Source organism: Aegilops tauschii, chromosome 5 (genome assembly GCF_002575655.3).
Source record: "Aegilops tauschii subsp. strangulata cultivar AL8/78 chromosome 5, Aet v6.0, whole genome shotgun sequence".
NCBI lineage: Eukaryota > Viridiplantae > Streptophyta > Magnoliopsida > Poales > Poaceae > Aegilops > Aegilops tauschii.
In genome coordinates, this window is record NC_053039.3 from 47,317,513 (window position 1) to 47,389,601 (window position 72,089).

At 45.2% G+C, this 72,089-nt stretch overlaps 2 protein-coding genes and 1 pseudogene across 2 annotated transcripts; 2 read left to right on the forward strand and 1 right to left on the reverse strand.

Annotated features, from left to right (window-relative positions):
- Positions 1 to 17,503: 17,503 nt before the first annotated feature.
- Positions 17,504 to 22,055, forward strand: LOC109786423 (probable glycosyltransferase At5g03795). The gene is made up of 4 exons (XM_020344987.4): positions 17,504 to 18,946; positions 20,273 to 20,499; positions 20,611 to 20,959; positions 21,073 to 22,055. Exons 1-4 carry the CDS (start codon positions 18,578 to 18,580, stop codon positions 21,739 to 21,741), a joined length of 1,614 nt encoding a protein of 537 aa, XP_020200576.1. The 5' UTR covers positions 17,504 to 18,577; the 3' UTR covers positions 21,742 to 22,055.
- Positions 22,056 to 30,554: 8,499 nt separating this feature from the next.
- LOC109786421 (wall-associated receptor kinase-like 8) lies at positions 30,555 to 33,098 on the reverse strand. Its single transcript, XM_020344985.1, has 3 exons — positions 33,023 to 33,098; positions 31,574 to 31,631; positions 30,555 to 31,071 (listed from the first exon to the last, which is right to left on the reverse strand). Exons 1-3 carry the CDS (start codon positions 33,096 to 33,098, stop codon positions 30,555 to 30,557), a joined length of 651 nt encoding a protein of 216 aa, XP_020200574.1.
- A 3,236-nt stretch (positions 33,099 to 36,334) lies between these two features.
- Positions 36,335 to 41,257, forward strand: LOC109786424 (putative disease resistance protein RGA1; annotated as a pseudogene).
- Positions 41,258 to 72,089: the final 30,832 nt, after the last annotated feature.

Sequence of the window (72,089 nt, forward strand, 5' to 3'; positions counted from 1 at the left end):
ACTGGCTTGTCAACTTGCTGAAGAGGCTGATCTTTCATTTTACCAGGCAAGCTATGATACCAATAACAAGCGGGTTGCTGCACCAACTCCTGAGGCTCAAAACCTGATCCCTCCAATCCGTAAGCACACTTATGCCCCTGATATTGAACCGTCCACCCTTATAAGCGACGAAGTTGTGTTCCAAGCTTTAACTGGGATCGACTGGACAACTGTTGACTTCTAGCCGCCGGGTAGGGACGAAGAAGATGAACCGGCGCAAGATGATCCGCAGCCATCAGGTCAAGCTGCTCAGCGATCATAACCCGGGGGCCGGTTTAATCTTCCATACTGCAATGTTTATTGAGAAACAATTATTCCTTTGAGCACTGAAACGCCTTGTAATAGGCTAGTTAAAACACTTGGTCTGTTATGCCTTCGTGCATATTTATCTGCAACTGATGCGTGTTAATCCGCCATGCTTGAGATATGATGTTCATAATCCATAGCTATTTATTCAAGCTGTTCCTGCAGATAAGGAGCTTAAAGCGCCCTGGCGGTTTACCATCGGGCAGGTCATGATACCCAACTATATATATGACCAAGGTTTATAACCAAGGTTGTAAAAGATAACCAAATATGGAAATATATGATACCTATGACCTTTAGGCATAGTGTTGGCTGACCAACCTTGTAATGAGGGTAATAACCCTAATCCGGAGTAAAAGTATCTCCTGTTATATAATGCCGGTTTACAATAAAACCATTCCGGGTTGTGATAAACACCGGTTTATTCCATACTGGTGACTATGAGTCAAAACTAGACCGGGTTGATAGTCTCCGGATTATAAATTGGTCATGTACTGACAACTTGTAGTTGACAGCCTAACCGGGTTGATAAACACCGATTTGAAAACATCACAAATCTTAGCAAAAGAAAAAGAAACTTAGCAAAAGGCAAATAAAACCGTTGTAGTCGAGGCTTTTCACGGGCTGCCAGGCCCCAAATTTGATCAAGAGGTGTTGCTGTGGTTCGGGTTCGACCAAGCCCCCAAGTGATGCTGTGGCATTACGCCGACCAAGAGGTGTTGCTATGGTTCGGGTTCGACCAAGCCCCCAAGTGATGTTGTGGCATTACGCCGATCAAGAGGTGTTGCTATGGTTCGGGTTCGACCAAGCCCCCAAGTGATGCTGTGGCATTACGCCGATCAAGAGGCGTAGCTATGGTTCGGGTTCGACCAAGCCCCCAAGTGATGTTGTGGCATTACGCCGATCAAGAGGCGTAGCTATGGTTTGGGTTCGACCAAGCCCCCAAGTGATGCTGTGGCATTACGCCGATCAAGAGGCGTAGCTATGGTTCGGATACGACCAAGCCCCCAAGTGATCTAATATCAAGCTTTGAGAAGCTGAATCAGGGGGTAAACCGGACGCCGCTTTGTAAGCTCCATGTAACCACACATGATGTAAGAAAACAACAGATACCTCGCTTTAGCTGAGGTTTCGGTTTATTATATTGATCATAATATATACAATGTCATAATATATACATAAGCAGAGCCTGTAGCTCAAGTATAGTAGGGCCGAAGATGAGCAATATTCCATGGCCGGTTGGTCTCCTCCTCCGATTTACGTGAGTCTTTGCGCTCTCGAACATCGATTAGGTAGTATGACCCGTTGTGCAGATCCTTGCTGACCACAAAAGGTCCTTCCCAAGGGGGGGGTAGCTTGTGCATATCCGTCTGATCCTGGATGAGTCGAAGCACCAAGTCTCCTTCTTGAAAGGTTCTGGTTCTAACCCGGCGGCTATGATAACGACGTAGATCTTGCTGATAAATCGTCGAACGGGCCGCCGCCATGTCACGCTCCTCATCTAACAGGTCCAGAGCTTCCTACCGTGCCTTCTCGTTGTCCGCTTCAACATATGCCGCTACACGAGGCGAGTCATGACGGATGTCACTAGGAAGAACCGCTTCCGCTCCATAAACCATGAAGAATGGTGTGTAACCTGTCGATCTGTTAGGTGTGGTATTGATACTCCATAACACTGAAGGTAGCTCCTCAACCCAACAACCCGGCGTCCGTTGCAAAGGAACCATAAGCCGGGGTTTGATGCCTCTCAAGATCTCTTGATTGGCCCTCTCCGCTTGACCATTGGACTGGGGGTGAGCCACTGATGATACGTCAAGCCGGATGTGCTCACGTTGACAGAACTCCTTCATGGCACCCTTTGACAGATTGGTACCATTGTCTGTTATAATGCTGTGTGGAAAGCCAAACCGGAAGATCACCTTTTTGATGAATTGAACCGCCGTGGCCGCGTCACACTTACTAACTGGCTCTGCCTCTACCCATTTTGTAAACTTATCAACCGCCACCAAAAGGTGGGTCTTCTTGTCCTTGGACCTCTTGAAAGGCCCAACCATATCCAGCCCCCAAGTTGCAAACGACCACGTGATTGGAATCATCCTCAATTCTTGAGCTGGTACATGAGCGCGCCTGGAGAATTTCTGACAGCCATCACATCTTTTGACCAAGTCCTCGGCATCAGCACGAGCTGTCAACCAATAGAAACCGTGACGAAACGCCTTGGCCACCAAAGATTTTGAACCGGCGCGGTGACCACAATCTCCTTCATGGATCTCATGCAAAATTTCACGACCTTCCTCAGGAGACACACATCGTTGAAACGCCCCTGTCACACTGCAATGATGTAACTCTCCATTGATAATAGTCATGGACTTGGACCGCCGGGTTATCTTCCTGGCCCAAGTTTCATCCTCTGGTAATTTGCCCCGGTTTATATACGCCAGATATGGAACCGTCCAATCCGGGATGACATGAAGAGCTGCCACCAACTGAGCCTCCGGATCAGGAACAGCCAAATCCTCTTCACCAGGGAGTTTGACGGATGGATTATTCAAAACATCCAGGAAGACATTAAGTGGAACCGGTTTACGTTGGGAACCCAGGTGGCTTAAAGCGTCTACCGCTTCATTCTTCCGCCGGTCCACATGATCCACCTGATAACCTTTGAAGTGACCTGCAACAATGTCCACCTCACGACGATATGCTGCCATTAGTGGGTCCTTGGAATCCCAAGTGCCGGACACTTGTTGAGCCACCAGATCCAAGTCACCGAAGCACTTAACTCGGCTGAGATTCATCTCCTTAGCCATCCGAAGACCATGGAATAAAGCCTCATATTCAGCTGCATTGTTAGTGCAAGGGAACATTAAACGAAGAACGTAACAAAACTTATCACCTCGTGGGGAAGTTAATACGACTCCAGCCCCCGAGCCCTCCAATTGCCTGGACCCATCAAAATGAATAGTCCAATAAGTATGATCCGGCTTTTCTTCTGGCGCTTGTAACTCTGTCCAATCATTGATGAAATCCACAAGTGCCTGAGATTTTATCGCCGTCCGGGGTATGTATTTCAACCCATGAGGCCCGAGCACTATAGCCCACTTAGCAATCCGACCAGTTGCTTCCCTGTTCTGGATTATATCCCCCAAAGGAGCAGAGCTGACCACCATGATGGGATGACCTTGGAAATACTGCTTAAGCTTCCGGCTTGCCATGAAACCCCATACACCAATTTTTGCCAATGTGGGTACCTCTGCTTGGACTCAATGAGTACCTCACTGATATAGTAAACCGACCGCTGAACCGGGTATTCCTTTCCTGCCTCCTTGTGCTCCACCAGAATAGCCACACTCACAGCTCACACACATACGCCAAGTGCCATTCTTCTTAAGGACCAGCACCGGATTAGCCAACCACTCAGGATGGAATACTTCAACGATAAATCCAGCCGCCAAGAGCCGAGCTACTTCTTCTGCAATAGCTTTGCGTCTTTCTTCATTGTACCGATGGAGAAAACTGCTTGACCGGTTTATACTTAGGATCAACATTAAGGGGTGTGCTCAGCGAGTTCTCTCGGTACACCTGGCATGTTAGAAGGCTTCCATGCAAAGATGTCCCGATCCTCACGGATGAACTCGATGAGCGCGCTTTCCTATTTCGGATCCAAGTTAGCGCTGATGCTAAACTGCTTGGACGAATCGCCAGGCACGAAGTCGACAAGCTTAGTCTCATCAGCCGATTTAAACTTCAGGGCCGGATCATGCTCTGTAGTTGGTTCCTTCAGCAAAGTCATATCTGCCGGATCAACATTGTCCTTGTAAAACTTCAACTCTTCTGTTGCACAAACCGACTCAGCATAAGCCGCATCACCTTCCTCACAATCTAGAGCAATCTTGCGGCTTCCATGCACGGTTATAGTTCCCTTGTGACCCGACATCTTGAGCTGTAGATAGACATAACAAGGCCGTGCCATAAACTTAGCATAAGCTGGCCGTCCAAATAGGGCATGATACGGGCTTCTGATTTTCACCACTTCAAAGGTCAAGGTTTCTGATCTCGAGTCATGCTCATTTCCAAAAGCCACCTCCAGAGCTATCTTACCAACAAGATATGCCGACTTACCAGGCACCACACCATGGAACACTGTATTGGACGGTTTAAGATTTTTATCTGTTAGCCCCATGCGACGGAAAGTTTCATAATAAAGGATATTGATACTACTCCCTCCATCCATGAGTACCTTAGTGAACTTATAACCTCCCACCTGAGGTGCCACCACCAGAGCCAGATGACCCGGATTGTCAACCCGGGTGGATGATCTTCTATACTCCACACAATCGGATGCTCGGACCAGCGCAAATAACAGGGCACGGCCGATTCAACGGCATTCACCATCCTTTTATGAAGCTTCTGGTCGCGCCTGTCCAAGCTAGTGGTGAAGACATGATACTGTCCGCTATTCAGCTGCTTTGGGTTGCTCTGGTAACCCGACTGCTGCTGCTGCTGATTGCCCTGATGATTATATATAGCCACTTTGATTACCCTGATTACTTTGATTGTTATATCCACCCTGATTGCCATGGAATCCTGAACCGGAATTTCCTCCGCCATAACCCGGCCCATGAGAGCCAGAGCCCGAACCGTCTCCTGATCCATGATCATACCGGAAAGAATCAGAATTTTTGAACTCTTGCATGATGTAACAATCTTTCCAGAGGTGTGTGGACGGTTCCTCCTTCGTCCCATGCTTTGGACAGGGCTAGTTCAACAAATACGTCAAACGGTCCAGATTAGGATTTGACATTCCACTGCGCCGGGGCGGTTTACCCTTACGCCGCCGGCCCTTGTCGTGTGTATTAGTGTTAGCCACAAAGTCTAAATCGTGGTCCGCCTTACGCTTGCCGCCGTTTCCATGACCCGCCGGGTTGGGGTGCTGCCCCTTGGCGTTCCCGCTCTTCTTTCCCTTCCCTGTCTTATCATCATCAGACTCGGGATCCTTGGTACTATCAGAGTCGGCATACTTCACCAGTGCAGCCATGAGGGTTCCCATGTCATTACAATGACGTTTGAGCCGTCCCAACTTCAACTTCAAGGGTTCAAACCGGCAATTGCCTTCCAATGTTAAAACTGCGGTGTCAGCGTTGATGCGGTCCGATGAATGCAAAATCTCCGAAACCCGGCGCACCCAATGGGTTGTTGACTCTCCTTCCTCCTAGACACAGGCAGCTAAGTCCACAATTGACATGGGCTGCTTGCATGTATCCTTGAAATTCTGAATAAACCGGGCTCTCAACTCGGCCCATGACCTGATAGAATTAGCCGGCAAGCTCTTTAGCCAAGTGCGGGCCGTTCCTTCTAGCATCATGGTGAAGTACTTCACAGATGCCGCATCATCCATGTCCAGCATCTCCATGGCCATCTCATAGCTTTTGACCCATGTTTCAGGGGATAAATCGGCGGTGTAATTCAGCACCTTGCGTGGGCCCTTGAAATCCTTGGGCAGGCGCACATTGCGCAACGCTGGGACGAGACATGGCACTCCCAAGGAACTAGAGGTAACTCCTGGTTTCCACCGATGTGGTTGGACGAACCGGAGTAAGCTGACGGGCTTCGTGCTGCGCCGCTAACTCGGCCTCTCTGCGTGCCCGAGCCCGGTCCACCACCTTCTGAACATCACCAGCACCACCCGCCGGGTTATGGCCACGGGGCGGATCACGGTTCCGCGCATTGCTTGATACTGCCGGTTCATCCATACGCCTGCTGTAACTCCGGCTTGGACGGGGAGTGGAATGAATCCGATCGCGACTATATGAATAAGCCTCCTGTTGAACCAAGGCTGTCTGAAGAAGCTCCTTAACCCGACGCGTCTCGACCGCTGCTGGAGAATCGCCTTTGATCGGGATGGCTGCCAGGCGTGAAGCGGCAGCGACAATGTTGTCCATCGGGTTAGAATAATGACCCGGTGGCGTGGGGACATGTGGTGCCACAATGTTGTTCTGACGCGGCGGATCCGCCAAACGTGGCTGAACCGGCGCCCCTGGTGCTTCCGCCCGGTTTACCACCGGTGGATTACTGGTCCCTGCTCCTGGGGTGTTAAAGAGATTTCTAGCGTCCTAAACCGGTGGCAAGCGAGATCGATGCCTCCTCTTCAAGACTTCGTTCGACGCACTCTGATCCAGCATAATCCGGTAAGCTTGTGCATCCAAAGCGGCCCGCTCCGCGGCTATCCTGGTATCCTCAGCTGCTAAGTCGATTTTGTCCTGGGTGATCTGATCTTTTACTTTCGCGATTTCCGCATTGTGAGCACCCTGATCCGCCAGGTTAACCTCCGCCATCAGCGTTGCCAACGCGTCAAACAAATCAGATAGAACCTGAGCTGGTGGTCGCACGGGGCCTCCTGCCCCGGCTGCCGCCGCCGGTACTGATCCGGAAATCATCGCTGCTGCGGTCGAGGAGTGGAGCGCCGGTTGCGTGCCGGCCATGAAGATCGCAACCCGGTTTGGCAGATCAAAGGGGTCCGGAATACTGTCGCCGTCGGAACAGCCCCCAATCCGGTCATCTTGTAACTGATATAACGACTCGGTCTCTCCGGTTGATGACTCGTCGCTGGAATAAACGACGGTCTCACCACCAGATTCTGATCTATCCTCATATTCCCCTCCATGGATAACTCCCATGAAGGTACGCTTCATGACAGGCTTGACCCGGGCAGATTTCGCACACTGAGCCGTTTCGACGAGGTTGGTGCAGATGTCCGGCTCAGGGCCCGGTTCGCCGATCTTGCCAATGAAAACGTGTATTCCACCAAAGGGGACCCGGTACCTGTACTCAATTGAGCCGGCTTCGGGGCCCCAGCCTGCATCGTCGATGTAGAGCTTGCCGCGACGATTCTTGGTCATCCGGCCCACAGCGTAACCCTTGAGCCCTTCGAAGTTGCCCTCCAAGAACTTGAAACCATCGTGCGATTGTACCGCTACCCCTTGCGATTGTACCGTGAGGTCGAGGGGTAGTACCGCTCTGTGCGGGCTGTGAGCATAACGGTTGGATTTTTTCCCCACCTATAAAAGGGGGTCTTCTTCCCCAATGAACTTTATCCTTTGAGCTTGTGTTCTCCCCCCATTGTTAACCTTCTTCGAGCTTGCTAACTCTCAATCCCTCCATGGATTCTTGCTAGTTTTTGAGGGAAAAGAGAGAGGAGATCTAGATCCACATTTCCACCAATCACTTTCTCCTCTATGTGAGGGGAACCCCTTGGATCTAGATCTTGGAGTTCTTGGTGTTCTCCTTCTTGTTTTTCCTCTCATTTTCCTCCCTAGCATTAGTTGCTTCGGTGGGATTTGAGAAAGAAGGACTTGGGCACTCTGTGTGCCCTTACCATTGCATTTGGTGCATCGGTTTGAGTTCTCCACGGTGATACGTGGAAGTTACAAGTTGAGAAGCTTATTACTCTTGGGTGCTTGGTACCCTTGAGCTTGTTCCTCTTGGGTGCTTGGGTGCCCTAGACGGTTGGTGGTGTTCGGAGCTCAATCATTGTGGTGTAAAGCTCCGGGCAAGCGTAGGGGTCTCCAATTAGGTTGTGGAGATTGCCTCGAGCAATTTGACGGGTACCGGTGACCGCCCCCAAGGGTTGCCAAAGTGTACGGGTTCGGTGACCGCCCCCAAGGGTTGCCATTTGTACGGGTTCGGTGACCGCCCTCAAGGGTCCCTTAGTGGAATCACGACATCGTGCATTGTGCGAGGGCGTGAGGAGATTACGGTGGCCCTAGTGGCTTCTTGGGGAGCTTGTGCCTCCACACCGCTCCAAACGGAGATTATCATCCGCAAGGGTGTGAACTTCGGGATACATCGTCGTCTCCACGTGCCTCGGTTATCTCTTACCCGAGCCCTTTTACTTATGCACTTTACTTTGTGATAGCCATAGTGTTTCATGTTATATATCTTGCTATCACATAGTTGTTTATCTTGCCTAGCATAAGTGGTTGGTGCACATAGGTGAGCCTAGTTGTTTTAGGTTTTGTGCTTGTCAAATTAACCGTTAGGTTTATTCCGCATTTGTTCAAGCCTAAACCGTAATTATTTTAAAGCGCCTATTCACCCCCCCCCCCTCTAGGCAACATCCACGATCTTTCAACGTGCTTGAACAGAGGGGCTTATTTGTCAAAAACATACCACGGGCAGGAAAATTCCCCATTTCTCTTCTCTCTCGTTCCACTCTTCTTTATCTCTTGCTTCGGCGACTGGCGACTCTCTCCTGGATCCCCTGTCGGAAAATCACTCTCCGCCAAGATCAACGCAGGTTTGCCCTTTGAAATCTGTTTTCTCTGTCATTCTGTAGCTTCTAGATCGTACCTCTGGCGAAACTAGAATCCTAGCCTGAGCTTTTCTTCCACAAATCCCTCAGACATGGTGGATCTACTAATTCTTAGGGAGTTCTTCGATTCTAGACTAGGTTGCTACTGTTGTTTTTGGTCAGATAATTAAACTAATTAACCTAGTGTCAAAATCTTAGCCTAGTGCACTGAATCCTGCCATAGGAACTGGTTTGGGATGGTCTGCTACCTTCCCACAACACAGCCGTGCAACATGACTCCAGGTGTAGAAAATGTTTTTTGGTGACTGCACCTCTGGCAATTCTTGAGTCAACCTTTTGCCTTTTCTATTTTGCTTGTCAGTGCACCTATAGGAATTCCTCAATAAATATTTTTGTTGGTGACAGCTGCTGTAGGAATTGCATTTTGATTTTAGCTATTATACGATTATTATTTTTGGAAACAACAACATAAGTTTTCCTGTATGTGATACACTAGAGCATGTGCATCACAGCTGACAAATGTGGCTAAACTAGAGCAGCAATTTTTACATGTGAAATTCTGAATTTTAGCTAATATCACTCCTAACAATCAAAGGTGATTCAGCCACAGCATAGCATTTTTACTTTCAGTACAACTTTTTCACATATAGGGGATGGATGTGTCTTGGTAGCCATAATCAAAATGCTAGTCTCTTTTTGTTATCTATCCCACTACTGTTGTGGTGATGCCCTGTGGCCTTGCAACTCCATTGCCCTGTCTGTTTTTGCTGAACACTTTTTACTTAATTGTTTAACATTAAAACATAGTTAAAATTTCAAAATCGAATTGCAATGGACAAGTCTTGTTGATATAGCCATTGGTCAATATATACACTATGTATTTTCTGTGTGGCCATGACAATGCTACTGTTCTCTTCTTCTTATCAGCGTTGACTTTGTATAATTTCATCCTGATATGCTTTATTTTAAAACTGTACATAGTAAAATGGTTTTTAGAGTGGTTGTTTCTTGATAGAGTGGTAGTCATGGCATTATACTTGCTATAATTTTTGTGTTGTTACGTGTAGATGAGTTATGTAGATCAAAGCTTCATCAACAAGAGGAACAACCAACAGCACCTTGACACTCAATTAAGTGAGCAAAATGCACCAAAGAGATTAAAAGTAAGCACAAAAATCATATCCCCCAAAACTAAATTTACTTCAACTGTTCTTTCTCCCCTAAATTCAACACTTGAACTATAACATGTTCTTGTTTTTCCCAATTCTAATTCATTCATTCTGTCCACCAGGTCACCGAAATTAACCATATCGGTCTACTAATCAAGTTTATATCTGAACTAAATGAGGAGCAGAAGCTGATAATTCGTAAACTTGGGTTCGGTTCTTTACTTCATATATCATGCGACTGCATATTGGATGATATATTTGAATGGTTAGGAATGTAGTTCAACACAACTACCTGCAAAATTGAACTCAGGAATGGTTTCAAGTTCCATTTCACAGAATCTGTTGTACACAAAATCCTAGGCATTCCATGTGGGGGTTTTCCAATACAAACAAAGCCTTCCAAACAAACTGTTGATTTCATGAACACATTTCTTGAAACAACGAAACCAACCCCAGAACATTTGCCGTCAATGCTGTCTGAAAACATATCAGAAGAAGCTTTCTCTAGGATTTTCATGCGCCTTGTACTTTCCATTCTTATTGCACCCAGTTCAAAATGAGTTCTAAGCAAAAAATACTACAATGCCTTGGTCAATATTGAGTCAGTTCCAAAATACAATTGGTGCCTCTTCACCCTGTCATTCTTGGTTCATGAGATAGCAAAAATGCAGTCAAGTCTTGGAAAGAAGAGGTCAAATCTACCAGGAGGTTGCAAAGTACTGTTAGTGGTAAGGAATTATTAAAATTTCAACATCCTTTTCACTTTAGACCACGTCAAAGACAAATAGACATCAGTGTAGCAGACAAAAAGATTAATCAAATCCTTTTTTATGGTTACTTTCAAACTACCAGATTAAGCTTCAGTGTAGCAGTCAGAAATTTTGGCAAACAGTTTTAACAAACTCTATTCCAACACTAGAATCTTATGTTGACGATGTTCTCAGTTTATTACCCTCAAGTTCTCCTTCCAAAGATCAACCTGAATATCCACCTTCTACAGTTCTAGCTCTTTCAAGAGTGCACTTGGGTAATGATGTAACTAATGCTGAATCAACTGGTTCCATGATACCCATTAATCAAATGCACGAACATCCACACTTGGACTCATTCATGTATTCAATTGATTTCTTGGATTTTCCTGGCCCTCATTTATATCCTCCAAGCTTTGATTCAGAAAATACTCGAGTACTAATTGATTCAATGATTCTAAATTTCTCTGAACGCCTGCTTATTGATGAGCAAATAAAGTTTGCCCCTCCAATATCTCTTGGATCACCAAGTTCCAAAGATTTAGCGGTTCTAGAAGTTTTCAGCAGAGATCAAGTTAATGAAAACTTTACCTATACAGTCATTTCTCCTAAAGAAGGTAATATGACTTTTTATACAATAAAACTTTTGTTCTATCCAGTTGTATTCACCACTTTTACTATATTTGCAGTTCATAACTATTTTTTTGCATATTAAAATTACTTACAACATCTCCAGTTCTTTCTTATTATTAATCAATAACATTTCATTTTTCTGTTTATTCATTGTATAAATACCAGTTATCATGGATTCGCTTAGAAACAAACCAACATGGGAAGACTTGAATTCAACAATAAATCGTAATTGGAGACAAGAGAAATTTAGCTCTATTCACTGGAAATTTATCTCAGCTAATTCATATGCCACATGTACTTTCAATTTATTTTTCTTCTTTCATAAATTTTAGTTTCTCTTCCTTTTTATATTTTAATGTTCATACTGACATAAGTTTTTTTTGTCTTAATGCCAGGAAACTCTTTCTACTGTGCACCACATCAAGTCGAACTAGAACCATTAGAAGACAAGTCAATTCTCATTGATTCACATCCCTGCCATCAAACACTTGCGAAAAATAGTGAAAACAATCTCCCATCTAGTCAAGTGTCTCAACCAGCAGCTGCACCTAATTCTTTCCCAGCAAATTACATTGAAGATGACATACCAAGTTTCAATGCAATAACCGATGCACTACAAGATACAGTCCCACCCTGTATGACTTCTTATCAAACAAGCGCCTACTCTCATCTGGGTTCTTCGTCCATACTTGTTAAACCTGAGACTCATACATATCCTAGGTTCTTCAATGCTAGTACTTCATTCCTGAATAGCAATAGTTCACTTAGGCCTTTCAAGATTAACTCTCCGCAGCCAGAAAGTACTTTCGGAACTCCACTTAACGATCCAGCGTTGCTCAAACTCATGGAAGAATTTGAAGCTAAATCCAAAAGGAATGAAATAGAGGCAAGAAAGAAGCAGTTTCAAAACTTCTCTTCTGCAAAAATTGTTCAGCAGCCCAACTATTTGCAGTTCCAACAAGTTATCTTCTCAACACAAGTGCAAATAGAATTCTACAAGACAATGACTGCAGCTCTTCCAGTTCTGGACTCAAGGTATTTTTTTTCCAAAGTGCATTTCTTTTAGCTGTACAAAACAATCAAAGTGTTCATCATACTCTAGCATACATACCATTTCTTCGTCCTCACATTATTTTTTACTAAACTTCTAGTTGAAAGTTTCTAACATTAATTCCAAAACAACAACCAAAGAATATTCCAAGTGAATGAAGTTTGGGTTGACCAGAAAACCTTAACTATTTCCTTAAGATCTAGTCGCTGGATGAATCCACACTCTCTGGATTGTCACTCAAAGATGCTCAATACTGACCAACTAATCCGTGGTAGGCAAGGCCTAATACCAAATACTGATGTTATTAGGAACATTGTCCAAAGAGAAGATATGGTACTATACATTTACTTCTTTTTCTTTCTCTATCTTTGAATGTTCTTGTGTGTTAACATCTGTTAGTTTCACCAAACAAAAATTTCTCTTGACTGTATTTGTCAGGCAATACTCATGAGGCCTATGCTTGATCATTCAGACCCAATATGCAGAGACATTTTAAGTGAAGCAAGAGTTGGCTTCAAATTGGAAATAGCAAATTTTGTAAGTACGGTTTCTTTAAGCACATTTTCTCTTACTAAATTCTTCAAATGGAAATTTCTGACCAGAACAAACCTACTTCGAATTTTCATAGGTCCACTTGCCTTGCTTCAATGATAAGCAATGGATTCTAATAACAACAAACCTAGAGAGTGGAAGGTTTTTTGATATTATGAATCCTGATGGGTCTGGACAAGACAGATTCACAACTATAATAAGCATTGTCTATTACAATTTCAAGTCACTGTTTGCGCTCACCTACCCTAACCGCAATGCATTTAGCATCAAAGACTTTGACTACAAATTCCTTGCAGTTCCTAGAACTCATTTTAGGTTAAGCAGTTTGACTTCTTATGTCACTAACAGTTTTTGCTCCAATTCATCCAAATCACGGCCAAATAATTTTTGAAGTTATGGATTCTTTTTTTTAACTGGATTTGATTATAACATGCTAGCTAACCTGATTTCCTCACTGCAGGTACGACACATGTGTTTTCCTTCTTCAAATACTTAAAACATATCGTGGCATGGGAGTTCTAGGATTCTCTACTGTAGGAGTTTCTTATTTTCAAAACAACATATTCTAATTGCAATTCTTTCATTTCATAGAAGAAAAAATAATCAAATGATAATCACAACTGTGCAAACAGGTTGATCTGCAAGCTATGCGTGAAATATTTTTGTATGAGATTGCAACCTACCAAAGTAGCGAGGTGCAACTACTAGTAGTGAGGTCATTTCTTCAAAACCACGTAAGTTAGAAACTCCTCCCTCAATTTCATACTGTCTTACACTAACATTGTTACTAAGGGAAGTATATACCAAAAAATCAATGAATCTTTTCTAATTTTATTCTACAGGGTTTCCGGTCATTCAAATAAAAGGACTTTTCACAACCAAGAGAATGAACTGCTGAAAGGTATACTCTCTAAGAAATCTGTGATTCAAAAGTAGTACACTAGTTCGCATGATCTAGTCCATAAATTATTAAAGAGAAAATGTACATACAAATTTATCTTTATATTAACAAACTAAATGTATTCTGTTTTAAAAAAAATTCAGGACCACTTGAGGGAGTAAAATGGTTCAGTTCCGATTTCGACGAGCTTCACATTTAAATGTGGAAACAAGGGTCAAGACCAGCCATTCTTAAGTTGTTTCTGGCTTCCACTAGTTTAGTTGTTCTAAGTAATACAACCCCTGTCAATATGAATATAATTATGGAGAAGTGACTGTATATTTTTTAATTCAGTTGTACTACCTTGAATAAAATTTCCTTTCAAACAACTAAACTACTGGAAGCCACTTCCAAATTCCGAGAGATTTCAATCAGCAGGTTTCTGTGATTTTATGGAGATTTTCCATTGTTAAGAAAGTTCATTCCGTACTTGGTTCAAGCATATTTTCCTATTAAAACATACTCTGAGAGAAATTTCCAGTTCAAACTGTATTGGCGAAACAGTAGAAGAAGAAACCAGTCAGAAACAGTAAAAACAGTAGAAACAGAGGTAGCGCGCTGAAACTTGGGCCGAACGAAGAAACAACCCAAGTAGCGAGCGCTACAGGCGCCATTTATCCTAATCGGTGCAGAAGGCGCCGACTAGGAGCTCCCATATAGCGCACCACGCGCTGAGAACGCAGCGGGCGCGCAGCCCCCGCTCCCCTTTCGCGCCCTTCTGGGCTGGCCCATGTGCGGCTGGCATGCCGCCTGTTTTCTTTCCTTCGTCTTTTCCTTTGCGTTCTTTTTTCTTTTTGCAATAATTCAGGATATCAACAGCTTCTAAAATTCAGTAAAAGTTGCTAATTTTGAAAAAAAAACAATCATGATTACGAAAAAAATCAATATTTCAAGAAGATGCACGGGAATTAAAAAATGTTCAAGAATTTGTAAAAAATGTTCACAAATTTTAAAAAATGTTCATGATTTCAAAAAGAGTTCATGCATTCGCGAAATGTTCACAAATTTGCAAAAAATGTTCATGATTACAAAAAAATTTCGCAACTTTATTAAATGTTCACGAATTTTAAAAAATGTTCATGACTTCAAAAAAAGTTCATGCCTTCACGAAATGTTCACGAATTTGCAAAAAATGTTCGTGATTACAAAAAATTGTCTTGAATTTAAGATAATATTTATGGTTCAAAAAAATTTAGTGAATTCGAACAATGTTCACGAATTTGTAAAAAATATTCATGATTCCAAAGGAATGAACAACTTTTTTGAATTTCATGAACATATTTTGAACATCCATGAACAAATTTGGCATTTGATGAGCATTTTTTTAATTTGAAGAATAAAATTTTTGTTAGAGAAATTTTTTGGAAAAAATTATGAACAAAATTTGCATTCGATGAACATTTTTTTTGAAAAAATGGTGAACATATTTTTAGTTCAGTGAAGAAATTTTGATTGTGATGAACATTTTTTGAATCTGATGAGCAAAAAAGTCAATGAAAAAAGAAACCGATGAACATTTCTTTCGTTTGATGAACAACTTTTGAGTTTTTATGAACATTTTTAAAATCTGATGAACAACAAATTGAATTGCATTAATAATTTTTAGATTCTTGAACATGTTTTTGCATGATTGAACATTCTTTGAATTCGATGAACATTTTTGTTAACGAATTCGAAATAAAAAAACTAAAATAGTCAAAAAGTGAAGAAAAGAAAATAGAAAAAAGGGAAATGAAAATGAAAAAGAAAAAAATGAAAAATAAAAAGAAAGAGAAAAATGATTTTTTAAAAGAACAAAAAACGGAAAACCAGTATAGAAAACATAAAAAAAAACGGTCCTGGGGAAGGGAAGCGAACGCCATATAGGAACCGCGTCAACAAACGTTGGCCGACCCCTAAAAAAAACGTTGACCTATGCGGAGAACAGAAATCCCGAATAGAATACGTTTTTTTAGTTGAGAATAGAATACGTTGAGCCATTGAGAAAGAGGTGGTGCTGACTGTGGGCCTCACTTGCTTATTCGATGAGAGTATATATAGAGAAAAAGAAGCCCATAGTGATGTACCAAAACTCAAATGAGCAGCACCAGGCACCGGGTGACCGATTCCTATTCCTCGCGCGAGTCCAGGGATAGCGAGCAAACGCGGGCTCGCACGGGCCGTGCCGTTAGTCAGTTCAGATTTTTTCTGTCTATTTTCTTTCATTTATTTCTTATTTCTTTTTACCTTTCCTTTTCAGTTCAGATATCCCACTTTCATGCAAAATGGGATAAGTAAAGGACCTGCGGGAGTACGCCGATAAGCCATGTGGCTTCGTTAAATCCTGTGGGGCCGGCTGTCTTATAGTTCCAATGCTATGCTTTTATTTGTTCCTTTCCTTTGCGAGTGAAGAAGGCAAAAGTCTCACAAGTGGTAAATCTTTTTCTTCACCTCGATGGCAAGCATCACCAGAGCCTAGGCGCCTAGCATCCAGTTCACTAAAGAACGGAACCCGAACTTGATCACTAAAGATTTGAAAACCGAGCCTAATAGATTCAAATAGCTACGTGTCGGCCGGTGGATCTTTTTGAAAGATCCATCGCCTCGCGAGCCGTCTGATTTGACAAAATAAATCGGCTGAACGTCTTTCTCTTCTTTGCAACAACGATCTTGTTGTGGAAACATTTGTAACAGAGATTGTGTTGCGGATTTTTTTGCAGCATAGATTGTGTTGCGGAAATATATTTTTGCAACATAGGTTGTATTGCAGAATTTTTTTCCTGTCTTCACTTTTTTTGCAACAAAGGTATTATTACAGAAAAACTTTGCAACTGAGGTATTGTTTTGGTGAACATTATTTTTAATTTTATGAATAAAATTTTAATACAACAATATTTATTGAATTGTATGAGCATTTTTGAAATGTATGAAGAACATTTATTAATATGATGGAAAAACTTTGAATTCAATGACCAGATTTTGAATTTGATGATTTTTTTTCAAATTCAGTTCACAAACTTTAAAAAATGATCACGGAAATGAAAATACAAAATAAAAGGGAAAACAATAATTAAAATTAAAAATTAATATAAAAACGAAAATAAGAATATAAACAAAAAACGAAAAATGAAAGAAAAAAAACAGGTCTGGGAATGTTCCCAAAACCTGAAGAGGGAGCATGCGCTACCTGGACCGGCCCGAATTCAAATAGGGACCATTGAGAGGAGTGGGCGGGTGCATTTGATCAACAAACGTTGACCTATGCGGAGAATAGGAATCCCGAATAGAATACATTGAGTCATTGAGAAAGAGGTGGTGCTGAGTGTGGGCCTCACATGCTTCTACCATGGTAGTATATGTGCCTTAAAAGTCAGTCAGGCACAGAGAGAAAAAAGAAGCTCATAGTAATGTATTCAAAACTCAAATGGGCAACACTAGGCACCGGTCGACCGATTCCTATTCCTCGAGTGGGTCGAGGGATAGCAAGCAAACGCGCGCACCGCACGCATGAATGGGCTGGGCCGTTAGTCTCTTCCGAGTTTTTTTGTCTATTTTATTTCATTTAATTCTTATTTCTTTTTTTCCTTTTCCTTTTTCTTCTCGGTTTTTAGTTTCTTGTACACATTTTATTTTTACAAATTCACCCAAAAATTGGAAATTCGTAAACTCATTTTCAATTCATGTGAATTTTTTTTATCCATGAACGTTTTTGAAAATCTTATACTTTTTTTAAAAAATTGGACCATTTTAGAATTTGAGAAGATGTTTTGAAATTCATGAACATTTTTTGGAGGTAATGAATGATTTTAAAACTCATAAAAATATTTTGAATTTCTGGAACATTTTTTGAATTCGCAAACATTTTTACTAATTTGTGAACATTTATTTCGGTCACTTATTTTGTTACAGGTTTGTCGGTCTTTCAAAGCACACCAAACATACTAAAAGATATTCTCATAGAGAGGTTGGAAACATCACTTATTCTTTCGGCGGTAGTATGAAGTATATTTTTTTTACCAAAGATACATAAGCTATATTTGATCGTGTATTAATGTGTAAAATACTAGTCAATTTATTAATGTTGGTAAGATTTAGCGATATTTTTTTGGTTCTTATGATAATCACATCTCACTGAAGATTTGAGGCAGAATTTTATTGCTGGTTTTTTTGGTGCATATTGATAATATGCCATATTTTGACATCATATTTATTATTTTCCACATTTGATGTGGAAGCCCATTTGACGTGGGCGATCCATGGCGACCCCTATGTATGTGTAGACCGTTTCCGCAGCTCACATGCCTTGTGTGTTGTGTCCCTATGTTCGTCGACCATCTTCGGTGTTGTATCGAGCATTTTTTTTTGGTTTATTTTCTTGTTGCTATAGGAAGTTCTAGTTATAAAAAATTTAGCAGAAGTTCTAAACTGTCAAGGGTCTCAGTTTAAGTCCGAGCAAGTGCCTCCGCTCTGAAAAAAGAGAGCTCATTCGGCGTTCAAGGACTTACATGCAAAATGGGATAAGTAAAGGAACCTGGGTCAAAATCCTGTGGGAGTACGCCATGTGGCCTCGTTAAATCCTGTGGGGCCGGCCGTCTTATAGTTCCGATGCTATGCTTGTTTTATTTGTTCCTTTCCATTGCGAGCGAAGAAGGCAAAAGTCTCGCATGTGGTAAATCCTTTTCTTCTCCTCGATGGCAAGCATCACCAGAGCCTAGGCGCCTAGCATCCAGTTCCATCTCTCGAATACGCCGCTAGCTTGGTGCAGCCGCAATCCAGAGGAGAGGTAGCTTGCTTGTCATGGTCGCCGGCTGCATCCTTGCCTTCACTCGTAGTCGGAGGTAGCCGCCGGCCATGAGAGTTTCTCCTCCCTCCTCCTCGCCGTGCCTGCATGGCCACGGAGGCAAGGTGGCGTGCGCGGTGGCCGCCTGCCTTGCGCTCGTGACCTTCCTGGTGGTCGCCTTGGATCCCAGGACCGGAGCTTCGTCCTGGTTCCTTTCCTCCTCCTCTTCTCCTCCAGGCGTTGTCTCCTCCTTGCGGCCAACCGCGAGGGGTGGCAGCAATGGAGGCGGCGCCCCTCTCTTGGCGACTTCCAGCTATGCTGCCGGCGGCAAGGCGGTGCTCTTCCGGGAAGAAGCTGCTGGCGGCGGCCCGGCGGTGGCTTCCTTCACCAAGGCTGATTCCGGCTACGCCTCCGTCGCTCCGGCGCCGGCGCTGGCTCCGGTACGAATTCTTTTCTCGAGCTTCTCCTCGATCGTCTCTACTAAACTTTAATGAAAAATTAATTCTCACCTTCCTCTTTTCTGCTGCTGCCGTGTGTGTGAACCGGAACTGGTTTCTCGGTTTCCGTGTCGATTGGGTGCGTGGAAGCCATGCATGCGCGCGACGCAACGTTTTCTCACACAGCGGCGTTTTCTGTCGTGATTTGCCACTGACATACAGCAGTACACTGTTGAAATCAGTTAATTCCGGGCGGCCGATCTCGCGCCCTCGGGTGCGGTGCTGCTTCTCTCGCCACGTGCCTCCCCGCGTGTCACCCTTCCCTTTGCTTATCCATCGCCGTTGACCAGGGCGTTTAACCTATCGCTTTCTCTCACATTTCCCTATCTTCCTGACAAACCACGGCGCATCCACGGCCACCGCCGTCGCACGGCTGGAGCTTGAGCCGGTCGGCCGGCGCCTAGCGTTGCCTTGTTCAGATTTTGTTCACACGAGGGTTGCCAACTTGATGTTGGAAATTGGTTCTAAAAAAAACTTGATACTCCTATTGGAAATGTGCACATATAGTAATTTTTATTTAATTACCGTCTTTATATCGTTTTGTTTCTTACTCCCGTTTGGAGCACAATAATTGTTTTCTATTCCTATGAGAAATGAACTGCAGCGTATAAAATTCCCATGGATAGTTTAGTTCATGATTTAGATGCATACACTGAAGAAGAAAGATGCATTCCGCTTTATTTCCTTTTTTTGGGAGAGAGAAAGATGCTCTTGTCATGGATCTACCAGGTTCCTTTGTGAGTGAAGAAAGACATTTTCGTCCCTGCCATGCATGGGCTTGACTTGAAGGCACATAGTTATGGAAACACTTCCAGATTTGCGAGAGGACCACACAAGTAGGCTAGGGGTTTCGACGGTTTGATCCAAATCGGCTAGAACTTGCCCTCACGCTATTTTTGCACAAGCTTGGAAAAAAACGACTCAAATTGCATGACCGAATTGATTCCTTCGCAACGTTGGCTGGTTGTGCAGGGATGATCTGTGTTACTTATGCACTGAGCATTGCTCCTGAAAGTGGAAACTTCTAATTGAGATCCATGTTTGTTTGTGCATGATTTAGAGCTGTCAATGGGTTTTCAATCTTTATTAGAAAGTAAAGTTTCAGTATAGTATGTTTCCGACCAGCTATGTTACACTTGTGTTTGTATAGAGCATGATTAATTTAAAAACAACGCTATAACTACTGGGCTTGAAAGTATACTGGTGTTGCAAAATGATTTGGACTGGGCTTATCGAGTTACTTACATCTATATATATATTGTGTTGCAGGAAAGTGGATTTGACGATGCCGATAGCCCGGACGGCACGGTTGAAGTAAGGGTGCCGTTAATGCAAGGGAGGGTGGATGTAAAACTGGAAAGGGTAGAACTTGGTCTCGCGAAAGCTCGTTTAGTGATAAGGGAAGCTATCCGAAACAAGGACAAGCGTCCTCCACTAACCGACAGGGATTATGTGCCGGTTGGACCGGTATACAGGAATGCCTACGCATTTCACAGGTACGCGAATCTAAACACTTGACCATTAGTCATTAGGGTATGAAATGGCTAAGGAGTAGTTTTGGAAAGACACATCTGACATGGGCGCTGTTTGCTCATTTTGGCACGTAGGAGCTACTTGGAGATGGAAAAGCTGTTCAAGGTGTACGTGTACGAAGAAGGCGAGCCACCGGTGTTCCACGACGGTCCGTGCCGCAGCATATACTCATCGGAGGGCAGATTCATATTTGCCATGGAGATGGAGAACCGGATGCGCACGAGGGACCCCGAGCTTGCCCATGTCTTCTTCCTTCCCTTCAGCGTCGTCAAGATGGTGAAGATGATCTACGAGCCCAACTCGCATGACATGGAGCCGCTGCGCCGGACACTCTCGGACTACATCGACGTTCTGTCCACCAAGTACCCGTACTGGAACAGGAGCCTCGGCGCGGACCATTTCATGCTCTCCTGCCACGACTGGGTAAGCATGCAACCTCACTCACTGTAGCATTTCAGGAGTTTGTCGAAGACATGCAACTTCACTCACTGTAGCTCAGGTGTGCTAACCGTACCATGGATGTGTGGGTGTATCAGGGGCCGTATGTGTCGTCGGCGGACGGCCATCTTTTCTCCAACTCCATCCGCGTGCTGTGCAACGCCAACACCTCCGAGGGCTTCAACCCTTCCAAGGACGTGTCACTGCCGGAGATCAACCTCCGGACCGACATCGTCGACAATCAGGTCGGCGGGCCATCAGCGTCGCGCCGCCCCATCCTGGCCTTCTTCGCCGGCGGCGACCATGGCCCGGTCCGTCCGTTGCTCCTGCGGCACTGGAAGGGCAAGGATGCCGACGTGCAGGTGAGCGAGTACCTGCCCCGGGGCGTGTCGTACATCAACGTGATGCGGCGGAGCAAGTTCTGCCTGTGCCCCAGTGGCTACGAGGTGGCCAGCCCCAGGGTGGTGGAGGCCATCTACCTCGAGTGCGTGCCGGTGGTCATCGGCGACGACTACGTGCTGCCCTTCAGCGACGTGCTCAACTGGCCCGCCTTCTCGGTGCGGGTCGCCGTGGCGGACATACCCAACCTCAAGACCATCCTCGCCGCCGTGTCGCCGCGGCAGTACATACGGATGCAGCGGAGGGTGAGGACCGTGCGCCGGCACTTCATGGTGAACGGCCCGCCGCGCCGGTTCGACGTCTTCCACATGATCCTCCACTCCATATGGCTCAGGAGGCTCAACGTCAGGCTCCATGGACAAGACTGAAATATTCTTGGGTTTCCCTTCTTTTAGGGAGCGTCTAACAACCAGTCAACTGGTTTTGGTTTGGGTCTAGGCCAAATTTCTTGTCCAGTTATGATTTGACACATGTCTACCGGCCTAGTTTTGCATGGTAAATATTTGTTTTTGGTTTGGGTGTTGGGGAGTGTCTAACAACCAGTCAGCTGGTTTTGCATGGTAAAAAATGAATAAAATGCATTGGTGGTCACTCGACTAGTCGTGTACGCTCACTTTGGTCATTGTACTTAAGAATACGATTAATACGGTCACTATATACGTGTTGTGGTGATTATACGGTATGACCATATTGTATACCTTCGTATTTTGTTTAGTTGACTAGTTTAATGATGCCTTGGCAGCTTAGTTTCCCTCTTGGTCCCACCTGCCAGTTGTAGAAGGAAAATAGAATAAAATAAAAGCAACGCCACGTTATGAGACAGCACGCTAGCGGAGGCCGTGAGCTATACAGTAGAGCATAAGAAGGTTTTTGTTGCATTCAGTGATGTCTTTTTATACCATTAACACGCGGCCGAGGAGCGCCTGTAGTTGCCGAAGTCGGCACTAGGCTTGCAGACGCCCATAAGTTTGTGCCGATGTTGTCGGGGTTGCAGCGCCGTGATGTTGCTTGGCAGCTCGCCGTCGACGGGCCACCGGAAGGCACCCCGCATCACCGAGAACGTGCAGGTGTTACACGAGGGCGCATGGAGGCGCGCGTGGCCTGCAGCGACGTTAAGTACGTCGCGATGTGCTACGACACAGCTTTCCCACGACGGCGCCCTGCATTCTGCCTTGCAGCACGGCTTCCCCCGCGTCCCTCCTGGCTGGTTCATGCACGAAGCCTGGCTCCCGCCGTTGAGCCTGGTTGGTTCATGCATGAAGTAACCATATACTGATAAGTAAGCTTTGCTTAGGTTCACATGGCCGGTCTGGAGCCCATTAATTGTTAGCACTATATTATCGCTACATCCAAGATCCAACGGCCGGTCTAGAGTCCATTGCAGAATTTGAACAACTAAAAATACTGATGATCACCACCCCGCAAAAAAATACTGATGATTACCGGCAAAAAAAAAAATACAGAAGATCAGATGGACAACCGAACACTTCATGGAAGGACACACGGAGTTGCATTATATTATGGGATATTTTCGAAATGGATGCTGCATTATATTACTCCACCAGCAACTACAACGAAAGATGATACATTCTTTTGCCAGGGACGAAGATGAGATTATCTCCAACTGAAGTGCGAAGACACACACAAACACAAATATGCACATACAATCAACAGCCGCCCAACCATAGTTGTCACGTGAATGCAACCACGATATAATAGGCAGCCTTTCTCAAGGTAGAACACTAACCGGGATCAGCTCGACTGGCTAGCGTGCTGGCCTCACAGCATTAGGTTATTTTCCCTCTATTTCTTTCTAGACAGCCTTTCTCACTTGCGCATTACTTTATTTTCCCTCTATTTCTTTCTTCTACCCATTGACAGGTGGGTCCTGTGTAGGTAGAGAGAGAACCTGAGCTGACAGGGCGCCATTCAGACGGTTTGACTGGTCAACTGAACAACATACGAAGCTATACGGTGTGATAGTGACCGTATAATCATCACAACATGTATACAGTGACCGTATTGACCGTATTCTTAAGTACAATGACCAAAGTGAGCGTACATGACAAGTGTAGTGACCACCAATGCATTTTACTCGTAAAAAATTGTTAGAACTTGGAGTGAGGTGGGGTATTGGGAATGGAAAAATCAGTTCAAATTTGTCAGGATAAAATGGGTTGCTGATGAAATTCTTGGTCTTGTGTCACCCATCCTGTCTTTGCCAGTTAAGCAAACTGTGGATGCTGTTCAATGCTACTACTTGTCAATGGAAAAATGATACAGTTAAGGCTTTCTTCCCGCTTAGCAGACAAGATTTTGTTGCGAGGACTTTACTATCCGGCCTTATTCTAAAAGTGACACTTACTCGGTCTGTCACTTACTCGGTTAATCTGCATACTCCCTCTTTCCATCTATATAGGACTTAATGCGTTTTTTGAGGCTAACTTTTTCCAAATGTTAGAGCAATAATATATGACATGCAACTTACACAAAGCATATTGTCAAATTCGTATGTGAAAGAAGCTTTCAATGATATAAGGCTCGTCACAATGGGCAGGAACATAAGCTAGTAACCTACACACTTCCCTAGACTATGTTACTACCTCCATAGTGGGTAGGAACATGTATGTAGTGTCATGCAACGATGTATTTATTAGGTCATAGACTCATTGTTTCTTGGAGTGTGTGATGTTCCGGTAACTTAGCTAGTTACCACAAGCAGCTCTCTCTTCATTAAATATGTGCCACATAAGCAAAGTTGCATTGGAGTGTGTGATGTTACTCGTAAGTTCCTGCCCATTGTGACCCGCCTAATTTTCACATTATGCATGTCATGTACTATTAATTTTGTCAATAGTCAAAGGCGTTTTTTAAAAACGCATTAGGCCCTATATAGATGGAAGGAGGGAGTACAACTTGTCTCGGTCTGCAAGGTGGGCTCAGGCACTTCATCTGATTCTATGTGGGGAGGGGATTTAGGGCACGCGGATTATGTGCCTTTTTTAGATGAAAGGCATTATCCCGACTTTATAAATAAAGCCACCAGGCAGCATCCACCAACAACCGAAAAAGTAGCAACAACCACCAAACAGACATACGAACGAAGTACTGATACAAGGCACCCAAGCCCAATAAGGCGCGCAGGCCATAGAACACATGACACACCAAGGAAACCACCCGGCTAATCTCCTGGTACTCTGCGCGCCAAGGAAGAAGCAATAGCCCGAATCTTGGAAGACATCATGTCGAAGGCCTCGTGGTCAGCATCCCTAGTTAATGATCTCCACTGGTGTAAAAATATGTCAGTTTTAAATAAGCAGTCAACAGGTTTAGCCGGGAAGGAATGTTCGATAGTAAATTTGTTCCTCGTAGTCCACAACGACCAACAGATCGCCGCAAACCCTACCCAGAAAAACCGTTTAGAGGTCCCCGACAAGCCCGTGGAAAGAGCCCTAAGATCAGCAAAGGAGTAGGGGTTCCACGAAACATGGAGCCAGGCTCGGATGCAGCACCACACGAATTTAGCCAGGGGGCAATGAAAGAAAATATCTTCCGTACTCCTCAAGTTCGCCACATAAAGCACATCTATCAGAGCCAGGCCTGTTTCTTTTGTGGATCTGGTCGGCCGCAGGCAACTTACCGCGAAAGGCTTGCCATAAAAAGATCTTTATCTTAGGAGGAACACGAGCACGCCATATGTTCTTAAAGTTAGAGGTGGGGGATCCTGAGATCAGTTCTGAGTAAAGCGACTTGACAGTGAATCTGCCAGAAGTAGAGTGGGGCCAAACAACCGAGTCCTCGCCCTCCGAGAGCACGAGGAAGAAGGCAACGAGGCGATGCCAGTCTCCCAACTCTGCAGGGGAGAGAGTTCTGCGGAAGTTCAGGTCCCAGTTATTCTCAGAGAGCTCAGAGATGGAGATCTCTGGTCCGAACAATAAGAAAAGAGCACCAGAAAAGCCACAGCTAACGAGGAATCCCCACACCACCAGTCCAACTAGAAACAGGTAGATTTGCCATTGTGGACAACAAATTTCACCAAGGATTGAAAAACCGGACAGAGTTTGACCAGGTCTCGCCAGAATTGGGAGCCAGCCAACGCAGGAGCGAACATGGGGCTAGAGGTCGGGAAGTATTTAGCTTTAAGAATAGATAGCCAAAGCGGGGTCTCCGAGACGGTCATAATCTTCCACCACCACTTGATAATGAGACATTTGTTCATAACACCCGTGTTAATGATACCCAACCCACCAAGGTTCTTAGGTCTGCAAATGAGCTTCCACTTCACCATCCTGTATTTACGTTTGTTGTCGGCCGAATTCCAATAGAAGGCACCCCTGTGCTTGTCAAAACCCGCATGCGTCCCTCCAGAGAGGACGTAGAAGCCCATTAGAAACATAGGGAGGGAGGAGAGGCAAGCATTAATTAGGGCAACCTTGCCCGTTTGAGTATTGTACCTGCCTCTCCAAGGCATAACCCGGTTGCCCACTTTGGAGACCACCGGAGCAAAATCTTTCGCCACTAACTTGGAAGAGGAGGTAGGGAGGCCAAGATATTTGAAAGGAAAGGAGCCAAGAGAGCAATTGAGCATATGTGCAACCCTGAGGGCTTCGTTCTCCGAAACCCTAGTGACGATGACTTCGTTCTTTGCAAAGTTGATCTTAAGGCCAGACAGAGCTTCGAAGCAGAGAAGAATGAACTTTAAGTGGGCCAAACAATCATCATTAAGCTCAACCATGATAATTGTGTCATCCGCATATTGTAGGTGAGAAATACCACTAGGAAGGAGGTGGGGACTAATAGGAGTGATGTGCCCAGCTCGCCGCCCGCGACAGGATGTGAGATAAGGAATCAGCGACGAAGTTGAAGAGGAGAGGGGAGGCCGGGTCACCCTGCCTTAGGCCCCTACCGTTGGCGAAGAAGTTGCTGGTGACCCCATTGACCGAAACCGCAGCGTGGCCTCCCGTGACCAACTGCATAAGCCTGTGAACCACAGCCCCATCGAAACCTTTGGCCAAAAGCACTTGACGTAAGAAGTTCCAACTGACAGAATCATAAGCCTTCTCAAAGTCCAGTTTAAGGATTACTGCTTTAGTCCCGCTGGCACGAATATCATGAACTATCTCGTGGAGACATAAAATGCCGTCCAGAATGAAACGACCCTTCACGAAAGCCGATTGGAAGGGACTGAGGGTCCGATGAGCGACAGGGGAGAGCCGCGTGGCAAAGCCTTTTGCTGGGATGTTAGCAAAATTGTTGATGAGGGCTATAGGTCTAAACTGAGTGATTTTGTCAGCCCCTTTAACTTTAGGAATGAGGGTGAGAACCGCATAGTTAAGACGAGAGATGTCAACTGTCCCCAAACAAAAGCCCTGAACGATAGCGAGTATGAGACCTCGCAGCTGTGGCCAGAATTTTCTGAAGAAGGGAATAGAAAAGCCGTCGGGGCCCGAAGCAGAGTTACGGTTAGCTGACCGGATGGTCTCAAAAATCTCCTCATCCGACAGAGGTAGCAATAGGCCTTCATTCTCCCCAGGAGAAACCTTCTCCTGGTCCGTCCAAAAAGAGTGAGCAAGTCTAAACCCAACCTCGGGTTTAGCAGAGAGGAGGGAGGAGAAGAAATCTACCACATGAGACATAATCAGGGATTGATCCGAGACCCTGGTGCCATTAATAAGCAAGCTGTCAATCATACAACGCCTCCGTCTACTGTTCGCAATGGCAAAAACATAGGCCGTGGGAGAATCCCCTTTCAAGATCCAATTGACCGTGCCTCTCTGCCGCCAGTAGACCTCGGCCTGACGGTGCAACTGCATTAGGGCCTCTTCAAGCACATACCGAACCTGCCAATCATGATCAGAGAGGCCAGGGCCATCAACATGCATATCGAGGGAGCCAATTTGGTCCGTGAGGCGAAGCTTGTCTCTACGCACGTCCGCGGCATGATTCCGGGCCCAGCCGCAAAGGAATTTGCGAATGTAATAAGAACACTGGTGCCAGTCATCCATAGGGCCGAAGGAACGACGTTCAGAGGCAAGGAAGGAGGAAATCTTAGAAGCGATCAATTCGTAGAAACCTTCCACTAACAGCCATGATGCATCAAACTGGAAACGAGTGGGGAGCCCAGCTTGAATCCCGTCGTCAAGGATTAGGGGGGCGTGGTCGGATCCCACAATGGACAGTGCGCGGAGCGACTCTCTAGGGAACAGGGAATCCCATCTAGGACAGATGAAGACACAGTCCAAAACCGAACGAATAGGAGAGGATTGATGATTCGTCCAAGTGAAGCGGGCACCCACTCTAGGGATTTCATGGAGAGCACAGTCCCAAATAAAGTCATTGAAAACATCAACGAGAGGCCAAGAGAAGTTGGGAGTGTTTTTATCCAGAGGAGAACGAAGGACGTTGAAATCGCCACCAATTAACAGAGGAATATTGCATGAGTCAATTTTACTCAAGATTTCATCCAAGAACAGCGGGGAAAGAGAATGATCAGCAGGCCCATAAACCACCATAACCTCCCAAAGAGCATTAAGAGAACGATGCAACACGACAGTGCTACCCTAGAAAATGCCATGATCAAAGGCTACAAAATAAAAAACATCGCGTTTGGTGCCTATGAGGATGCCACCAGAATGGCCAGAGGACGGGAGGACGTTCCAGTCGAATCTATCGATGCCCGCAACTGCGGCAAGCTCATTGGGGGAGAAGGAGGGTTTAAGAGTATTGACAAGCCCAATGATATCAATGTTGTCCCCAAGAACAAGGTCTCTCAGCTGGTCTCTGCGCCCCCTAGCGCCAAAGCCCCTGATATTCCAAAACAATGATCTCATCTGATGGAAAGATTTTTAATGCGGAGACTCGACCTGCATGGGGCGATGCAGGATTTGGCGTGCTTAATTATTAGCCTCGCGATTCTTGGAGGCAGGAGGAGTCTGGCCCCTACCAGACGGCTCCTCGGACCCACCAGCGACAACTGGTGGGGCCCCGACCCGCTTGGCCGCCTCTTTCGCCTTGGCGATGGCCGCCTGAGCCACCTCATTAGCCCAAACGATAGCCAAAAGAGCAGAGGGAGAACCAAAGCTAGAATCAATAGAGATGCCCACGTCCAAGAGGACATGCAGAAGATGCTCATTCGAATGCGAAGGAAGAACCAAACGAACAGGGGAAACAGAGGCAGGCTGGGTTAGGGACCGGATGGGAGGCGTATCTGGACGAGGCAGATCCTTGGCCATAGCACGCCGCGCCGCACGGTCAGCCACCCGCTCCCCAGAGCTAGAGATCCTGCCGCTCTTGCGGGCCATAGAAGCAGGGGAGCGGACGGGCGAAGGTTGGACACCACAAGGAGACGCCGCAGCCGAAGAGGGGCCCGAGGCCACCCCTAGATCAGCATCCAGCCTGCGGAACATACCCACCGCCGACTGCTTCGAGCCCTCCGAGGCCCGACTGCAAGCAGAGAACTTCTTGATAGACGACTTCTTCCTCTTCTTGGAGGTAGGACCAGCGGGGGGGGGGGGGGGGGGGGAGATCTTCAATCCCAGAGAGTGAGGGCGACGACGGGCGGGCAGGAAGGTTGGAGCAAGCCCCGGAGACAGGTGTGCCACCCAAGCCAGGGGGCACGGCGTCCCCCTTACCCACACTCCCGGCCGCGTCCTTTCGACCACCATCCACCGGGGCGTTCTCGTTGAACAGATCACGTTCATCAGAAGCCAGATCGTCCCATTCAGACTGAGTGAACCGTGGATCAGTGCCTTGGTTGGAGTTGTCAGGGAGACCATCATCGTCCTTGGGAGGAGCCGGGCGAGGGGGCAGAGGTGGAGGCGAAGACATGAACTATTCCGTATAAGGAAGCTTAATAAAATTTGAGCAAGTAGCAAAAATATATCGAATCATGCTTGCAGTAAGGAACTTGGATATAGTTACGTGACTAGATAGCTAATTATATTTGAGTAACTAACTAACCTTGACAGCCTGTGGGAAGATAAGGATTCCCTTCATATCCTTGGGAGCAGTTGCATAGGTACTCGAGGCCATTGCTTGGATTCACACAATAACTGTTTGAACTGACACATGGATAGTCTTTGGGTGGTTTCTCCCCCTCCTCTAAGCAGGAACCCTTTCTGATGGCCCAGTCATGGAGGACGGGGACGCCCCTCTTTGCCCTCTCATTGACAAACCCGAGGTGTTTGGATTGCTTTTGCAAAAGAGAGCAAACGATGATATATCAAGATATGTTTTTCTGCTAAGAGAGATTCATGCCCTTATGCATGATAATCATGTAATTTGTACGTATATTTTTTCTGTGAGGAATTTTTGTACTTATGATTTATAGTCTAGTGATGCAATGACATTTTTTATAGGCGAACTCAACCTAAAACTGCAGTTTGGTTAGATTCAGGCCCGGTTATTCTTTTATATTTGGACCATGCTGGTCTGGTTTTAATACAAATTACTTTTAAATAAAAAACAGGAGCATATAAAGTCGATCCGTCTCTTCTGTCAAGTGTTTTATCAAAAATTTCGCAGAGAAAAGAAACTGAATATCACACCTCCGTAAAACGTAGACTTGTCACCTGTTGTAAGAAAAGCGGTAATTTTAAAGTTACGCTTTCGGAACATCTTTAGCAGCAAGTCAAAATTATGTTTGAGGGGCCGCTCTCGCCCACATCACCGTCCTGCCGTGGAGCTTCCGACCGGCGGCGGCGGCCGCTGCGTCAGGCGTCGTTTAGGGACGGCGGTAACCAAGGCCGCAGCGGCGTGAGGCACACGGCTCGAACCCCGAAGAATGAGCTGCTGCGGCTCCTGCTCCTTGGAGACGCCGGTGCCGGTGAGTTTTGGGCGACTCCCCGGTGTCCGACGCGGCGGGCGAGCGGTGCGCCGGCTCCGTCGCGCGAACCGCGGCCGTGCCACGCCGTCTCTCGCGAATAGCTTCGAATCAGGCGGATGGCCCCGTGCGTGATGTGCTGGGGCCGTCGGGTTGGACCGGCGAAGCCGAAGAAGAGATCGATGCGGACGGATGATGAACCTGCGCATGGGGCTTCTGTTACACCGTGGTAAATTCATCTATGTTTATGTACTGTCAATTTGGTCGAGGTTGCCGGGTTTCTGCGGGTAGTCTGCTGAATCTTCAGTGGAGTATTGCAAAGCAACTTGGATCACAGATCTCAACAAGTTAACAATATCTTTATAGCTCGATTTTGCCTTGGACATTTGAGCCTATGGTGATCTCGCAGCATCCCATTCCAATGCATGGGGCACCATCAGATGTGCTGTTAAGGCCATGGCAGTAGGAGTAGCAGCCGGTCACGTACGGGTCGGTGTCGCCGTGCATAGACCCGCCTATGAGGCGTACAGTGTTGCAGCCGATGGCCACGAATCGGTTCCGGGTGGTTGATAGGATGAACGGCGTGCCCTCCAGGCTGAACTCACTTGTTGTGTTGCCTGACATGGTGCTGTTCGGTGTGAAGCAGCTGTAGCTGACGGGACCATACATGCACATCTCACCACGCTCCAGGGAGATGTCGATGACCTCTTTGGTTTTTGGAACGCCACCACTAATCATAGGTCGTGGTGGCTGGAAGGTGTTGTTGCAGGTGATGATGAAATAGCTACTCAGGCTGGCGGCAGCACAACCAGTGCCGATGCCGAAGGGGCAGGGGATGGACACATCGGCACATCGCCACACTTGTTCTGTTCTTATACTGCAAGTTCCAGGTGATCACTATGTAGCTAGGCTTAAACCACATGTGTGCCACTGTGTTGTGTTGACCAACTGATGAATTATCTTAAGCTCCACACCCGCTGTCGTGTGTATCGTGGCAACTAGCAAGACTTATTATTTGCACTTGATTTTCCCCCCCTTCTTCTTTCTCGAGAGGATTTATGCTCTTAGGTGTGGAACAGCCTTATCATTTCTGAAATTTCATTGTTGTTTGGTTCACAACCATAGTATGAATAAAGTATTTTCTGATGTTGGATATGCAGGAAAATCAGGAGCGGTCCAGCCCCATCCTGAGCGAACGAGCATTTGCTCAGCAATCCCTGCAGCCGGCAGAAATAAGAGGTGGCACAGAGGTGCGTATTCAGGATCACAAAACCTATTTGGCTGTCACAGAAATAGCGAAGTGATACATTCCCAAGTCAAAAGATGCGGGGAAAATCCATTTTGATTTTTTTCCATTGTATGTATGTATTTACACATACTGTTCTGCAAATATATTTTGGACTGCTTTCTTGAACTTTGAAGATTTTCTGATGTTGACTGTGGAGCCATTTTGCTTAAGAAAACGTTGGAGGCATTCAGGGCTAGATAATTTTTTTTTTTGAGTAATATTCAGGGCTAGATTAGTTAGTGTCCTGAGAAGTGGTGCCTGGCATGGGCCTGAATTGTGGTTGTTTTTATACTGGTATAAGGCCAGCCCGGGAAAGAGTTGTTTTGTTGGTGACCAGGCCTGGTATTGTAAAGAATAGTCACCAACAAGCAACAACACTATTTGGCGCGTAGGTCGCTACTTAGCGACAGCACGTACCACCTCCCCCCCTGCCGCTATGTATATTTGGGCCGGCCCATTAGCTCTTTCCCGTTTTTGCAAGGTTCTAGAAACTCACTAGAACCTTCTCAAACAGGTTTTTCTTTTTTTGTGTGTTTTATCTTTCCGTTTTTTCAATTTTTTCTCATTTTCGTTCTTTTCTTTCTTTTTTCATTTTCATTTTCATTTTTTTTCTTTTTTTCATGTTTTCCTTTTATTTTATTGAAACCGTGAACATTTACAATCATGAACATTTCAAATTCGCAAACATTTTTTGAAATCTTGAACATTTTACAAATTTGTGGACATTTTAAAAATCGTAAAAGAAATTTTAATTTGCGAACATTTTTTGAAATTGTGAGCATTTGTTTTGAAAGCTATGAACATTTTCTTTTGAATCAGCGAACATTTTTTGAATCGATGAACATTTTTTGGAAATTAGGGAACGATTTTTGAAATTCACGAACATTTTTTTTATTTTGACAATCATTTTTAAATGCATGAACATTTTTTGAATCGATGAACTTTTTTTGTGATTCACGAACTTTTTTGACTTTGGGGAACATTTGTAAAATAATTATGAAACTTTTTGAATACACGAACATTTTTTCAAAATCATGAACATTTTTTGATTCGCCGAACATTTGTTTTAAAATCGTGAATGTTTTATAAATATGCGAATATTTTTTTAGATCACGAACATTTTTGTAATCCCCGAACATTTTATGATTTCTTGAACATTTTTTTAAAAATTCACAGAAAAAATAAATTTCAGAACTTTTTGAAATCCTGAATGATTCAAAATTGAAAAAAAAAACAGAAAAGAAAAACAAAATGAAAAAAACAGGGCGCCCCTCACAAGGGCCGGCCTAAAAGGGCCCGCTGGGTGAGCCGGGGTGCGCATTGCGCCTCCTCCCAGCGTGCAGCGCGCCAAATAGGACCTCCTGTGCTCAGCGGAGATTTCCCTGAAAAGCGAAACTGAGCTGCAGGAAAAAAATCCCCAATCAAGAATTCGTGAACCCATTTTCCACGGAGACCGCTCTCAACACCCAAGCACATTAAGCTCAGACTGTCGCAAGTTGGTGTGATGTGTGCTCTTAGCAGCGGAGGCGCCGGAGCTCACCTTTTTCTGGAAAGATCTCCACACAAACCATGTCAATGTCAGAAAGGCTAGTAGAGAAGGCGTCCAAGACGGTCATGATGCTCCAGTTGTGCTGGGTAGGATCTTCCTGACTATGGAAGATTTGTCCCATGAGGTTGCTCACTGCAAACGCGGGGTGATGATGGCTAGGAGAGGCACCATGGTGGAGGTCCCGATGTTGTTCGTGGCAATTGTGGCAGCTTGATTAGTTATTGGATGGTGCCAAGGTTAGAATTCTCCCCGTTGACGAGGGCACTAAAGTTGGTAGTAAGGTCGTCCAGTCCTGGCATGGCATCGGGTCCTTGCAAAGCATTGAATTCCAATGTGATGTTGAGTCCTGTGACCCCTTGGCGAGGCTCCGTGCTGGTCACGGTGAGATCCATTTCTTGAGGATCACCTCGAGCACGGAGGTGAGATGTCAGCAGGATGGTTCATGGTCACTAGTAGAAAAAGGGCCTTTAGTCCCGGTTCATAAGGGCCTTTAGTCCCGGTTCTGGAACCGGGACTAAAGGGTCGTTACTAAAGCCTCCCCCTTTAGTCCCGGTTCTTATACGAACTGGGACTAAAGGCCCTCCACGTGGCCGCTGCCTGGAGGTCCATTTTTAGTCCCGGTTGGTAACAGCAACCGGTACTAAAGGAAATTTTATAATTTTTTTTGAATTTTTTTTGATTTTCAAAATTTTGAATTATTTTAACCTCTAATCTCTAATCACCCCTCATCATTCCAAATCATCTAACTTCCCGGACGGTCACCCATCCTCTCACTACTCCAGCCTAAGCACGCTTAACTTCCGGGTTCTATTCTCCCTCGTTTTCAAGTCTGCACTTCTTGTTTTCCTGACAATAGTAAGATGTCAATCCTATTAACCCTCAGGAATTTAGCTTGAGCACGAAGTCACACATTTCACTGTTTGAGTTTGAAACTATTGTTCTAAAAAACAATAATTATTTAGTAACACTAATATTTCTTGAATAAGTAGTTGACCATAGTTTGACCAGATTTGACCAAAATTTAAAAAAACTAAAATAATTATTTAGTAACACTAATATTTCTTGAATAATTAGTTTGACCACTGTTTGACCACAGTTTGACCAGATTTGACCAAAATTCAAAAAACTAAAATAATTATTTAGTAACACTAATATTCTTGAATAATTATTTAGTAACACTAATACTTCTTGAATAAGTAGTTTGACCAGATTTAACAAAAATTCAAAAAAAAAAACCAGAAATTTGAGCATAACTTTTTTTCCTTTTAGAATATGAGGATTCTAAAAATTTGCAAACAGGCCCTAGGCGGTCAAAATCGGATGCGGATTTTCATGCTGAACATTTTGATATATTATACGTTTTTTTCTGACATCGTATGCAAAAGTTATAGCCGTTTTACATTTTCCCTACACTTTTTGCAAAACATGTCCAAATTTAAGTTTTAAAATTTTCCTAACTAGTACATGTAGTAACATAACTACATCTGGAAGGATTCTAATTTTTGAACTTTTTATCATTTTCTTTTGCTTTTTACAAAACTGAAAAGGCGATCCACGGGGGGAGGGGGGGGGGTAGAGTTTGAAAATGGGACCTTTAGTACCGGTTCGTGCCATGAACCGGTACTAATGCCTCAAACCCCATTAGTACCGGCTGGTGGCTCGAACCGGGACTAAAAGTCTAACCTTTAGTACCGGTTGGTGCTACGAACCGGTACTAATGGGCATCGCACCCTTTAGTCCCGGTTCGTGGCACCAACCGGGACTAAAGGTCCCATTTGAACCGGGACTAATGCCTGTACGGTGCCCTAGCCGCTCGAATCGGGACTAATGCTCACATTAGTCCCGGTTTGTAATGCAACCGGGATTAATGCTCTTTCAGGCCGAACCAAAGCCCTATTTTTTACTAGTGGGTGCTTCACTCTTAGCTCCATTTTCCCATTGAGGACGACCTTAACCTGTGCTTGAGAGATAACTCTCCATACACTGATAAGGGGCGTAAGGATTCTGGAGAAGAGAGGAGCCGTGAACTAGACCGGATCTTTCCTGAAATATAGCCTAGTATGATGGTGTCACGCGCCAATGTTGATGTTGTCTTCACCATTTGCTTTCGTGGCACCTCTTTCTTCTTCTATCCTCGGGTTTTGTGCCTCTGCCCTTAGCTAGGGATATCTTGCTTCATTTGACTCATTGACCGGCTAGTTTGTTGGATATTACTCGACTTGCCTTGATTTTGACAATTCGCCATGTGGATGCCCATAGGATCTTGGGGGACCTCTAGATGGAATAATACCTCCGCCCACCCCCCCCCCCCCCCCCCCCCTCCCCCACCCCAGCAACACTACTTATGGTTAAATTACGAATCACTTACCCTAGCATGTATCAAAAGTATTTAAAATGATAAAATCTTTTAGGGCTAGCTCTTTGTTCCGTTTCTTTTTATCTTTACCTTCTCATGTAGTTCATCTACATTCTTGGGCAGGGTATATATAGCTGGATACTCTAGTCTTGGAGGATATGGTGTGGGTGTGGCCCCCTCATATTTGGGGTATGTTGTTCGAGTACTGAGGGTATGCACGAGCACACAAATGGTCCAGGCCAAATGTGGACCTTACTACTACTTCAGGCAGGACAGAGTAATGAAATACGAGAAGCAAGTTTAGAGAAGGCTAGCTAATCGTGTCACAATGGCGCAAGAAACATGCGAACGGTATACTTGGAACAAAGAGCGTGAGTTGGTGACGATGTTACCTAGAAAGCGAGAAGAGTTGCATAGATAGACAATGAGGTGCGAGGAAATCTCTGAAGTTTCGATGTTGTAGTTCCATGTTATATTGGCAGTTGTATTAGTGATATGGTCTTTGTTAACGAGTGTCAACTGGGTTGTGAATATGACGATGATGTGAATCTTCCGTGTGCAACTGCTTGTACGTATATCGCTCTTTGTGCATGGGATGTGGCTACAAATTCAGCATTTGCCATGCCCCCGTCAGAGATGACGCATGGAGTAGTTGTGTTAGGCAACCTAGATCAGCCGAGCCAGGGTTAACAGTTCAGCAGCACCATATAGTGCAGCGCTGAGCTTCAGAACTTCAACTCCAGTTTTGCTAGCGCCAGGTCATTTTCTTCCTTAAATTTGGAAGAAAGGGTCATTTTCTGCCTTAAATTTGGAAGAAAGGCCCATTTTCGCGGTATTGCTGGTGCATTACAGTCCATCCAGTCTGGCTCAATGGTGGCCATGGAAACTTCTTCCTTGATATTTGTTAGCAACGACTTGACCCATGGCTGTGACCGGTTGTATGGCCATTGAACAGTTGCTTCAGCGATTTCTCCCTCTCCACACAACTGCAGCTCCAGTGCTAGCAGAAATTATCCTTTGCTAATTGCTGGCCCTCCTCTTACACACACACACACCCAGAAAGAACATGTCTGCCTCTGCCGCACTCGTTTTTGCAGGGAAATCTGTGGCGACTTCGGCCATATCCTTCTTGGTCAACAAGGCTTTCAGCTACATCGATGAGTACTGCAAGTCCGACAACATGGATGAGTTGAAGAATCGGCTCCTGCGGGCCATGCCACATATCCAGGCGGTGTTCGATGTCGTCAACCCGGAACTTGTCAGGGAGCAGAGCAGCGGCCTCGACGCGTGGCTCTGGCAGCTCAGGGACGCGGTCGAGGCGGCGGAGGACGCCATCGATGAGCTTGAATACTACGAGCTCGAGGAGAAGGCCAAGGACCAAAAGGTTAGTGAATGGGGTTCCCCTCTTGGTAAGATGAAGCACAAGTTTGTCAGATCTTTTGGCCCTGCTATCAACAAGACTATCAAGAAAATTAGTCACCGTGACACTCTGAAGAGGTTGATGAAATCTGTGGATGATTTAGACAAGGCTGCCGTAGGTGTTAGTGATTTCCTCAAGCTCACAGACCATCTCAGTGGAGGTTCTTCTACCAGCAGCCAGCAGCTCATGGACAATGATCGCCAGACTAGTTCAACATTAAGTGCAACCAATTTTGTTGGACGAGAAAAGGAGAAAGAACAGATTATTGGATGGCTAGCCAACACCTCAGATGAATTGGGTGAAACTATGGTCATAAAGACCAATAGTATTCCAATTATTTCAGTTATTGGTCATGGTGGCATGGGGAAGACTGCCTTGGCTCAGAGCATATGTGGGCAAGATGAGGTAGTAAAGCATTTTAAGGTCATCTGGACCACCATATCTACTAGCTTTGATGCGACATCGGTGACAAGTAAAATACTCGAAGACGCTACGGGCGTGAAACCGAGCAGCGATCATTTGGAACCACTACAACGGAACCTCAAAGAGAAACTCGCATCCATTAATTTTTTGTTAGTTCTAGATGACGTTTGGGAAGATAAGAAGAGAGATGAATGGGAGAAGTTATTTGCTCCTCTGAAGGAACTGAACACTACTGGGAGCAAAATTCTGTTGACAACCCGAATGCAATCTGTAGCAGACATGGCTGCAAAGGTGATGGGAGTCGAAAGGGATAAGTTCTTGACATTACAAGGACTGGAAGATGATAAAAATCTTGAGCTCTTCGGTCATCATGCCTTTTCCGGTTTGAATCCAAGAGATGATGCATATTTGATGTTAATTGGAGAACAAATTGCAAAGAAACTGAGGGGATGTCCCCTGGTAACGAAGGTTGTCGCCGAGCATTTGCAAAGCAATATAACACCTGAATACTGGAGGAGATTCTTGCATCAAGGATTGGAACATTTTAAAGGAACCGAAAAAGATATTATGAAGGTTCTCAGATTGAGCTATTACCACTTACCAACAGAGCTACAGATTTGCTTTCGGTACTGTCGCCTATTTCCGCAGGACTATATATTTGAAAAGAAAGAGTTGGTGAAAATGTGGATTGGTTCAGGATTGATTGCAAGTGGCATTCAATCTTTGGAGGATACTGCAGAACAATTCTTGGCTCAGCTAACCTGATGCATGAATTAGCAAGCAATGTGTCCACCGGTGAATGTGCAAGAATAGTTGACCCTGTTCAACTTCAAGATGAGAAGTATACAGTCCGACACCTATGCATTGTCAATATTCACAGTTTCTCTGCTGATGAGGTCAAGAAAATCTCCCATTTTAAGAATCTGCGCACTATTATCATTGATTGTATGCCGCCACTTGAAAATGATACTCTTTGCGCACTTCAAATGATAGTTGAGACCTCAAAATCACTGCGACTATTCCATGCACAATTATGGAGCGCATCCTGTTTCGCTGTCAATTTTGGTAACTTAAAACATCTTCGCTATATCTGCGTGAGTTCGATACCACAAGACAAGATATGTGGGGTCGCAAGACTTTATCACTTGATGGTCCTTCACCATGGTTCTTCTGGGACCAAAATAGATGAAGCAAGATATTTAGGGAACCTTGAAGGTTTGCGGTATGTATCCTATGGTGTGCCTGGATTTGGTAATTTCCCCATAAGCAGGCTCACTTCTCTTCAGGAATTACGTAATTACAGGGTAGAAGAAAGAACATGCAACCAAATAAGTGCAATTGGGAGCTTAAGAGATCTTCGTAGATTGGGTCTGCAGGGTCTTGAGAATGTTAAGAATTGGGAAGAAGCTAAGAATGCCAAGTTGAAGGAAAAACAATATCTCAACTCATTATTTATGGAGTGGTCGACACCTGATCAAATCATGACAGATAACTTAGTTCTTGACCACCTTGAGCCACATGTTAATATCAGAGAATTGCAAATTGTGGGTTATCCAGGTCTCAAAATTCCATCTTGGATCGAGAACTGCTCTGTCAGAAACTTGATATCACTCAAGTTGATAAGCTGCATAAATTGGGACTACATTCCCTCTCTCGGCCAGTTGGTATTGCTGAAGCTTTTAATGTTGGACAATCTTCCTAAGCTACGGCAGATTGGTCGATCATCTGATATGTCCAAGAGTAGTTCCATGGAGTTGTTGTTACCTCAAAGCCTTAATACTTTGGAAGTAAGCAAATGCCAGGAACTGAGGGAATTACCACTTCTGCCTCCAAGCCTAATATCGTTGAAAATACAAGATGTTTGGCTGACCAAGTTTCCTATTATTGGCAAGGTATCGAGTGAGAGCATCGAGTCAAAATCATCTAAGTTGATTGACGTAACGGTCACCAGCTGTGCTCATTTAACTTCGTTGGAAGGGAGCCTTTTGGAGCAAAAACTGTACATGGGAACTCTCCGTGTCCTAACAATTGTTGATTGTAAACATCTGGAGTCCGCATCCATACCATTTGAAGAAATGAAACAACTTAAGGAACTTGCGGTAATGCAATGTCCAAAGTTGAGGACGATGAGAGATGCCAAAGATAAGCTTGTGCCATCGTCACTAAGAGAACTAGCTATTGGCGGGTGCGGTGACCTGGAAATTCCACTGCTTGGGTCACTGCAGCTGCTCACCAACTTATCTAGGCTCGAGCTGCAGAACTGCTCGAGCCTGTTATCTCTCCCGTCCGCAGATGTGTTCAAGAGTCTCAGGTCGCTGCAGAACATATACGTAATGCGATGCGAGAATATCTCGTCCCTGGGAGGGCTCGGATCACTGTCATCCCTTCAGCACTTAGCTATCTCCAATTGCAATAAACTCACGGAGGCTGGGTCTTCCTTGCTATCTGGTTCTGGTGATGCAGAAGAGCATCTGGTGGAGCCCGGCAACTCACTGCGGATAAGTTCTCTTAGCTTTGATCTGCCGTCCTTGCTGCTTCATGAGCCGCTCAAGAGTCTGTGCCACACTGAATATTTATTCATTAATGGCTGTTCAGAGACGAAGAGCTTACCTGAACGATGGCTGCTACAGAACCGCTCATCCCTCCGACACCTGAGTATACTGAAAGCAGAATCCTTGGAATCGCTCCCACCGAGCATGCAAGACCTTTGCTCTCTCAAGTCATTAGACCTTGATGGTGCTCTGCTACTCCGATCACTTCCATATCTTCCCTCCTCCTTGAAGAATCTGAGCATTAGGGAATGCCATCCAGACCTGGAGAAGAAGATCACAAAACATGGAAGCCCTGAATTGAACAAGATTGCCCACATCCCTGATGTGACAATAGGTAACTCCGCCCTTCCACTCTCGTCCTCACTTGCTTAATTTACTGCTTGGACCTCTGTACTGCTGAAACCTACTGATCCTGATCTGACTGTGAACCGATGACAGGAGGTTGGCATTTCCTTATGGGCAAGAAATTCAGCAGAGAGGCTTACCATAAACTGAGGTAACTAATAATCTTCTGAGAAAGACAATCAATGTTATCCTCTTTTTGCTCTGAGTAAGAGTTGGTGCGCAAAGTGCTATGGCAGACACTCATATATAATGGCACAACACCCCCGCATGGCTGCATGCACGAAATATGATCAACGAACTGACCATACAAAACATATCCATATATAACAGCCAACACATAGCAAAACCTGGTGTCAGCTTTGTAGTTTAGTGGCTCACAGACTCACTAGATAAGACCCCTATCAAAGAATTGAGAGTTATAAAAGGAGAATAAGGTCGTCTCTTTTGCTTCTCCTTTGAGCAGCATTTTATTACCATGGCAACCGTACTGTTGAAGTGCAACTATGCTTATTCATATCTTAGGATACGTTTCCATTTTAGTATTTGACACTCCAAATGCATGCTATCATTTATTTCCCCTTGCCGCAAACAAATATCTTTGTTCTTGAAAACTGAAACTTCTGTTTTTGGTCATCAGTGATAGTGACCGCAACAGATTTATGTCCGAGTCGTCGTTGCACTAGTGGAAGAAACGGTTCTGACTCAAGAATGCTTCCTATCCTAAGCCTGTTGCTGTTCAACAGAATGCTCACAAGAAGCTTCAGCTCCATCTAATAAAAGGTCTTCCAGACTCTTAATTTACTTCAAGTCAACTCCTTGTTCGTCAGATCTTACATATTGTGGTCCTGACAAGATGCCATGTTCTGCCGGATCATACTTTCTGAATTCAAGAATCTGAGCGAAAGAAGAATTCATGTTCAGCTTAGTTCAGCTATATATATGTACAAATTGCAGCCTAGCTACCTTTCAACCCGTGAGTTGATTAGAAGAATCTCCATTTTGTTGTAATTGTGTCGAATATATATGTTTAGGTTGTTAGATGTGTATAGTCTCTCTTGCACTTTACCATACACATGTATATGTACTGGCGCTTGGCCCTCCTGTGAATGTAGTTGCCCATTCCTAACATGGTATCAGATGCTTAGGTTCCTCTCCCGCTCCCGCACGCTCGCAGCTCCGTGCCTCGCTCCCCCATCGCCGGCCTCGCTCCCCCATCGCCGGCCTAGCTCCCCCGTCGCCGGCCTTCCTCTACCTCGTCGCCGGCGCCGGCCACCTCCTCCCTCGCCCCCGGCTCTCTCCCTCCCCGCCGCCACGCCGTCTCGCCCCGGCCTGCGCTGCCCCGAGCGCCTCCCCGCGCCCGGCCGCGACCTCCCCGCGCCCTGCCGCCCCTGGCCGCCTCCTGCTGCAGCCGGTGCTGCCCAGGGCCGGCCCCTCCCACGCTCGCCCTTCCCCCCGCTTCCTCCATCGGGGCTGGATCGAGCCAGCGCGAGCCCGATCCCGATCTGGATCGGGGTCTCCTGTAGCAGTTGACAAAAAAAGAGCTCCTCATGTCTTCTTCGGGCTATGTCGCCGTTCCTCGGTGCTCGGTGATCTTGGATGGCACCAACTATGCCGAGTTTGCGGGGTTTATGCGTATCCACATGCGCGGTGTCCTTCTGTGGGGTGTTCTCTCTGGCGAGGTCCCCTGTCCGCCTTGCCCTGTTGCTCCTGTGGCTCCTACCCCGCCAGCACCGCCGGTTCTTGCTGCTGATGCTTCTCAGGCTGATCGCGATGCCGCCAAGGCTCTTGATGATACTGCAGTTGATGCCTATGATCAGCAGATGTCAGCCTATTCGGATGCCCTTTCTGCCTATCGTGATGATCTGTCTGCTTACACTCGGTGGTGCAATGATGATGCTCGTGCTGCTGCTGTTCTTACTGCGAGTGTCCTTCCTCAGTTCGCCTCGGAGTTCATGGGACTTGGCACAGTTGCAGCGATGTGGTCTTATCTCTGTCAGCGCTATCAGCCCTCTGGTGATGCTCTCTACCTATCTGTGGTGCGTCAGGAGCATGCACTCCAGCAAGGTGATTCCTCTGTTGATGAGTTCTATTCACAGTGCTCTGCCATCTGGCGTCAGCTTGACTCTCTTCGGACCGTCATTTGTAGAACTTGCCGTTGCTGTCAGACTACACGGTCCGATTTGGAGTTTCAGCGGGTTCACGAGTTCTTATCTCGTCTTCGCTCTGAGTTCGAGCCTCGCCGTGCTCACCTGCTCGCTCGTGGTCGTGTTCCTATCTCGGAGGTACTTGCTGAGCTTCGTGCTGAAGAGACCCGCCTACGCTCTGCTGGGTTACTTGTGGTTCCATCAGTGTTGGCCGCCCGAGCTCCTATGCCACCTGCTCGCCTCACCGCTCCACCGCTCCTGCCTACTCCTTCAGGGGGGTGGGTCGTCCTTCTTATTCTGAGAGGGGCCGGTCGCGCCGTGACACCTTCTGTGGCTCAAGCGTCTCTTAGCTTCCTCAGGCTCTTTGTCGACCGGTTCCGCTGCTGCTGTGACTGCAGCCACTGCTCCACCACCGCAGGCATCTACACAGTCAGGTACATCTTCGTGGGTTCTGGATTCTGGAGCCTCTTTTCATATGTCTTCTGATTCTTCCGTGCTGTCTTCTCTCCGACGTCTTGATTCGCCTGTTAATGTTCTTACCGCTGATGGCACACCTCTTCCTGTTGCTAGCCGTGGTCTTCTTTCCACTCCATCTTTTTCTGTTCCTAGTGTTTCACATGTTCCTCGCCTCACCATGAATCTTTTTTCCGCTGCCCAACTTACTGATTCTGGTTGTCGTGTCATTCTTGATACCGACTCTTGCTCCATTCAGGATCGTCGCACCAAGGCTTTGGTTGGTGCTGGCCCCCGGCGCCGTGAGTCAGAGGGCCTTTGGGAGGTTGACTGTCTTTGTGTTCCTTCCGCTGCCACCACTTCAGCCAGCTCCCATGCTCTTGTTGCCTCTTCGTCTGCGTCCTTCCAGCAGTGGCATCATCGCCTTGGTCACATATGTGGCTCTCGCTTGTCTTCTTTAGTTCGTCAGGGCCTCTTAGGGTCTGTATCTGGAGATGTTTCTTTACATTGTAATGGCTGCAAACTTGGCAAACAGACCCAGTTACCTTATCCTACCAGTGAGTCGGTATCTCAGCGTCCTTTTGACTTAGTTCATTCTGATGTATGGGGTCCTGCTCCCTTTGATTCGAAAGGTGGTCACCGCTACTATATCTTGTTTATTGATGATTTCTCTCGCTACACTTGGCTCTACTTTATGAAATATCGTAGCGAGGTTCTCTCTATATACAAACGTTTTGCTGCCATGGTTCACGCCCAGTTTTCCACGCCCATTCGTACTTTTCGTGCTGACTCCGCTGGTGAGTTTATCTCCCAGCTGTTGCGTGGTTTTCTTGCGGAACAGGGTACTCTTGCCCAGTTCTCATGTCCTGGTGCACATGCTCAGAATGGCGTTGCCGAACGTAAGCATCGTCACTACTTGAGACGGCTCGTGCTCTGATGATTGCCGCTTCTCTCCCACCCCATTTTTGGGCTGAGGCTGTTTCTGCATCCACCTATCTAATCAACATACAACCATCGACTGCTCTGCAGGGTGGTATTCCTATGGAGTGTCTCACTAGTCGCTCTCCTGACTACTCAGCTCTTCGTATGTTTGGATGTGTGTGCTATGCCATTCTTGCCCCGCGAGAACGCACCAAACTGACTGCTCAGTCGGTTGAGTGTGTTTTTCTTGGCTACAGTGATGAGCACAAGGGCTATCGCTGCTGGGATCCTGTTGGTCGTCGTTTGCGCATCTCGCGTGATGTGACCTTTGACGAGTCTCGCTCTTACTACCCACGTCCTTCTACCTCGAGCTTCTCTGTGGACGATCTTTCTTTTCTTCTTCTCCCTGATACACCCTGCTATGTGCCTCCTTATGTTTTTCCTCCTTCGCCTGCACCTCTCCTTCCTTCTCCTTCACCACCGACACCATCTTCCCCATCCTCCTCCTCCAACTCTCCATCATCATCTCTAGTCCGTCGCCCTCTCTCACCATTTCCTCTTCACTATACTCGTCGCCCTCGTTCTGAGGATGTTTCCCCTGATGCGCCTTCCACCTCTGGTGCACCTCCTTTCACTCCTCCCCCGGTTCATAACCTCCGTGCTCGACCTCGCCCCCCGCCTGATCGCTACTCTCCTGATCGGTACGGTCTCTCTGTTATTACTGAGCCCACTTCCTATCGGACTGCCATGACTCAGCCTGAATGGCAGCTTGCGATGGCCGAAGAGTTTGCTGCCCTTGAGCGCTCTGGCACATGGGATCAGGTTTCCCTCCCTTCCGGTGTCCGTCCCATCACCTGCAAGTGGGTCTACAAGATTAAGACTCGCTCTGATGGTTCTCTTGAGCGCTATAAAGCGCGCCTTGTGGCCCGTGGTTTTCAGCAGGAGCAGGGACGCGATTATGATGAGACATTCGCTCCTGTGGCCCACATGACCACTGTTCGCACTCTTCTTGCTGTTGCTTCTGTTCGTCATTGGTCTATCTCTCAACTTGATGTTCAGAACGCTTTTCTTAATGGCGAGTTGCGTGAGGAGGTTTATATGCAGCCACCACCGGGGTACTATGCTCCTGATGGTTTGGTCTGTCGACTTCGCCGCTCCCTCTATGGTCTTAAACAGGCCCCTCGCGCCTGGTTTGAGCGCTTCGCCTCTGTGGTGACTGCCGCTGGCTTCTTGTCCAGTGATCATGATCCCGCGTTGTTTGTTCACATGTCTCCTCGTGGTCGGACTCTGCTCCTTCTCTATGTTGATGACATGATCATCACTGGTGACGACTCTGACTACATAGCCTTTGTTAAGGCTCGCCTTCGCGACCAGTTCCTCATGACTGATCTTGGTCCACTTCGCTATTTTCTTGGGATTGAGATCTCCTTGACCTCTGATGGCTTCTACATCTCCCAAGAAAAATATATTCAGGATCTTCTTGCTCGCGCTGCTCTCGGTGATGAGCGCACAGTTGTGACTCCTATGGAACTCAACGTTCAGCTTCGTGCTTCTGATGGTGACCCTCTCCCTAACCCCACTCGCTATCGTCACCTTGTTGGCAGTCTTGTCTATCTTGCTGTTACGCGTCCTGATATCTCCTATCCTGTTCATATCCCGAGTCAGTTCGTTTCAGCCCCCACCTCTGTCCACTATAGTCATCTCCTCCGTGTTCTACGATATCTTCGTGGCACGCTCTCTCAGCGCCTTTTCTTTCCCCGCTCCAGCTCTCTTGAGCTCCAGGCCTACTCTGATGCTACCTGGGCTAGTGATCCCTCTGATCGACGCTCGCTGTCTGCTTATTGTGTCTTTTTTGGTGGCTCTCTTATTGCCTGGAAGACAAAGAAACAGACTGCAGTTTTTCGCTCGAGTACAGAGGCTGAGTTGCGAGCCATGGCTATGCTGACGGCTGAGGTGATCTGGTTACGGTGGTTACTTGAGGACTTTGGTGTGTCTGCTACTACCTCGACTCCCTTATTGTCAGACAGTACTGGTGCTATCAGTATTGCGCGTGACCCGGTGAAGCATGAGCTCACCAAGCACATCGGTGTGGATGCCCACTTTGTGCGTGCTGCTGTGCAGGATCAGACTCTCGCTCTTCACTATGTGCCCTCTGAGTTACAGTTGGCGTACTTCTTCACGAAGGCACAGACTCAAGCGCAGTATAGTTTTCTTCTTTCCAAACTCAGTATTGTTGATCCACCATGAGTTAGAGGGGGCGTGTTAGATGTGTATAGTCTCTCTTGCACTTTACCATACACATGTATATGTACTGGCCCTTGGCCCTCCTGTGAATGTAGTTGCCCATTCCTAACACAGGTCAGGTTACAAGTTAGGATTTGCAGTTTAATAGGAACAGGGTAGAGTTTGTGCTGAACTCTCGTTGCTTATTTCTGCAAATGTCTTCAGTTTAGTACGTGAGAGATTGTTGGGGGCATCAACCACCCGAATGAATGATCTCGCGAACACATTTTCCGTCAAGTACGTGCAAACTTGCGTGCTGCAACAACTCTTCAAATTAATCTGGGGAGTCGATTGATGGTCAAGTACTATCAGGTAGCCTACTGAGACGGATACACTGTTGGTGGCGTGTAATCGTTGTACTTGATGCATGGATCTCTGGAGCGCATGCAAATTGGTGATGCTTCTTGAGCCACTAAAGAGTCTCTGCCACATCGGATATCTGTTATGACTGTGCCAGAGATGGATAGCTTACCTGAACGATGGCTGCTACAGAACCGTTCATCCCTCGTATTCCTGACTATTCCCAAACGCAAAGTTCTTGAAGTCGCTCCCACCCAGAATGCAAGACCTCTGCTCTCTAGAGAAATTGTACTCCCTCTGTAAATTAATATAAGAGCGTTTAGATCTTAGTGATCTAAACGCTCTTATATTAGTTTACGGAGGGAGTACCTATTTGACGCTGAGCAACTCCAGTCACTTCCATATCTGCCCTCCTTGAAGGCCCTCAGTCTTACAGGATGCCATCCGGGCCTGAAGAAGAAGATTGCGAAACATGGAAGCCCTGAATGGAACAAGATTGCTCACATCCCTTATGCGCAAATAGGTACCTTCACTCTGCCACTCTCATCCTCTTAATTTACTGCTCTGTACTGATGGAACATACTGATACCTGACCTGACTGCGAACCAATGGCAGGAGATTCGCTTTTCATCAGTGGCAAGAAGAAACACAAAAGGCCTTCACCAAACTAAGGTAATTAACAATCTCAAGAGAAAAATATGTTGTCCTCTTTTTGCTATGAATAAGGGTTGGTGCGTAGAAGTAGTGAAGTACTATGGGCATAGTTTGATTTGTAGCAAAAAATTGAAAATGGTCTTTGGGTAAACTAAGGAGGTGATGAGGAACTGAAAATCAGAAAAGCATACGAACTGATAAAATTAATTGTCTGAGAAAAAATAATATGTGCGCATTAGAGATGCAAGGTCAAGGAGATTGTGTTATTTCTGCATCAATGCAAGAAAGAACTGATAGACCAGTTAACCACAGAGCTCCAACCCTAGTCTTTGCATACTACAAACCCTTGCTAAGGATATGGCGGCAAAAGATTTAGCAAGGCACCCTTAGGATGGCTTTATCAAGTCAAGTTGAACTATAGTTGCTCTGAATATGGTGCTTCTTGGTATCATATCTATGCCTGCCTTAATAAATGTGAGGTTGATGTGAAGTCCGTTTTGCTTGAATGCATGAACATCATTACAAAAAAAGAATGCAGGAACAATGTACATTCCAGTCAAAGCCTATTAGTTTTTTCTAGTTTCATTTCTTTTTTTGAAACGTGATAATCTGTTTTCCGTTAGTTTCATAGTGGAAACTATATACGTCCAAAAAGAAGCACTCTATAGAGCACGAAAATATATATGGTCAACAAACAAACCATACAAAACATATCCATATCTAGTACGCAACACATGGCAACACCTGGTGTAAGTTAAGGAATTGCAGTGGCTGACAGACTCACTAGATAAGTACGGGAAGACTGAGAATTAGAAAAAGAGAATAGGCGTCTGCTTTGCTTGTCCTTTGAGCTGCATTTTATTGACACAGCAACCGCACTACTGAAGTGGAACGCGTCCTTATTTCTATCTTTGAATATGTTTCCATTTGTAGAATGTAATACTCCAACTGCATGTTATTGAAATTATTTCCCCTTGCCACAAAGAAACTGAAACTGGAACTTTTGTTTTTGGTTATCAGTGATAGTGACCGCAACAGACTTATGTCCAAGTACTCGCTGCACTAGTGGAAGAAACGGTTCTGTCTCAAGAATGCTTCGTATCCCAAGCCTGTTGTTGTTCATCAGATCTTACATCTCGTGCTGCTGACAAGATGCTAATGTTCTGCGGGATGATACTTTCTGAATTCAAGAATCTGAGGGAAAGAATAATTCATGTTCAAGTTCAGTTACATATATGTAAAATTGTAGCCTAGCTACCTTTCAACCCGTGAGTTGATTAGAAGAATCTCTATTCTGTTGTAATTGTGTCGAACATATATTCAGGTCAGATTACAACTTACTAAGATTTGGAGTTGTAATAGAAACAGGGGGGTAGAGTTTGTGTTGGACTCTCTGCTTATTTCTGCAAATGTCTTCAGTTCAGTACAGATACCGCCTCGTGAGAGATTGTTGGGGGCATCAATCGCCTGAATGAATGATCCCGATACATCTGAATGAATGTTGGGGGCATCAATCGTCATCGACACCATCATCTCGGGTCTCCGCTCTTCGGCCTCGGCGTTAGCACCACCACCACCGCCACCCCCTCCCGAGCCGGATTAGCCCCTGTTTTCTCTTTGTTTGGGGCTTGTTTTGCTGTGCCCCCAGCGATTATTTGAGACTTGCTTGTACTTGAACCTCTTGACTTGCTGTTGGATGCTTGGTGTTGTTGCTTTATAATATAAAGCGGGGGGAAACCTTTTTTCGTAATGATCCCGATAATACATTTGCTGTCAAGTACGTGCAAACTTGCGTTCTGCAACAACTCTTCTAATTAAGATGGGTTGGCTGATTGATGAGCAAATACCAGGTACCCTGCTGAGACGGATACGCTGTTGGCGATGTGCAGTGCATGGCTGATGGCTCTCTGGAGCGCATGCAAATTGATGATGCTTCATAGTGACTGACCAAGTGAGTGTGGATGCAGGGGCGCCACTATATATTCAGTTCTGCATCCCATGAATATATGATGGGGAAGTAAACAAGGCTCCAGGACCGTTCGCTGCTTTGTCTGTGTGCAGCTTCTTTTGTTATCGACGTAATGCAGCCTCTAATATCCAACTCAGGCCGTGACAACATGTGGGAAGTGGATGCTTAGACCAACACCAATGTGCGAGACTAAAAGTTTTGCTTGTCCCTTCTAATTACATGGACCGTTGAGATTTTCAGGAGGAATTGATTAATTGTAGGCAGAGAGGGTTAGCGCAACTCCAACGCGGATCATCAAACCGCCTGTAAATGTTCTGACCGGATGGTTTGGACAAAAAATGTCTGGACCTGTTTGGATGCCTGAAATCCCATAAACAGGACCATGTCGGACTTCGACATGCCTGGTCCACCTAAAAAAAAAACCACCCGGAGCCCCCTCCCCCCACTCCGCCCCTCCCACTCTGCTATGTATCCGCACCCTCGGAGGGCAACGTTGTCGTTGAACCACCCCAGCCGCTGCCCATGCCTTACCAGACATCCAACGCTCCAGCGAGACGCCTGCCTGCCTTGGCTTACGACGTTATTCCACCTTGGATCCCGCAGGCTCCCAGGTACCATCTGCCCCTACCGCCACCGTCCATGGCGGACGCCACACCCAATAAGTGTTCGGGCAAATACCAAAACATGATATTTGATGTTGTTGTTGTTGACTTTAAAGGGAACATGATGGTTGTGTACTTGATGAAGGAGGATGAAATGTTGTGTGATGTGTGGCCGGCCAAAAGTGTGGAGTTTCAAGGCATGAAGCATAATGCAACATTTTGGCAAAGCAAGCGTGCAATCAGCACAAGCACTACATGCCCTACAACAGGGAAGTGATCCATGATCGCGGTGTGAAGTCGCTACTTCGTTGATGGTACTCCATTCAAAATGTTGTCAAAAACTTGCGGTGCGTATGCACAAGTGTGAATAAGGTGGCCAAGGGGTGCTTCACTCGAAGAGCTCATCAGTTTTGTTTCTTGTTGTCCTAGGTTGGTCATTTCATTGATTTGCTCGATGTTCCCACTTGTTGATCACTTCATTGTCTAGCCCAGACGCGCAAGAGCATGGTACCAAAGGACGGGTTACAAGCCCTTCACAATGATGCATTGTTGGATAAAACTCAATAGGCATAGCAACTTGATCAGCCAGTGCCTATGAAGAAGTTCATCAAGCTCGAGGAGAGGAAGCTTGAGATGAAGGCCGCTGCTTTGGGATCGATGGAATTAAAATATCTGTTGGTCATCTTTCGAGGAGTGCTTTTAGGTTTAAATGTATGTTTGAATTGCGATTTATCTAGATCTAGATACATTTGTCAAAGTGATCGAAGGTGGTCATTCATTTTAGTTATTTTATTTTATTTTTAATTTTCTTTTTCGGAAAAAGTTATTTTAATTTTTGAAGGATAGGGGCGGGTATTTGGTGCCTGTGGTTGGATGACCTTTACTCCTATTCCTGTCGTAGACATGTCCAGATGTGTACACAAACATTTGATAATGTCTGTTTTGGTGATCCTTGGTGGAGTTTGCCTTGCACCTCACATGGTGGTGCTCACCCACAAGTTCCATGTATAGCTTAGAGCAATTCTAAGCAGAGTCGCCATATATTGGCGCGCTCCATATCCATATGGAGGTTGTGGAGGTTATGCGCAAGCACATAGTTGTAATTTTTTTCTTGTCCCGCTTTTCCATCCAAGGTATGATGCACTACTAGGAAATCGGCTATAGCTAATATGGACATTAATGGCGCACCATGTATGTGGTGCGCCACTGCCATATAGCAGTGGCGCACCAGATACAGGTACGCCATTATTGACATATTACTAATGGCGCACCTGATGTGTGGTGCGCCATTACTAGTTTTGAAAAAAAAATAAAAAAAATTTGTTAGCAGTGGCGCACCAGGGAATAGTGCGCCATTACTAGTTGACATAGTAGTGGCGCACCTGTACAAAATGCGCCATTACTATGTGTATGACTGGGTCAAACCTTAGTCAAACTTAGTAATGACGCACTTTGCATAGGTGCGCCATTACTATGTCAAACTTAGTAATGGCGCACCTACACAAAGTGCGTCATTACTAACTTTGACCAAGGTTTGACCAAGTCATACACATAGTAATGGCGCACTTTGCACCCCCCGGTGGACCGCCTTTTTAGTTTTTTAAAAAATAAAAGAAAATGATGGAAATGTCAAAAAATAAAAGAAAATAAGTTTCCCATGTGATATGTGGTCTAGTTGTTGGGAAAATTTACAAATATGAATTTCGACTTTATTTGCAAAATCTCTCTGGAATTTAGTAAAATGGGCATAACTTTTGCATACGAACTTGGATTAAAAAGTTTTTTAATATAAAAATCATCTACTCGAAAAGTTACATCCGAATTCAACTGGGGGAACCCCGTTGAAGATTTTCAGAATCCCCAAAAACCTAACAGAATAAAAGATACAAGGCTTTTAAGATCTAAAGGGGGAAAAATAGAAAAAAAATTCAAACTTAGTAGTGGCGCACCATTTGCTAGGTGCGCCACTAGTAACAGAAAAAAAAATTTAGTTTCGATTTTTTTGGAAAAAATGTTCAAAATATGATACGTAATATGACCGGGAAGTTTGAAATATTTTTACAAAATTTCATCACACTCATGAACATGAACAAAGTCATAGACATCAACAAGGTTTAATAGGATTGATATGATATATATATCAACAAGTGCCTGTTAAGTGAGCTGGTACTGGGGTTGGATAGAACTGAGAAGTTAAGCGTGCTTGGGCTGGAGTAGTGTGAGGATGGGTGACCTTCCGGAAAGTTTGACCACGGAGTGCGATTTGACCCGAGATTAAGCCATAGTGACACGAGATTAAGAAAAAAACGAAAAAAAAAATTTGAAAAAAAAATTTCTAAATTTTTTTGAAAAAAATTGTTAGTAATGGCACACTTCTATGTGGTGCGCCATTACTAAGTCAGATAGTAATGGCGCACCAGATAGGCATAGTAATGGAGCCATTACTATTTGTTATTAATGACGTGATAATAGTGGCGTACCTATAGTGCGCCATTAATGGCAAAAATAGGTGTGCCACTAACAGGCATTTTTCTAGTAGTGATGTGTCTCCTCTCCTCATCATGCTATGTCCAGATCCCTATTTTAGTACTTTTCCTCCATCTCAAAATAAGTGTCTCAAATTTAGTACAATTATGTACTAAAGTTAGTACAAATTTGAGATATTTATTTTGGAACGAAGGAACCAGTAGTTAGCTAGCCAACAAAACCTAGTTGTAATGAGAGGTTTAGGGTTATCCACAACACGTTCAAGAGATCAATGGAGACCATTTTCAGGTATTTCAGGCAAGTCTTGTATGTTGTTGGGGAGCTCAGAGGAGAGATGATCAAGTAATCAACTGGGCAAACTCCTAGCAAGATTCGCACTAACCCAAGATGGTATCCGTATTTCAAGGTGGCACTACTCGTAGTTCATGCCTTCACATGCTTGTAATATTGTTTTGGTAGAGCCATAACACCATCTTGTCAGGCCATTTTCAGGATTGCATTGTCGTAATAGATGAGACTCATGTGACTGCTAGAGTGTCGAGGTCATAGTGAGCATCATACATGAGTAGAAATCACTACACAAGCCAGAATGTTCTTGTTGTGATTGACTTAGATATGAAGTTCACATATGTGTTAGCTGGTTGGGAAGGATCAACCCATGATGTTAACATTCTATCTGGCAGCATAACTCGACCTGATGGCATCAATGTCCCTGATGGTAAGTTCTACGTGGGAGATACTGGCTATGCATGTCGGCCTGGTGTTCTTCTACCCATCCGGAAAATGTACCATCTGAACGAGTTCTGTGGTAGGAACTATCCTAAGACTGCATATGAATTGTTTAACCTTAGACACTCTAGCTTTAGAGTTACGGCTGAGAGGACATTTGGAGCTCTAAAGAGTAGATTTAAGATCCTGGATTAGAAACCATTCCACATTTTTCCCACCTAGGATAAACTTGTTCTTGCATGTTGCATCCTTCATAACTTGATACTACAACGGGGTTGCGATAATTTTGTGCCAGAGGAGGAAGATGTGACCGCTGATGATGTTTATAGCTCTAATCATGGTGTGGATGCATTTGACAATGAGGCCTGGAAGAACAAATGGTTGGAGTGGGCTGAGGCTATGTGGGAAAACAGAGTCAGCAGCGGCATAAGAAGAAAAAGCAGAAGAAGAAGATGATGACGAGGATGGACGTAGCCCTAGTTCGACATCAATCAACTTTTCCCTATTGAGCCATAAGACTTTCAATTTGTACTGCTATTTGTTAGTAACTAGGATGAACTGCCATTTCTTTCCTAGCTAGGACTGAAACACGATGTCTATTTTGTGTGTTGCAAGGTCATCACTAATGAGAAGGGCTGAAGACACCTTATGTCGTGCACAACCAAAGACCGTGTAGTGCAGGAACCCAATGGAACACATATAAACTAAACGACAGGTCAAAATTGGTTCCCTGATGCAGGCAGCCTACATGCAGGCAACCAAACAATATGCAGATGATGGTTTTTGTCCTGTATTAACTCGGCCGGGCCCAACTGAGTCACACATGCAAAGTGCCCAAAAACGTTGTAGGTAACTAAATGCGTCCGTAGAGAAGCTGGATCTGTGAAGTTTTGTGAAGATGGAGGCAATCCGAACATTCCCTAAGTTGGAACCTGAAGTGGGTCCCTCGACCATGCGGATTAACCAAGTGGTACGAGATGCCTATAACATCGCATCCTCATCACGGTCGACAATGGTACGACCAGCGGGACGGGGTTTTGTTAAGTGGGAAAGAGGGAGACGGGGCATGGGGGAGAGTGGAAGGATGAGAAGAGAGAGTGAGAAAATGGAGGACTTGTTCCGCGCGAGTGCGGGCCGACGCGGCGGTGGACATGTGTACACCTGGACACCTGTGACGCCCCTCCCTGACCATGCACTAATTGTTGGGAAACATTGCATGGAAAACAAAAAAAATTCTACGCACACGCAAGATCTATCCATGGAGATACATAGCTACGAGAGGGGAGAGTGTGTCTACGTACCCTCGTAGACCGTTAAGCGGAAGCGTTTATCACGCGGTTGATGTAGTCGTACTCTTCGCGACCCGATCACGATCCAGCCGATCTAGTGCCGAACGGACGACACCTCCGAGTTTAGCACACGTGCGGCTCGATGGCGTCTCCTCGTTCTTGATCCAGAAAGAGGGAGAGGAGAAGTAGATGGGATCACAACCATCACGACGTTGTGGTGGTGATGGTGGTGGTGGAGTACCGACATGTTGGAAATATGCCCTAGAGGCAATAATAAATGGTTATTATTATATTTCTTTGTTCATGATAATTGTCTATTGTTCATGCTATAATTGTATTATCCGGAAATCGTAATACATGTGTGAATACATATACCACAACGTGTCCCTAGTAAGCCTCTAGTTGACTAGCTCGTTGATCAACAGATAGTCACGGTTTCCTGACTATGGACATTGGATGTCATTGATAACGGGATCACATCATTAGGAGAATGATGTGATGGACAAGACCCAATCCTAAGCATAGCATAAAAGATCGTGTAGTTTCGTTTGCTAGAGCTTTTCCAATGTCAGGTATCTATTCCTTAGACCATGAGATCGTGCAACTCCCGGATACCGTAGGAGTGCTTTGGGTGTGCCAAACGTCACAACGTAACTGGGTGACTATAAAGGTACACTGCGGGTATCTCCGAAAGTGTCTGTTGGGTTGGCACGGATCGAGACTGGGATTTGTCACTCCGTATGACGGAGAGGTATCTCTGGGCCCACTCGGTAATGCATCATCATAATGAGCTCAATGTGACTAAGGCGTTAGTCACGGGATCATGCATTGCGGTACGAGTAAAGAGACTTGCCGGTAACGAGATTGAACAAGGTATTGGGATACCGACGATCGAATCTCGGGCAAGTAACATACCGATTGACAAAGGGAATTGTATACGGGATTGATTGAATCCTCGACATCGTGGTTCATCCGATGAGATCATCGTGGAACATGTGGGAGCCAACATGGGTATCCAGATCCCGCTGTTGGTTATTGACCGGAGTGGCGTCTCGGTCATGTCTGCATGTCTCCCGAACCCGTAGGGTCTACACACTGAAGGTTTGGTGACGCTAGGGTTGTAGAGATATGAGTATGCGGAAACCCGAAAGTTGTTCGGAGTCCCGGATGAGATCCCGGACGTCACGAGGAGTTCCGGAATGGTCCGGAGGTGAAGAATTATATATAGGAAGTCCAGTTTCGGCCACCGGGAAAGTTTCGGGGGTTATCGGTATTGTACCGGGACCACCGGAAGGGTCCCGGGGGTCCACCGGGTGGGGCCACCTATCCCGGAGGGCCCCATGGGCTGAAGTGGGAAGGGAACCAGCCCTTAGTGGGCTGGGGCACCCCCCATGGGCCTCCCCCCTGCGCCTAGGGTTGGAAACCCTAGGGTGGGGGGGCGCCCCACTTGACTTGGGGGATAAGTTACCCCCCCTTGGCCGCCGCCCCCCCATCTAGATGGGACTTGGCCGGCGCCCCCCTCCCAGGGGGCCTATATAAAGGGGGGGGAGGGCAGTAGTATTACAGCCTTGGGCGCCTCCCTCCTCCCCTGCTACACCTCTCCCTCTCGCAGACGCTCGGCGAAGCCCTGCCGAGATCCCGCTACATCCACCACCACGCCGTCGTGCTGCTGGATCTCCATCAACCTCTCCTTCCCCCTTGCTGGATCAAGAAGGAGGAGACGTCGCTGCACCGTACATGTGTTGAACGCGGAGGTGCCGTCCGTTCGGCACTCGGTCATCGGTGATTTGAATCACGGCGAGTACGACTCCGTTAACAACGTTCATTGGAACGCTTCCGCTCGCGATCTACAAGGGTACGTAGATGCACTCCTTTCCCCTCGTTGCTAGTATACTCCATGGATGGATCTTGGTGAGCGTAGGAATTTTTTTTAAATTATGCTACGATCCCCAACAGTGGCATCATGAGCCAGGCCTATGCGTAGTTACTATGCACGAGTAGAACACAAAGTAGTTGTGGGCGTTGATGTTGCCAATTCTTCTTGCCGCTACTAGTCTTATCATGTTTCGGCGGTATTGTGGGATGAAGCGGCCCGGACCGACCTTACACGTACGCTTACGTGAGACAGGTTCCACCGACTGACATGCAGTAGTTGCATAAGGTGGCTAGCGGGTGTCTGTCTCTCCTACTTTAGTCGGAACGGATTCGATGAAAAGGGTCCTTATGAAGGGTAAATAGAAATTGGCAAATCATGTTGTGGTCATACGTAGGTAAGAAACGTTCTTGCTATAAACCTACAAGCCACGTAAAAACTTGCAACAACAATTAGAGGACGTCTAACTTGTTTTTGCAGCATGTGCTATGTGATGTGATATGGCTAGAAGATGTGATGAATGATATATGTGATGTATGAGATTGATCATATTCTTGTAATAGGAATCACGACTTGCATGTCGATGAGTATGACAACCGGCAGGAGCCATAGGAGTTGTCTTTATTATTTTGTATGACCTGCGTGTCATTGAATAACGCCATGTAAATTACTTTACTTTGTTGCTAAACGCGTTAGCCATAGAAGTAGAAGTAATCGTTGGCGTGACGACTTCATGAAGACACAATGATGGAGATCATGATGATGGAGATCATGGTGTCATGCCGGTGACGAAGATGATCATGGTGCCCCGAAGATGGAGATCAAAGGAGCAAAATGATATTGGCCATATCATGTCACTATTTGATTGCATGTGATGTTTATCATGTTTTTGCATCTTATTTGCTTAGAACGACGGTAGTAAGTAAGATGATCCCTTATGATAATTTCAAGAAAGTGTTCCCCCTAACTGTGCACCGTTGCGAAGGTTCGTTGTTTCGAAGCACCACGTGATGATCGGGTGTGATAGATTCTAATGTTCGCATACAACGGGTGTTGATGAGCCTAGCATGTACAGACATGGCCTCGGAACACACGCAATACACTTAGGTTAACTTGACGAGCCTAGCATGTACAGACATGGCCTCGGAACACGGAGGACCGAAAGGTCGAGCATGAGTCGTATAGAAGATACGATCAACATGGAGATGTTCACCGATCTTGACTAGTCCGTCTCACGTGATGATCGGACACGGCCTAGTTAACTCGGATCATGTTTCACTTAGATGACTAGAGGGATGTCTATCTGAGTGGGAGTTTATTAAATAATTTGATTATATGAACTTAATTATCATGAACTTAGTCTAAAATCTTTACACTATGTCTTGTAGATCAAATGGCCCACGTTGTCCTCAACTTCAACGCGTTCCTAGAGAAAACCAAGCTGAAAGATGATGGCAGCAACTATACGGACTGGGTCCGGAACCTGAGGATCATCCTCATAGCAGCCAAGAAAGATTATGTCTTAGAAGCACCGCTAGGTGAAGCACCAATCCCAGAGAACCAAGACGTTATGAACGCTTGGCAGCAGCGTGCTGATGATTACTCCCTCGTTTAGTGCGGCATGCTTTACAGCTTAGAACCGGGTCTCCAAAAGCGTTTTGAGAAACATGGAGCATATGAGATGTTCGAGGAGCTGAAAATGGTTTTCCAAGCTCATGCCCGGGTCGAGAGATATGAAGTCTCCGACAAGTTCTTCAGCTGTAAAATGGAGGAGAATAGTTCTGTTAGTGAGCACATACTCAGAATGTCTGGGTTGCACAACCGCTTGTCTCAGCTAGGAGTTAATCTCCCGGATGACGCGGTCATTGACAGAATCCTTCAGTCGCTTCCACCAAGCTACAAGAGCTTTGTGATGAACTTCAATATGCAAGGGATGGAAAAGACCATTCCTGAGGTATATTCAATGCTGAAATCAGCGGAGGTGGAGATCAAAAAAGAACATCAAGTGTTGATGGTGAATAAAACCACTAAGTTCAAGAAGGGCAAGGGTAAGAAGAACTTCAAGAAGGACGGCAAGGGAGTTGCCGCGCCCGGTAAGCCAGTTGCCGGGAAGAAGTCAAAGAATGGACCCAAGCCTGAAACTGAGTGCTTTTATTGCAAGGAAAGTGGTCACTGGAAGCGGAACTGCCCCAAATACTTAGCGGACAAGAAGGCTGGCAACACCAAAGGTATATGTGATATACATGTAATTGATGTGTACCTTACCAGTACTCGTAGTAGCTCCTGGGTATTTGATACCGGTGCGGTTGCTCATATTTGTAACTCAAAACTGGAACTGCGGAATAAACGAAGACTGGCAAAGGACGAGGTGACGATGCGCGTCGGGAATGGTTCCAAGGTCGATGTGATCGCCGTCGGCACGCTACCTCTGCATCTACCTACGGGATTAGTTTTAAACCTCAATAATTGTTATTTAGTGCCAGCTTTGAGCATGAACATTGTATCTGGATCTCGTTTAATTCGAGATGGCTACTCATTTAAATCCGAGAATAATGGTTGTTCTATTTATTTGAGAGATATGTTTTATGGTTATGCCCCGCTGGTCAATGGTTTATTCTTGATGAATCTCGAACGTGATGTTACACATATTCATAGTGTGAATACCAAAAGATGTAAAGTTGATAACGATAGTCCCACATACTTGTGGCACTGCCGCCTTGGTCACATTGGTGTCAAGCGCATGAAGAAGCTCCATGCAGATGGACTTTTGGAGTCTCTTGATTACGAATCATTTGACACGTGCGAACCATGCCTCATGGGTAAGATGACCAAGACTCCGTTCTCCGGAACAATGGAGCGAGCAACCAACTTATTGGAAATCATACATACCGATGTGTGCGGTCCAATGAGTGTTGAGGCTCGCGGAGGATATCGTTATGTTCTCACTCTCACTGATGACTTAAGTAGATATGGGTATGTCTACCTAATGAAACACAAGTCTGAAACCTTTGAAAAGTTCAAGGAATTTCAGAGTGAGGTTGAGAATCAACGTGACAGAAAAATAAAATTCTTACGATCAGATCGTGGTGGAGAATATTTAAGTCACGAGTTTGGTGCACACTTGAGGAAATGTGGAATCGTTTCACAACTCACGCCGCCTGGAACACCTCATCGAAACGGTGTGTCCGAACGTCGTAATCGCACTCTATTAGATATGATGCGATCTATGATGTCTCTTACTGATTTACCGCTCTCATTTTGGGGCTATGCTTTAGAGACTGCCGCATTCACTTTAAATAGGGCTCCGTCGAAATCCGTTGAGACGACACCGTATGAATTATGGTTTGGGAAGAAACCTATGCTGTCGTTTCTAAAAGTTTGGGGATGCGATGCTTATGTCAAGAAAATTCAACCTGAAAAGCTCGAACCCAAGTCGGAGAAATGCGTCTTCATAGGATACCCTAAGGAAACTATTGGGTATACCTTCTACCTCAGATCCGAAGGCAAGATCTTCGTTGCCAAGAACGGGTCCTTTCTGGAGAAGGAGTTTCTCTCGAAAGAATTGAGTGGGAGGAAAGTGGAACTTGATGAGGTGATAGTCACCCCTTCCGTGCCGGAAAGTAGCGCAGCGCGGGAAGATGTTCCTGTGGTGCCTACACCGTCTGGGGAGGAAGTTAATGATGATGATCATGAAGCTTCGGATCAAGTTGCCACTGAACTTCGTAGGTCCACAAGGACCCGTTCCGCACCAGAGTGGTACGGCAACCCTGTCCTGGAAATCATGTTGTTAGACAACGGTGAACCTTCGAACTATGAAGAAGCGATGGCGGGCCAGGATTCCGACAAATGGCTAGAAGCCATGAAATCCGAGATAGGATCCATGTATGAAAACGAAGTATGGACTTTGACTGACTTGCCCGATGATCGGCGAGCCATAGAAAACAAATGGATCCTTAAGAAGAAGACGGACGCAGATGGTAATGTGACCATCTACAAGGCTCGACTTGTCGCTAAGGGTTATCGACAAGTTCAAGGGGTTGACTACGATGAGACTTTCTCACCCGTAGCGAAGCTGAAGTCCGTCCGAATCATGTTAGCAATTGCCGCATACTATGATTATGAGATATGGCAGATGGACGTCAAAACGGCAATCCTTAACGGCTTCCTTAAGGAAGAGTTGTATATGATACAGCCGGAAGGTTTTGTCGATCCTAAGAATGCTAACAAAGTATGCAAGCTCCAGCGCTCAATCTATGGGCTGGTGCAAGCATCTCGGAGTTGGAACATTCGCTTTGATGAGATGATCAAAGTGTTTGGGTTTACACAGACTTATGGAGAAGCCTGTGTTTACAAGAAAGTGAGTGGGAGCTCTGTAGCATTTCTCATATTATATGTGGATGACATATTATTGATGGGAAATGATATAGAATTCTTGGAAAGTATAAAGGCCTATTTGAATAAGTGTTTTTAAATGAAGGACCTTGGAGAAGCTGCTTGTATATTAGGCATCAAGATCTATAGAGATAGATCGAGACGCCTCATTGGTCTTTCACAGAGTACATACCTTGACAAGATATTGAAGAAGTTCAATATGGATCAGTCCAAGAAGGGGTTCTTGCCTGTATTGCAAGGTGTGCAATTGAGCACGGCTCAATGCCCGACCACGGCAGAAGATATAGAAAAGATGAGTGTCATCCCCTATGCCTCGGCCATAGGGTCTATTATGTATGCCATGCTGTGTACCAGACCTGATGTAAACCTTGCCGTGAGTTTGGTAGGAAGGTACCAAAGTAATCCCGGCATGGAACACTGGACAACGGTCAAGAATATCCTGAAGTACCTGAAGAGGACTAAGGATATGTTTCTCGTTTATGGAGGTGACGAAGAGCTCGTCGTAAAGGGTTACGTCGACGCTAGCTTCGACACAGATCTGGATGACTCGAAGTCACAAACCGGATACGTGTATATGTTGAATGGAGGAGCAGTAAGCTGGTGTAGTTGCAAGCAAAGCGTCGTGGCGGGATCTACATGTGAAGCGGAGTACATGGCAGCCTCGGAGGCAGCACATGAAGCAGTCTGGATGAAGGAGTTCATTACCGACCTAGGGGTGATTCCCAATGCGTCGGGCCCGATGACTCTCTTCTGTGACAACACTGGAGCTATTGCCCTTGCGAAGGCGCCCAGGTTTCACAAGAAGACCAGGCATATCAAGCGTCGCTTCAACTCCATTCGTGAAAGTGTTCAAAATGGAGACATAGATATTTGTAAAGTACATACGGACCTGAATGTAGCAGATCCGTTGACTAAACCTCTCCCTAGAGAAAAACATGATCAACACCAGGACGCAATGGGTGTTCGATTCATCACAATGTAACTAGATTATTGACTCTAGTGCAAGTGGGAGACTGTTGGAAATATGCCCTAGAGGCAATAATAAATGGTTAATATTATATTTCTTTGTTCATGATAATTGTCTATTGTTCATGCTATAATTGTATTATCTGGAAATCGTAATACATGTGTGAATACATAGACCACAACGTGTCCCTAGTAAGCCTCTAGTTGACTAGCTCGTTGATCAACAGATAGTCACGGTTTCCTGACTATGGACATTGGATGTCATTGATGACGGGATCACATCATTAGGAGAATGATGTGATGGACAAGACCCAATCCTAAGCATAGCATAAAAGATCGTGTAGTTTCGTTTGCTAGAGCTTTTCCAATGTCAGGTATCTATTCCTTAGACCATGAGATCGTGCAACTCCCGGATACCGTAGGAGTGCTTTGGGTGTGCCAAACGTCACAACGTAACTGGGTGACTATAAAGGTACACTGCGGGTATCTCCGAAAGTGTCTGTTGGGTTGGCACGGATCGAGACTGGGATTTGTCACTCCGTATGACGGAGAGGTATCTCTGGGCCCACTCGGTAATGAATCATCATAATGAGCTCAATGTGACTAAGGCGTTAGTCACGGGATCATGCATTGCGGTACGAGTAAAGAGACTTGCCGGTAACGAGATTGAACAAGGTATTGGGATACCGACGATCGAATCTCGGGCAAGTAACATACCGATTGACAAAGGGAATTGTATACGGGATTGATTGAATGCTCGACATCGTGGTTCATCCGATGAGATCATCATGGAACATGTGGGAGCCAACATGGGTATCCAGATCTCGCTGTTGGTTATTGACCGGAGAGGCGTCTCGGTCATGTCTGCATGTCTCCCGAACCCGCAGGGTCTACACACTTAAGGTTCGGTGACGCTAGGGTTGTAGAGATATGAGTATGCGGAAGCCCAAAAGTTGTTCGGAGTCCCGGATGAGATCCCGGACGTCACGAGGAGTTCCGGAATGGTCCGGAGGTGAAGAATTATATATAGGAAGTCCAGTTTCGGCCACCGGGAAAGTTTCGGGGGTTACCGGTATTGTACCGGGACCACCGGAAGGGTCCCGGGGGTCCACCGGGTGGGGCCACCTATCCCGGAGGGCCCCATGGGCTGATGTGGGAAGGGAACCAGCCCTTAGTGGGCTGGGGCGCCCCCCATGGGCCTCCCTCCTGCGCCTAGGGTTGGAAACCCTAGGGTGGGGGGCGCCCCACTTGACTTGGGGGGTAAGTTACCCCCCCTTGGCCGCCGCCCCCATCTAGATGGGACTTGGCCGGCGCCCCCCTCCCAGGGGGCCTATATAAAGGGGGGGAGGGCAGTAGTATTACAGCCTTGGGCGCCTCCCTCCTCCCCTGCTACACCTCTCCCTCTCGCAGACGCTCGGCGAAGCCCTGCCGAGATCCCGCTACATCGACCACCACGCCGTCGTGCTGCTGGATCTCCATCAACCTCTCCTTCCCCCTTGCTGGATCAAGAAGGAGGAGACGTCGCTGCACCGTACGTGTGTTGAACGCGGAGGTGCCGTCCGTTCGGCACTCGGTCATCGGTGATTTGAATCACGGCGAGTACGACTCCTTCAACAACGTTCATTGGAACGCTTCCGCTCGCGATCTACAAGGGTATGTAGATGCACTCCTTTCCCCTCGTTGCTAGTATACTCCATGGATGGATCTTGGTGAGCGTAGGATTTTTTTTTAAATTATGCTACGATCCCCAACACGACAACGCTTTGCTAAGCATCGCCAGGACGAGGTGATACGTCTCCAATGTATCTATAATTTATGAAGTATTAATGCTATTATTTTATCATTTTTTGGTGTTTTACAATCATTTTATAGCAACTTTATATCATTTTTTGAGACTAACCTATTGACCCAGTGCCAAGTGCCACTTGCTGTTTTTTGCTTGTTTTTTACATCGCAGAAAATCAATATTAAATGGAGTCCAAACACCGCGAAACTTTTTGTGGATTTTTTTATGGACTGGAAGGAACCCAATGTGCCAGAGCTGCACCGGGGGGGGGGGGGGGGTGCCCCAAGGGGGCACAACCCACCAGGGCGCGCCAGGCCCCCCTGGCGCGCCCAGGTGGGTTGTGCCCACCTCGGTGGCCTCCCGTACCCCTTCTTTGCACTATAAATTGCCAAATATTCCGAAACCCCTCGGGGTTAACCTAGATCAGAAGTTCCGCCGCCACAGGGCTCCGTAGCCACCGAAAACCAATCTAGACCCGTTCCGGCACCCTGCCGGAGGGGGGAATCATCTCCGGTGGCCATCTTCATCATCCCGACGGCCACCATGATGATGAGGGAGTAGTCCACCCTCGGGGCTGAGGGTTTGTACCAGTAGCTATGTGTTTAATCTCTCTCTCTCTCTCATGTTCTTGAGATGTTACGGTCTTGATGTATCACGTGCTTTGTTAATATAGTCGGATCATATGGTGTTTTCCCCTCTCTATCTTGTTGAGATGAATTGAGTTTTTCCCTTTGAGATCTCGTTGTCATCGGATTGAATACTTTTATGGATTTGAGAACACTTGATATATGTTTTGCAACTGAATACTCGTGGTGACAATGGGGTATCGTATTGATTCACTTGATATATGTTTTGGCACTCAACTTGCGGATTCCCACGGTGATATTGGGGTAATCTATGCATAGGGGTTGATGCACGTTCTTGTCCTTGTTTCTCCGGTAGAAATCTTGGGGCACTGTTTGTAGTTCTTTGTGTGGATTGAGTATTATGAATATGAATATGCTTTGGTGTTATTCTAGTACGAACTCTAGGATAGATCGAACGGAAACAATAGCTTTGTGTTATTTTAGTACGAACTCTTGAATAGATCGATCGGAAAGAACAACTTTGAGGTGGCTTCGTACCCTACAAACAATTCCCTATCTTTTGTTTCCGCTAATAGGAACTCGGGAGTGATCCTTTGTTACACTTTGAGGGATAATCATATGATCCAACTATGCTAGCACTGTTGAGAGATTGCACTAGTGAAAGTACGAACCCTAGGCGTCATTTTCAAGCATTGCAATACCGTTTTTGTGCCCGTTTACTATTTGCTACCTTGCGGTTTTTATTTATTCAGATTATAAAAATATATTTCTACCATCAATATTACACTTTTATCACCATCTCTTCGCCGAACTAGTGCACCTATACAATTTGCCATTGTATTGGGTGTATTGGGGACACAAGAGATTTCTTGTATTTGGTTGCAGGGTTGTTTGAGAGAGACCATCTTCGTCCTACACCTCCCACGGATTGCTAAACCTTAGGTCATCCACTTGAGGGAAGATTGGTACTGTCCTACAAAACTCTGCGCTTGGAGGCCCAACACGAGTCTACAAGAATAAAGTTGCGTAGTAGACATCACAAGGCAATGGAACTACGGAGTAACATGACAGAGAGGGGCGCCAAGGGCTTGGAGTATCCTCTTGGGGCGCCCCTCCCCTCTATATATAGGTGGAGGAGTGTGGGAAATAGCCCCTCCAAGCCCTAGGGCGCAGCTAAGGGGGAAAGGACTTGGACTCCAAGTCCAATCCTATTCCTACTAGGACTCCTTCCTTTTTTGCCTGTAACATCCCAATTTTCAATTTGGATGTTAATCACTAGGTCATCATATGCATCCATGATTCTTGCATTCTGAATTGGTTTTATTTGGACATTTTGATCCTATAAACCTTAAGCAACTCAAGGACCATTTGAGAGAGTTGGAGGTTCTCATAAATTCCATTTTTGAATTTTCAAAATTTGCAACTAGGATCAAGGTGATTTTTATTTAAAGTTATTTTTTCCAATTATTTCAAAATAAATAAAATAATGAGAGAAGATAATATGACTTCTTCAAAATAGATGAAATAATGGAAATTTAATTTTAAAGAGGAATATAGTTTACTTGAATTTTATTTGAGGTTTTATTCGGGTAAATTAGGGAAAAATTGCATTTTAGCCCAAAAAATGTTCATGTTGTCCTAAATATCAGGAGAGGACCCTAAAAATTATTTTTGGGATTTTTAGGATTTTATTTTATTTATTTTATTGGATTTTTTTCTTTTTCCATGAATTTATTAAAAAAAATCCTAACTGGGCCGGCCCAGCTAGCGCCAGGCAGTGGCCCAGCTTGCCGCCCCCTCGTCCCCGAGTCCGGCTCACGCCCGACGTCGCCGCCGCCGAGTCCTCGGTGGACTCCTCCTCCCCTCCCCAAGCAACTCCCGACCCCTTTAAATAGGGCCGAGGTCCGACCTCCTCCACCACCCGAGCCTCCCGCAGCCACCCCGCCGCCCGCAGCCGACGCCGCCGCCGCCTCGCGCCGCCCGCCGCCGCTGCTCACCTCCGCTAGCTGCCGCCGCCGCGGAGCCCGCTGCCGACACCGGACCTCGCTGGAGCCGCCGCTAGCCTCGCCCGACGCCGTCGTTGACCGATCCGCCGCCACCACCGACCGGTATAAACCGATCTGGGTTTTTTCGGTTTAGTAGATTAGATCGGTTTTATTTAATTTTATTAGGTTATATAGCAGACGTTCACCCGTTTCAATCTGTTAGCGAACGAATTCGTTCGTTAGTCTCTGTTAGCGGCCGTTCGTCCGATAGATTTTTCTTTTTTCTGTTTATTTTTGGTCAGGGATCTATCCGCGAATAGTTTTCTTACAAATTAGTCCCTGATCTTTACACCCTCACTACTTTTTGCTCGTTTATCCAAATCCAGTGAAACCAACGCCAAAATCTTCGTCTTGTTCTCCTTTGTTCAGATAAACAACTTGATCATGATTTTGGAAATTTAAAATTTGGTTTCAAGCCGATTTGAATTCAAACTTCTTTTAACCATAGTTTGTGTTTCGTAACTCCGATTCGATTGATTCTTTTTGCAAATCGAGGCTCTTCACTTGAAATTTCTGTTTAGATCTTTTTTTTTGATTTTACCTTTGCATATTATGCTTGAGTGCTTATGTATGTTATTGTTTGTTCACGATAGAGTTTCTAGAGTTCGAGGCTTGCTACTACGAATCTCTAGGGTTTTCCGATCGTCAGCAAGGCAAGTAACACTTTGATCATATCCTTTTATTACCCAGTTTTTATGCATTAGTTTCAAACCTCAAACATTGCATGAGTAGGATGTGATAACATGTGGATTTTTGGGAAGTAGTTGATGAGGTAGGAACCTATTGTCTTATATTCAAACCATGGGTGTTACTACGTTATGCTTATACTGCTATGCTATGCTCGTAGACGTGGATTGGTTTGTGAGATTCATGAAAGATGTGAGAGTTATTTATATCTAAGGAATTACTTAAGGTGGCTACTTTAATACTCATCTGGGTGGATTGTTTGTGGGCACCTAGGGAATCCAGTGTTGTCCAAGGAGATCCCGGGGTATCCGTGTGGTCATCCTATGGTTCGCCACCCAGGCTCAAAGGGATCATAAGATTATTCATGCTAGAAAATTCCGTGTGTAGCCACAAGCCATTATGGGCTCTGGCATACTTGAGTAAGTTGTGGGAATCCTTTCCATGATGGGCTAGAAGATGTAGGCGATTGTAGGTGTACCGGCCTATCTATCGGTTAAGGGGACCTCTTCGGAAAGACTGTGTCTCGGTCATCTGTTTCTCAAACATCATGCAGTGCGAGAAATACAACGGAGGAGACTGAGTCTTGTGGGGAAAAGTGCGCAAACCTCTGCAGAGTGTATAAACTAATCATGGTTAGCCGTGTCCCCGGTTATGGACATCTTGAGTATCTGGTACTTGAATTATTATGTTGATCTCATCACTTTACTTAATTAATTTGTTGGGTTATTAATGTTAATTTGGGATCTGTTGGGGGTACCTTCTCAATATTTTCAACAAACTTTGTAGTTAAATAAAATTTATTCCTTTGTTGTAGGAAAAAATTAGCTTTATGCAAATGATAACCGTAGAGCCTCCACCAGACAAATATGCATGTAGTGATAGCTGTTATTTGTTCATTGCTCTATGGTGTTATCTTGCCAGCATATTCCATGTGCTGACCTACATGGCTGCAACGTGTCATGTTGCAGAATTTTCAGACGAAGAGTAAGGTGCGCTAGGTCGTTGTCATGCACTCAGTATTACCGTGGAGTTGGATGGACCATTTACCTTTGATGCTTCCGCAGTTATCTTATTTAGATGGCCTTCAGCCATATTACTGTAATAAGTATTCCTTTTGAGACACTCGATGTAATTAATAAGTGTGTGATTGAACTCTGTTATAAAGCCTCGAGTACTGTGTGTGTCAGCAATACCGATCCAGGGATGACACTTAAGCACAGAGACTTGACTGTCTGAGGTCTGGTCGCTACAAGATGGTATCAGAGCACACGCTGACTGTAGGACGCGAGCACTAGGAAAAACCACATGATACTCTTCTCTTCTCATTTCTAACTCTTCTCCATTTCTACTCTATAGATGGCGGACCAAGGAACAAGTTCACTCAACCAGATGTCGACAACCCTTTCGGACGACACTTGAAGGCAGTCACTAGGTACCTAAGCATTGGCATACCAAGCTTCACCGGAACCTTCACTGCCACTTTACCAGAAGAGGAGCGCTGGATGATTCGAGTTCACGTTCCAGGAAGGACATTCGCGCCAGTTACCGAGCCCATCGAGTTTTCCTTTGATGCACCAACCTGGATTTTAGGAAAGAGCATAGCCGCCCACATCGCCATTGGACGCATCGGCGAGGTGTATGATACGTCTCCGTCATATCTATAATTTTTGATTGTTCCATGCCAATATTATACAACTTTCATATACTTTTGGCAACTTTTTATACTATTTTTGGGACCAACATATTGATCCAGTGCTAGTTCCTGTTTGTTTCATGTTTTTTGTTTCGCAGAAAATCCATATCAAACAGAGTCCAAACGGGATAAAAATTGATGGAGATTTTTTTTGGAATATGTGAATTTTGGAAAGTGGAATCAACGCGAGACGATGCCCGAGGGGCCCACGAGGGTGAGGGGCGCGCCCCATGGGGTCAGGCGCGCCCTGGGCCCTCATGGCCACCCCGTAAGGCGGTTTGTGCCCTTCTTTCGCCGCAAGAAAGCTAATATCTGGATAAAAATCGTGTCCGAATTTCAGCCCAATCGGAGTTATGGATCTCCGGGAATATAAGAAACGGTGAACGACCAGAATCTGGGAATGCAGAAACAGAGAGAGACAGAGAGACAGATCCAATCTCGGAGGGGCTCTCGCCCCTCCCATGCCATGGAGGCCATGGACCAGAGGGGAAACCCTTCTCCCATCTAGGGGGTAGGTCAAGTAAGAAGAAGAAGAAGGGGGGCTCTCCCCCCTCTCTCCCGGTGGCGCCGGAACACTGCCGGGGCCATCATCATCACCGCAATCTACACCAACACCTCCGTCATCTTCACCAACATCTCCATCACGTTTCCCCATCTATCTACAGCGGTCCACTCTCCTGCAACCTGCTGTACCCTCTACTTGAACATGGTGCTTTATGCTTCATATTATTATCCAATGATGTGTTGCCATCCTATGATGTCTGAGTATATTTTCGTTGTCCTATCGGTAATTGGTGAATTGCTATGATTGGTTTAATTTGCTTGTGGTTATGTTGCTGTCCTTTGGTGCCCATCATATGAGCGCGCGCGTGGAACACACCATAGGGTTAGTTATATGTTGATAGTACTATGTACTGGAGGGCAAGAGTGACAGAAGCTTCAACCTAGCATAGAAATTGATGCATACGGGATTGAAGGGGGACCAATATATCTTAATGCTATGGTTGTGTTTTACCTTAATGAACGTTAGTAGTTGCGGATGCTTTCTAATAGTTCCAATCATGAGTGCATAGAATTCCAAGTCAGGGATGACATGCTTGCAGTGGCCTCTCCCACATAAAACTTGCTATCTGTCTAGTAAAGTAGTCAATTGCTTAGGGACAATTTCGTAACTCCTACCACCACTTTTCCACACTCGCTATACTAACTTTATTGCTTCTTTACTTAAAACAGCCCCTAGTTTTTATTTACGTTCTCTTTATATTCTTGCAAACCTATCCCGGTACACCTACAAAGTACTTCTAGTTTCATACTTGTTCTAGGTAAAGCGAACGTCAAGCTTGCGTAGAGTTGTATCGGTGGTCGATAGAACTTGAGGGAATATTTATTCTACCTTTAGCTCCTCGTTGGGTTCGACACTCTTACTTATCGAAAGAGGCTACAATTGATCCCCTATACTTGTGGGTTATCAAGACCTTTTTCTGGCGCCGTTGCCGGGGAGTTATAGCGTGGGGTGAATATTCTCGTGTGTGCTTGTTTGCTTTATCACTAAGTAGTTTTTATTTTGTGCTCTTGTTTTCTACCTTTAGTTATGGGTAGGAAACGCAAAATACCAAAAAAATTAGTTGTACCTACTACACGAATGGTTGAAGAACCACTCAAAATCTATCACACTCCTGAAGCTTTTTACTTGGATCATCTTCGATCCCTTTGTGCTCGTGCTGAAACCCCAACTAGCTTAGTTGAGGGAAAATCTTTAGATGAGCATTCTTGTTATGTGTGACACCGCTTATCTCAAAAAGGGAAACTTTTACTGGATCAAATTCATCGTTTGCAATGCTATGCTTGGAATTTATGTGAAATATATGATTTTACTTGCTGTTCTGAAGACCCTAAGAAACACCTTCCCTACCAATGTGAGTTTAGTGATAATGGAATCGTATCTTCGTATGCTAAGGGTGTTTATAATTACTATGATGTTCAACAAATTGAAGAATTTGTTGCTTTTAAGGGTGCTTATGAAATTGCTTCTTTGATTGGAAAGTATGATGCTACTCTTTACAAATATGAAAATTTTGGCATACTTAAATATTGTTATGATAATTATGCTTCTAATGCCTATGTTAAACCATATATGAGGACTCCTCCGCTATCCAACAAGACACTAATATTTTGCAGGAGTCTATGGAAGAAGGAATTGATGAAACTGTGGGCTCATTGGATGAAAAAGATGATGAGGAGAGCGAAGAAAAAAAGGAGGAAGATCGTATTAGCTACCTGTGCCCACCTTCTAATGTGAGTAACTCTTCAACTCATACATTATTGAATGCCCCTTCGTTCTTACTGAAGGATGAATGCTATGATGATTGTTATGATCCCGTTGATTCTTTTGAAATATAACTTTTTGATGATGCTTGCTATGCTTGTGGCCAAGAAGCCAATATGAATTATGCTTATGGATATGAACTTGCTATAGTTCCTTATGTTAAACATGAAATTTTTGCTATTACACCCACGCATGATAGTCCTATTATCTTTTTGAATTCTCCCGACTACACTATATCGGAGAAGTTTGCCCTTATTAAGGAATATATTGATGGGTTGCCTTTTACCGCTACACATGATGATTTTGATAGATATAATATGCATGTGCTTGCTGATCCTACTTGCAATTATTATGAGAGAGGAACTACATCTCCGCCTCTCCATTTTCCAATATGATAAAATTGCAAGAAACTGTTTATACTATGCATTGGCCTTTACTTTGTGTGCATGAATTGTTCTTTAATGACATGCCGATGCATAGGAAGAGAGTTAGACTTCATCATTACATGATATATGTTACTTTGTGCTCACTACTAAATTACAAATCATTGTTAATTAAAATTGGCTTTGATATACCTTGGGATCCGAGTGGATCCATTACTTGAGCACTATATGCCTAGCTTAATGGCTTTAAAGAAAGCGCTGCCAGGGAAACAACCCAGAAGTTTTAGAGAGTCATTTTTTTTGTGTGCTTTTATAAAGTTTAAAAATAAAAATAATGTGCCAGGATTTGCCTTTAGGATGTTTACATTGCTTGTTGGTTTGTGCGGTGCAAGACATAAACTTTGGCTGTAGTGCATGATTTTACATTTTTTACTGGAACGTCAAACGGATCTGAAACTTTTTGCACTGTCTTTCTATACAAATTGTTTATTTTCCTAATTGTTTCAGAATTTTTGGAGTACCAGAAGTATGGTGAATGTTCAGATTACTACAAACTGTCCTGTTTAAGATAGATTCTGTTTTTGATGCATAGTTTGCTTGTTTTTGATGAAACTATCGATTTCTATCAGTGGATTAAGCCATGGAAAAGTTATATTACAGTAGATACAATGAAAAAACAAAATATGAATTGGTTTGCAACAGTACTTAGAGTAGTGATTTGCTTTATTATACTAACGGATCTTACCGAACTTTCTGTTGAGTTTTGTGTGGATGAAGTGTTCAAAGATCGATGATGTCTCGATATGAGGATAAGGAGGAGAGGCAAGTGCTCAAGCTTGGGGATGCCCAAGGCACCCCAAGTAAATATTTAAGGAGAGTCAAGCGTCTAAGCTTGGGGATGCCCCGGAAGGCATCCCATCTTTCTTCAACAAGTATCGGTATGTTTTTCGGATTCGTTTCGTTCATGTGATATGTGCAAATCTTGGAGCGTCTTTTTCATTTAGATTTCACTTTTATTTTATGCACCATGCTGGTATGAGATAGTCCATGGTTGATTTATATAATTCTCATTGCACTTCACTTATATCTTTTGAGTATGGCTTTATAGAATGCTTCATGTGCTTCACTTATATCATTTGAAGTTTGGATTGCCTGTTTCCCTACACATAGAAAACCTCCATTTGTAGAATGCTCTTTTGCTTCACTTATATTTGTTAGAGCATGGGCATATCTTTTGTAGAAAGAATTAAACTCTCTTGCTTCACTTATATCTATTTAGAGAGTTGACAGGAACTGGTCATTCACATGGTTAGTCATAAAATCCAACATAAAACTTGTAGATCACTGAATATGATATGTTTGATTCCTTGCAATAGTTTTGTGATATAAAGGT

Coding starts and splice junctions, on each gene's coding strand:
- LOC109786421 (XM_020344985.1), bottom strand. CDS start 33,098: ATGACCGTCTTGGACGCCTTCTCTACTAGCCTTTCTGACATTGACATG. Junction 31,632..33,022: donor GGAGATCTTTCCAGAAAAAG/GTGAGCTCCGGC, acceptor ATGGCTCCACAG/TCAACATCAGAAAATCTTCA. Junction 31,072..31,573: donor CAAAATATATTTGCAGAACA/GTATGTGTAAAT, acceptor TGGAACTTGCAG/TATAAGAACAGAACAAGTGT.
- LOC109786423 (XM_020344987.4), top strand. CDS start 18,578: ATGAGAGTTTCTCCTCCCTCCTCCTCGCCGTGCCTGCATGGCCACGGA. Junction 18,947..20,272: donor CGGCGCCGGCGCTGGCTCCG/GTACGAATTCTT, acceptor ATTGTGTTGCAG/GAAAGTGGATTTGACGATGC. Junction 20,960..21,072: donor TGCTCTCCTGCCACGACTGG/GTAAGCATGCAA, acceptor TGGGTGTATCAG/GGGCCGTATGTGTCGTCGGC.